The following is a 71,064-nucleotide window of genomic DNA, read 5'->3' on the forward strand; positions in this document are numbered from 1 at the left end:
GATTTATCAAGCTTATCATGTGCAAGGAAGGAGGCCACAAAAGTGCAGTCTGTTTCCAAAGTGACAGGCTTTTAAAAAGTGATACCTAAAAGGCCAGCAAGACACACCCGAAGCTCCGCTTCATCAATGCTGGTACACATACCAATATAGTCCCAGGAAGAGACATGACCATGCCCGCCGAATCCCTGGTAACAACCGCCACACTAGCAGAGCAATTTGTACAAGAGTACTCTATAGTCCGCACAAAGGTAATTTCTCCTCTCTTTCTTAAAAAATCACATGCCACTTCTTTTTTGTAAGCCCATGGCACTGATTGCTACTCTTTGTAATTGTTTGCCCATGTCATTGATTGCTTTGCTATATTTGTTTGCAGAGGTAGTACTTTGTTACAATTATTGCTACAATGATAGTTTGCTGCTATTATCGATATATCGTTATTAACTCATTGATGTTGCTATATTACAACACATTTGTTATCCTATTATACTGCATTGATTATTTTTACAAGAATACCAAGGACCAAATTTCTGGGCCCCCTCACCAGGTGAGTGGTCGGGGAAATGCGACGCTACGAGTGGGTGGATGAAGCGTGCCTCGTTCTCGCGGTTTCGCTCGTGACGAACGCTTGCCTAGTGACGACGTGGCAAGTCGCTCATGTTCTAATTGAACACCTTTCATTTATAATATGATCAAAGGAGAAGGCGGTTCTTTTACCAACCATATGCAGATCTTACAATAAGAAGAAACATTTGTCGGTATCAATCCATTTGCCACTCGGCAAAAATTCTTTTCGAGTTTCCATTTCTTCGTTCGGAATCGTCAAGATCCACGCACTCGATCCAACGGCCCTCGAGTCAGTTGGAGCGAAAACCGTTCCCACCGAATATCAATTCTATATATAACGTATTTGAATTATTATTCTCGTTGGGATTCAAGCAACAATGTTGATGCCAAAGGAAAAAGACCATGCTCCTGGCCCACATGTCATTGACCAACCATTCACGCCGTCCTGGCTCCTGAATCCCCGATCCAAAAAGGCAGAGACCGAGAGGGAGATCTCATCTCGGCACGTTCGTCGCCTCGTGCGCATCACCACTTCACCACAATCCCCATTTCCCAAAGCTCGACCAAAGCCGTGACACTCCTCCCCGCCGCGGCCCAAACCCTAGCCACCCCCGCCGATCCCAATGGCCGCCGCCCACCACCGGCCCCTCCACGCCCTCCTCGGCGGCGGCGCAGGTACGCACGCACGCACGCTCCCCCCTCCCGATTCCGCCGATCTGCGGGACTGACTGACTGACCCTGCCCCGCCGCTGCTCGCCCAGTCGCCGACCTGCTCCTCTGGAGGCGGAGGAACGCCTCCGCGGCGGCCGTCGCGGGCGCCACGCTCGTCTGGTTCCTCTTCGAGCGCGCCGGGTACAGCCTCGCGTCGGTCCTCTCCAACGCCCTCCTCCTCCTCGTCGTCATCCTCTTCTTCTGGGCCAAGTCCGCCTCGCTGCTCAACAGGTCCGTCCATGCGTTTACTCCCCACTTTGCTCCCGCTGGCGCCCGGCCTGCCTCGCCACTCCAGTCCAGAGTAGGAGTAGCTCTCGTTCGAGATCTGATCTAGAACTGAACTGCTCCCCTGTCTTGCTATGGCCGTACGCTCTGTGTCTACTGACGAGTATCGGGTACAGATTAGGATCATAATTGGAGTAGGTCCAGTCGCGCAAATGTTGCTGTATCACACTGTCCTGGATATCTTACTGCCGAATTGCTTGTTGGATTGTTCAAACTGAAGTCGTCCAGTCGGTTTGCTACAATGTGTATTACTGTACTTCAGACGTTTTGTAGAATTTGGGCCTGAGCTCTTTGGAATTTGGTCCTAGATTGAGATTAATCTTTGGAAGATGTTAGAGTGGGTTCAAGGTTGGATCTACCCATTCAGTGTGCAGAGGATCTTCTAATTTACCACTTGTCCACTAGCGCACTAGTTATCATGAACCTACATGCTCCCTTCTCTACAAAGTAAAGACTAAAGAGGTTCCTTAACTTTACAGTCAAGTTATGACAGCAGTTTGATATTCCTTTTGCTAGCACATGTCCTTTATCTCTTAGCATATACTGTAATTATGATGTGTAGGTCTCTTACAAAAGCAATCTGTTTGTGTTTCCATAGTTATCAGTATTAAGTGCTCCACATTTGCCTTTCAACATGGACAATCCATAACCAGCTTTAGGAGCTTGTTGCAATTGGTCACAACGTGGGTTTCTGTTAACTTGATGGAGACTAGTTATAAACTAGTCGGTGCATCTTAATTGATTATTGCGTGGCATTGTTTTGCACTTCATTTATTTATGCAATATCGCAATAACAAGTACTGTTGTTTGCAGACCTCTTCCACCACTGCCTAATCTAGAGGTCTCAGATGGGGTCGTTGAGAAAGTTGTAGGTCGGGCTCTTGTATGGATAAACAAGGTGTTGGCTGTTGCCCATGGCATTGCCATCAAGAGAGACCGGACAGTTTTTATACAGGTATCTCTCTTGCGTACCCATCACTTGCTCGTGTGTGCACGTTTCAGATACTTGCACACACACAAACTTCTCTCTGTACTGTGCCTCATGTACGATCACCTTTTGTCTCATTGTCTGCTCGGTGCAAAAGGTTATAATGGCTCTATGGGTGGTTTCATGTATTGGGATGCTCTTCAACTTCTTTACGCTCATTTACATTGGTGAGTTATAATGAATTTTCATATTTTTGTCCTCTTGGATTTCTGCAGTATTTGGATTACTTTTTTTACACCAAGTTTACACCATTTGGGCTTTCTTTCAGGTGTACTACTCGCTCTGTTGGTTCCCCCGGTATATGAGAGGCACCAGGATGTTATTGATGAAAAGGTTGGTTTAGCACACAGCATACTGTCAAGGCAGTTGAGTACCGTCGCTAGCAAGACAGGGCAACCACCTAAACAAAAGAAGGCTGAGTAGAAGAAATATTTTGGCCCATTTGGTGAGTTCTTAAAGCAACTATTTTTTTCGCATCTATATGGTATATTATAAACCGAGTGATCCAAACAAGCTAATAGCTTCTGTGTTGTACGGAGTACATCCTTAGCATTTTTCTGGGCGTAGTTAACATTGTCTGTGGAATTTGTTCAATGCCTCTTGGATCTCAAGTTTGGGCAGTCGCTAAAAATCCCTGGAAGATGCTATCGAAGGGCCATTATAATGCTTCAAAAGTGTCTTTTATGTTGTATTGACAGAAGGCATGAGACGTGAGGTGACTAGAGTTTAGTAGGGCCTAGAGGCTAAAATATAATTGTTAGAAGCTACTACTATAACTCCTTTTTGAACATATTCTGGGATCATAATGTTGTTTCCTCTTTTTGAGAGGGACTCTGTGACATGATTAAGTCATAAGAAGAGCTCCAATCAGTCTGTTTTAGAATTTAATAGAACTGTCTATGTTGGCTTTAAATATGCCAAGACTTGTATTTGTATCACTTTCAGTTTATCAGCATCATGATTAAGTCGAAATTAGTTGTTATCTGTCTGTTTTAAAATTATAGAACTGCCTCTGTTGGCTTCAATATGCAAAGAATCATATTTCTATCACTTTCAGTTTATCAACATCAATGAGTCTACCTCAAAAGAAAAGAAAAAACATCATGAGTCGGGCTCACCACTAGCCGCATTTTTTGGGCATATTTATTAACTATTGTAACCTATGCTGCTCACATAGTTTTATGGTATATTATGATTCTCCTACTACTGTAGCTTGTCTTTCTGTTTACATATCGTTAGAGGAACAAATTCAAACGAATTGCCGCCACCCGTTGCTCTACACAAAATGCAAGTCAGGACAGAGAATAGGCTCTTCAATCCTTAACAATCGTGTCATTCTTTGAAGTTTCTACTTGATTTTTAATCTCATGGAGTATATTTTTTTTTCGAAACGGAGGCAAAAGCTTTGCCTCATCTCATTAATTAAGAAGAGTTTTGAAATACATGACCGACCGTCCATGGACGGCCTCAATTCAAAAGTCTACTCTCGCGGCATAAGAGAACTCAAATGCTTGGCCCCCGCCAACCCCCAAAGCCTGGCTTCGGTCTTAATTCTAGATGTGATTACATATGGCATGGAGGACACATTCCTAAACACTCTCGCGTTCCTAAACAATCTCATGGAGTATATAAGTACTCCCTCCGTTCGGAATTACTTGTCACAAAAATGAATGTATCTACAACTAAAATACATCTAGATACATTCATTTCTTGGACGAGTAATTCCGAACGGAGAGAGTACATTGCGTTATTTTGAGTTCTGGCATCTCACAAGTCTAATGTTTTCAAGTCATTGAGTTTCTTTTGGGCTTTCTTTCTAGAAAGAACAATCCCTTGGAGCACAATATATTGTCTGCTGGATAAAAGAATACTGAAATAGGGTAGCATTATGTCGTCTTTTTGTGGTTATGGAAGTTCATAGTTTATGCTAGGTACCTGGAAGCCTACTTGCAGGCTATTTTATTAAACCGATGAAATAATATTTTCAGAAAAGGATACCTAATAGTAGTGTATGCTCAAACATTAATCCCGAGGACTCATTGGCACAAGAGAATTTTTCTGAGGTTACTTTTGAAATGGCTAGTGTTCGTCTGTCTGTTTTTGTTTACAAATGTTATCAAATATCATCACCATTTTCCCGGCGATGGCTGTGTTTCTTAACCATGGCTCCTTTTTTGGCTTATCAGGAAGCTCTCCAGTTGTCCAGTGCAGTTCGCCTCGTCCTCAGAGTCTATACCGCGATCCATCCACCGCTGAGAGTATTTCTGGATATCCAGGGCATAATGTTTAACTGCTGATACGTGGGTTTAGATGCACGCTCTTCAATCTGGGAAGTGGAATGATTTGTATATTGTTTCCATGAACATGAAACTTGTCGAGGTTTACCATGGGCACATCTTGTGGATAATGCTGTATACCTTTGCTCGCAACATAGCTCTCTCTACGTGCGATGTTGTGTCTTGCATGTACAAATGCGGTGCTTGCTCGTGTCTGTCGTTGGTTCTGTATGTCTATTCTGCAGTATCATGTCGCAACATGATTCCTAAGGGTGGTTGCACTGAAAAGGTACCACGCGTAGCTGGGGAGTTGTATGCTGTATATACTAACCACTTGCAATGCATGCTCTGCGTGTTTGAACTTTGAGGCCACTTTTTGAACAACCAATCATGGATCAGTAGGTTATTCCAAAGTTCCAGCTCAAAGGTCCTTAATTGACGGGCATTTTTATCTTCCGTTCATACAGGCTTTAATCACCACTCGCTCAACTGAAATGCTCGTCAATTTGTGCTCTTTGCTTTTACTCTTTGCACAAACAATAACACAATTCAGTTGGTTCTTTGCAGGTCTTTTGTTCTGGGGGGAACGCCTATAAATCAGTTAACTGATTTCTTTTTGTGTCATTTGAATTTTGGCCACGATTGCGCCACACTGATCATCTTCAACCTCTTTCTTCTTACGGCGCAACCGCCAGCCTTTGCATCGCCCCATCCCCCTACCTCCACCCCAGCAGCCGGTGGGCGCCTTGCTGCCCTGCCCTTCCCTCGACCTTTCCCCCGTGGTCGCTGCTTGATGTTGCAGTGACCATCCCTCTAAGAGCATCTTCAAAACTGGGCCGCACGCTAAAATCTGTATTTTTTGGGTGTGAAATTTTTATGCACTTGCTGGAGATGCTCTAAGGGCATGGCCAATGCGCCACCCTGGACAGCTGCCTCACAGGTACACGTCGGAAACAAGCCATCGTGGAAAGTCTGACCAAAAAGTTAGTAATAGCTTGCAGAGGGGAGGTGGATCCTGCAGAGGAGCCGAGTGCTTCACAGAAAAAGAGTGGTCCATGTAGAAAACTGGAGAGAGAAGGAAAGTAGGAGCCGAGTGCTTAAGAGAAAAAGAATGGTCCATGTATATACTTAGGGCATATACAACGGTGGCATATGAATACATATGCCCATATTAAAAAGTAATTTAAGGCATTTATATTTATTTTTTCTTCTCAATGCAAGCTATCATTAGTGGGTCTTATTAAGAAATAGAAAATAAAGACTCTAGCACACATGCACCTTTACTTTCACTCCAACCTTTTCAACTTTTGTCACCGGACCACATTTTTTCTCTTCAAGCACCCGCCTCCTGAAGAGGATCCCGCTTCTCTATCCAAACCTACTTTACGTTATATCCGATCCTACATGACATGCGAAATATCACCTTAAGGCTATGCATTGTACATGCCCTTACATTGGAGCTTTCTTTACCTGAGCAGGCTTCCGCATGACATCACTTGCGTTGGATAAATTATTTGTGTGCTATAGCCTAAACTGATGTGGCATCTGAGGCCATCGCTAGGTGCTTGCACATGCCTTAAGAGCATCTCCAACAACCGCGCTACGCGTCGCGTGCTAAAAACTAGTTTATCGCATGCTGTTTGTCTAGTTTTGTGCGGCCGTCAGTGCTGGCTCCAACAGCCGCGTTAAAATGCAGCGCGCGCCGCTCCAGCAGCGCGCAAAAAATGCATAGCGCGTGACTCGCCGGGGCATTGTATATATGATATTTTGGACACAAAATAGATTTGAAAACATTTAAAATGCAATGAACGTGACACATGATAAATAAAAATTCATGCCCACAAGTTCAAAATCATGCCCACAAATTCATCCAACCAAGTTCAAAATGCAGACCAAGTTCAAGACACAAACGAAAGACACATCAATCCTCCTCCTCGTCTTCGTCCTTATCTTCGGAAGACGATTCTGCCTCCTCCGAAGATGATTCTTCCTCCCTCTCCTCATCACGCACCGCATCACGTGAAGCTCCGACGGTGTTGGCAAGATCTTCAATGACACCTTCATGGGAATGTGTGTGAGGAGGCACATCGAAAGACATTCCGCCCATGGCGGCCGGAGGTGCACCCATGCCTCCCATGAGAGAAGCAAAACTCATGCCTCCCATGGCGGTCATAGCGTTGGGGGGTGCTCCAAAGCCATCCATGCCTCCCATGGCACCTAAACCGCCCACGGAACCTCCGAAGCCACCCATGCCACCCATGGCGCCAAGGCCACCGCCACCCATGGCGCCGAGGCCACCGTCACCCATGGCGCCAAGGCCACCGCCACCCATTGCACGAATCATGGCTCTTTTTTGGATCAAGACTTCTTCACGGGCAAGATTAACATACTCCTTTTGCAGCTCATTGAGGATAGATGTGTCCAAGAAGAACAAGTGCTTGCTCACCTTCCTCTCCTCGGCCGCCACCCTCCTCTCCTCGGCATAGTTGACATGTATGCATCATCATTGAGACTACAAAGTTTTTTGAACAATGCGAATAAGCTATCTATATAAATGCATCCAAAAAATAAACAAGAAAAGAAACGTTGAATTTTTTTACCTTGGGAGCATTTCGTCGAACATGTTGTGCGCGCCGGCCACCGGCTCAACGAGTGAGCTCGCCGGCGCTTTGGTAGCCGCCGTGCCCGTCCCACGCCCTGCAAGCTTCTTCCTCCTCGCCTTCGACGTCCGTCGCCTTGTTCTTCTTCGTCGATGCCTTGCCTTTCTTCGGCCGGGCCGCATTGCGGAGCCTCGAGGGGGGGGGGGGGCGGCTCAGGGCGGCGCCGACGCGACGCCACCCGTCGCCGAGGTCATTAGCGGCGGCATGAAGAGGCCGCGTGTGAGGCCGATGGTCGGAGGAGCTCCGGCGGAGGCGAGGCCAATGCCCCCCGTGTTAGGGTTTGCGGCGGCGGCGGTGGACGGGTCGCGGCTATAGGATAGGGTGAGCGGGGTGCCGGCGCGTGCGTCCACGGGGTGCAGTTCGCCGGCGCCGGCGCGCGCGGGGCGTAGGAGGCGGAGAGGAGAGAGTGCGGCGCGAGCGCTCGAGTGTGCCGCGCGTGGAAGCGGACGTCCCAAATACACCACGCGAGATAGCGAACCGGACAGCGCGCCCAACTCCTTATACCGCGCGCGCGGTTATTGCGCACCCACTAGAGACACCCGGGCGGGTTGCGCGCGCGTGCTAAAATGGCCAAATTTGCAGCGCGACGCTTGTTTAGCGCGGCTGTTGGAGATGCTCTGAGCCTGCCGATCTGCAGAACACTCTCCCATGATCAGCACACGTGGACATGCTTCACTGTAGTCGTCCCAGTCTTCCGTGGGGTACTAGCTCGGCTTCGCTGGGTCCGACGCTTATCGCTGCGCTCCTCACATCGCCGCTGCCTCCGGCCTTGCCCGGCTGACACCATTTTTCCCGAGGCACTTGACATCTAGCAAAACCACTTTTTTAGAGATTCTTTGCAGGTCTTTTTGATCATCAAGAGATAAGAGAAGGATATTCCACCGAGCCTCCTCAGAGCTCAGCGACTCTCGGCCGTTGGATCGGTTCTCTTGATGAGTTTTGGGCCGTTGGATCGAGAGGTGGGAGGATCTGGGCCGTCGGATCTGGAAGAAACACTGCTGAAATGAATAGTAATGGCAACAGAATGTAAATACCATGCCCCCACCAGGGCATTTCGGTCATTTCGCGTGGTGGGGGTATAAAAGGGTCGGCCGCTCCTGTAACGGAGACCTAGCCGCCTCCTCCCTCGCTCGCTCCTGCAGCCGCCTCCCTCCTCCCTCACTCACTCCTCATCCGGCGACGGCAGCGGCGGCTCCCGCGCCTGTCGTCTCCTCCCCCCCCCCCCCCCGCACTCGCCGCCGCCTCCTCTCCTCCCCCGCGCCCCGCTCATCCCGCCTCGCCGCCGCCTCCTCTCCTTCCCTGCGCCCCGCTCCTCCCGCCTCGCCGCAGCCTCCTCTCCCCTCCCTGCCCCGCCGCCACGCCTCCCTGCCCTGCCGCCACGCCTCTCTCCAATCCCGGCCCGAGCTCCATCGCATCCATACCTGCTCGTCGGCAGCAGGTGGGGCTCCACCTCGTCTAGCCCAACACGGGGAGGGCCAGGACGGGAGCGAGGCGACAGCGAGGTCTCTCTCTCACCCGTTCTTCTCCTTGCGCATCCTCTCCTCGTCGTCGGACAGCGCAGCCGTTGGCTCTCTCCTTGGGACCGGGCAGGGGCATCCCGGGGAGGGATTGGGCTGACAGTGGATTTGGTGTGGCGTGAGGCTGGTTGAGGTTCTCGTTTGGTGCATGATTTTTTTCTCGGTTTTGATTCTTCGGCTATTCACTAGTAGAAAAAGGGTCAAACGTGAAGCACATTAGTGCCGGTTTGTAAAAAAACCGGCACTAATGTGATCAATAGTGCCGGTTCGAATGGCTATGCATTAGTGCCGGTTCGTAATGAACCTTTAGTACCGGTTTGTGCCACGAACCGGTACTAAAGGGGTGGTGGCAGGCTGGCGTCAGGCCAGGGCCCCACGAGCCCCTTTAGTGACGGTTTGTGACACAAACCGGTACTAAAGGTCTAACCTATAGTACCGGTTTGTGTCACCAACCGGCACTACAGAGTCTTAACCTATAGTCCCGGTTGAAGACACAAACCGACACTATAGGACAATTTTCAAACTCTACCCCTCCCCCCTGTATCGCCATTTCAGTTTTTAAAAAATCAAAAGAAAATGATAAAAACTTAAAAAAATAAAATCCTTCGAGATGTAGTTATATTACTACATCTACACGTTAGGAAAATTTGAAAACTTAAATTTGGACTTGTTTTGCAGAAAGTGTAGGGAAAATGTAAAACGGCTATAACTTTTGCATACGATGTCGGAAAAAAACGTATAATATATCAAAAAATTCAGCACAAAAATCCGCATCCGATGGAGACTGCCTATGGCCTGTTTGCAATTTTTTTAGAATCCTCAAATTCCAAAAGGAAAAAAGATATGGTCAAATTTAAGTTTTTTTAATTTTTTTTGTTAAATCTGGTCAAACTACTTATTCAAGAAGTATTAATGTTACTACATAATTACTCAAGAATATTAGTGCTACTAAATAATTATTTCAATTTTTTGAATTTTGGTCAAATCTGGTCAAACTATGGTCAAACTTATTCAAGAAATATTAGTGTTACTAAATAATTACTGTTTTTTAGAATAATAGTTTCAAACTCAAACAGTGAAATGTGTGACTTCATACTCAAGCTAAACTACTGAGGGTTAATAGGATTGACATCTTACTATTGTCAGGAAAACAACAAGTGCAGACTTGGAAACGAAGGAGAATAGAATGAGTGATCCACACTTGAGCAGTTAAGAGAGGTGATTAGAGACTAAATGACCAAATAATTCAGAAAAATTAAAAATCGAAAAAAAATAATAAATTTTTTTTTTCCAAAATTTTCATTTTTTTTTAAAAAAAAACCTTTAGTACCGGTACCGGTACCGGTACTAAAGGTCCCCCATACCAGGGCGCGAGCTCACGCCACGTGGTGGCACTTTAGCGCCGGTTCATGCCGAACCGGTACTAAAGGGGGGGGGGGGGCTTTAGTGCCCACCAATTAGTGCCGGTTATGGAACCGGCACTAAAGGCCCTTACGAATCGGTTTTAAAGCTCCGTTTTCTACTAGTGATTCATCTTAGGTGCTCATGTGATACATGATGCAGGTCTACTACTGCTGTTGTTTCTTGCTCCCGATGAAGATTCCGACGATTTGTGCTCCGGCTCTACCTATTGCTTGCCTTGCGGAGGGAGCGCAGCCGGCTATCGAGCCCTCCTGCTCGACCCCGAAGATGGCGCACAAATGGCCGGAGGCCTCGTCCCATCTTCCGAGGAGCCACCAAATCATGTTATTTCTTGTCACCTCTGCGGCCAAGTCGGAGGCCAGGCGGTGCGTGCGGCCGAGGAGCACCAGCCGCGAGTGCTTGATGCGGCACTCCCACCGTGCCTTCTGTGTCCGCTGCAGGTGTGCCTCTGGTAATACATGTTAATGCTTCTATGGCCTGATTCTATTCTGCAAGCTCTAACTGGTTACCAACAATGTTGATTTGAGTTTGACCTATGTGGCCGACAGTTCCAGTTCCACTTCGTGTGATGTAGTACCTTGGCTCAACACGTGAATGGCCTATTTGTCTGTTCGGTAGATTGTAGCTTCCACTGATAGTTGGGGTAATCTGAGCTATGGTGTTTTGAGTGATATCTGAGTTGCATCGTTGCATGGACGCCATATTTTGTTCATACGCCATCACTACTACTACGGCCACAATTTTTTCTTCTAACAGGGGCCTATTGCTGTTGTAGGTTGCTGGCTTTGAGGCGGATGACGGTGTGCTGTTTTCTCTGGCGGTCCGGCCAGCTACGCCCATCCTGGAGGCCGACATGCCCTCTCCGTCCAAAATCCCCTTGCCCTGGCCCCGCTCGCTACATGGTGCTGAACATTCAACCAAGGAGGGGTGGTGCCTCTTCCCCGGTCTGCGCATACCATCCCCAACGCCAACATCGTAAGGCCAACACCCCTCCTTGGTTGAATCTTCAGCGCCATTACAACAGCACTAAAGTTCAGTAGCATTATGCATTTGTCTGAATTTAACTGACCATGCTTTGTATGCACGAATTGGTTGACAGGGATGACTCGAAGGTTTGTGGATAGAATGTGAGATATTTCAATTAAGGTTCTGAAGAAAGATCCCAAATAATACAGTATCCCCCCCTTTGAAAAATGGCATGGTGGATTTGATACCTCAATGGTCTTGCACTAGCCACAAACAGCTTTGGGTTTGTGCCTTGGTTCAGGTGAGCAACGATCTGTTCTTCCAAATATTGATGCAGTTCTTTCCTTTTAATCATGTGTGATTATATTGACCTGAGTTATTTAAACGATTCATATGAATATTGATTTTCTTTGCATCATTGTCATATCATGTTCTTCATGAAGTATTTGTTTTCTTCTCGAAATTTGATATACTTCTGTCCGCACATTATTTGTCTACTTGATTTGGTGACTTTGATTTTATTATGAAGTTAGAACTTTAAAGAGGATAAATAAACCTGGTTCTATACCAATGTGCTTGGCTGCGGATAATTCATCCTGGAGCCCGGGCTCATCTGCTCCCTCTCAGCAAAAAAATCAAAACAAATACTAGAAAAATTCAAAAAATTCCAAATTTTTTTGTGGTGGTAGATAATTTGACGCGTGAGGTGCGCCCCAAAATTCAACTTATTTGGACATCTTAGTAGCTCTCGGCAAAAAAGACAAATCGGGTCAAAACAGTGCGTGAACAGTATACATTTTTACAGACCCTGATTTTGTCTTTTTTGCCGAGAGCTGCTCAGATGCTCAAATGAGTTGAATTTTGGGGCGCACCTCACGCGTCAAATTATCTACCACCACAAAAAAATTTGGAATTGTTTGAATTTTTCTAGTATTTTATTTGAATTGTTTCCTAAGCGTGGGTGCAGCTGAGCCCGGGTGCAGATTAGCCGCACTTGGCTGCTTGCTACTTACACTGAAATTATACGAATTGCAGCGATGTGTTGCAACAACCAGCAGTAGGATGGCTCAATCCCATCAACAATTTTCTTTGTTCTGTATTATTCAACCATATGTTTAAATCTTTATGGTGATACACTTGGTTTCTGAATTGATATTTCAAAATAAGCTGGCAATGATCATTTAGTCCAGGGGTTCTCTGATTAGGAATTAGATGCCTACACATGCTTGTGTGAGGAGCAGATTTTGAGCCATTGTTCTGTACACTATAGCTCAGCATGTTTACAAAGTATTCTCTGTTATTTGCTCACATATAATTGATCCTTGCTGTTTGTTTGTTCACAGACTCATGTATTTATTTTTAAATAACAATCTCTTTGGCTTGATTCTTATCACAGGAAACCTCTGTTATGATGCCTAGACATGGCTTCTTTTTTAGGAGCATATGCTTGCTGATACATTATTTTCATCTAAATTTCGTAAAGAATGGCATGGAATATTTTTCTTGGGTTCATTCAAATAGCTGGTATTGACCTGCATTTGTTGCTTGTGTGTTTTGTATCTTTGTTGACAGAACATATGCTTTTGTCCTATGGTGTGATGATTCTTTTGTATTTGCTTTTTTTCAGATTAGTTTTGAGATTACCATAGAGCCGACCACTTGCAAAAGTGCTGATTTATATAACACATGATTTCTTCATGATTTGACTCATAAAGCCACCTGACCCATGCAACAGGCAAACAACCAATTTTTCTTATTTCCTTTGTAGCATTAGTATTTGTTTACAGGAATTATTTTTGTCAACAGAATGAACCTGTAGATGCTACCTTTGAATGGTGGAGATGGAAAGGAAGCTATCGATGATCAGATCATTGGATGAGTAGCTAAGACGCTACCCTTGGAACGGTGGAGATGGAAAGGAAGTTGTCGATGATCAAGGCATGTGATGAGTAACTAAGACAAAATGAGGTAAATTTCTGACCGCTTGGTTAAATTCAGGTGTAACAAAGTTTGCGTCTTTTTGTGCAATTTTATTTTTAACACTAATTACGTAAGAAGCTATATGAAGTAATAATTCTGTTCTCTGCTTGGAATATACTACTTTCGGAATTTCAATCGATTAGCCTTAAGATTGCGATGGTTTCTAACTTATTCTGTTATTACAAACAGCAAGCTGTTCCTCACTGACAAACATCAGTTTAATTTGATGGTTCGACACTGATTTGCACTACTTGAGAAATTATTAGGTTTTACAAACTCAACTGGACATTATAAACAACCAGCAAAAAAACATGTCATAGAACCACTCCTTGCTGTTCTGAAAATAATAATAATCCATGCATGCGTCATGTAGAAAACTGAAATAATAACCACGCACTCCCTCTGTAAAGAAATATAAGAGTGTTTAGATCACTACTTGCCCAAGCAACGCCACTTCTCCAGGTGGAAAAATGATAGAAACAAAGGCTCTATTTAAATTTGTTGCCCTTTTATATCTTCCAGCCTTTATCATGCATTCTTCTTATACAATTGTAATGATACCAAAAATAACTGAGAAAGCATGACATGGAATATATTGTTTTTGATGGACTGGACCATAAGGGGATTATTTTCTGATGGAACATGTGCCTTTATCTTAGTACCAACCATCAAAGGTTTATTCCGACAGTTAGAGAAGAAAAGGCATACCATAATATCATAAGCCTGCTGTAAACATAGATATGGTTCTGTTTCAGCTTCCGTGAACACTTCGAATTCCAATTTTTTTTGCGTATTTCCAGCCAAGAATCTATCCAATTCATGAACTCAATATCAGAGACCATGTCGTGACGTCGGTGTTTTTAGTTCTTGCATAAGTACAACCTCTAGCCCAGGTTATTAATAAAGATTCCGTTATTACGTCGTCCTTAACCTACATGTTATAATTAAATATTTTCTACCTTTTTCCTGGTGATCTCCACTTGGGAAGGCTTGTGCATTTGGATTCCCATCTCACAGCTGAGAACAAAACAATTTTCTACTTGCTTCTTATTAGTATTTACCACCACTGTATGGTAGCAGCTATAAATGTTGCTTTGAGCTCAGTTTAGTTCTAAAATGCATAATTAGTATTTACATTACATGGCTGAAAGGTTCTCCCTAATTTATTCTTCTAATAAATTCAGAAAATACTCATCTGGCTACATTCATGTGATGTTTCATTTATTTATTTGTAATAACCAATGTGTTCCTTCATTTCTAGGAATTATACTTTTTCCTATTTTCTTACTTAATATAGTAAATTTGCAGCTTGGCACAATTTGGAGTTGATGCCAACAAAGGCACTTACCAATTTAAGATGTTATATATGCATGGTACTACAATTTCGGCACTGATCCTCCCCTGGTCAGCGCACCCACGCCAGCTGCCGTGACCCGTGCATCCATGATTGTTGTGCAGTGGATTAGAATCAAGATTTTGGTTGAGAGAGAGAGAGAGAGAGATAGAGAGAGAGAGGATCATGATCTTCCTTGGCTCATGTAATCAGATTTAAGGACACTCTATTTATAGTAGATAGGCAGATGGTCCATTGCTGGCTTGCTAAACCCGTGTGGCAAATGTCTGTGTGTACTTATGCAAGGTATAGCTTTCTATATAAGCAATACACCTTTATCTGTACATATAGCAACTTCTTTGAATTTTTCTTCTTCTAGGAGATGATGCTGGAAACGATCACATTTATGAAGTTATGCTCTGCTTTGGCTCATGTTTATATCTTAATCCAAGTAACTGGTTCTCTCTTTTTTTCAACGAGGTCCGTCCTGGTGGAGCTCTAGACGACATTACGATAACCACGTCGATGTTCCAAGCCTCACATGAGTTATAGTAGTAACTATAAATGTTTAGATATGCTGGAGTGCTCACCTGGATAATGATGAGAGGTGAAGAGACGCACAAAAGGTAAATATTTGCACATGTATACGGGTACTTAATTTAACATGATCTGCATAATCTGAATCTGTAGTTTTGCACTATTCTTTGATGGACTATCCATTTAGGTTCACTATTAGTCTGTTGTAGTGAAGTAATCAATTTAAGAATCAAAACTGCACATACCTGGCATCAAGTGTTGTCATCCACATGGGCGGTTAATCCTGGTCTCTTTACTGCTTTGTAGATGTTGAGATGTGACCTCGAATGTTTCGGTTTGGGTGGTTATGTGGGCGGAAACAATGACCACTAATCATAATTGTAGATGTTTTGGATCTCAGCCATCCTTTTATTGCTATGAGGGATTACATTTTTTTGCTTCTATATATGAGCTAATTCTCTATTGTGAGGAATGAGTGTGTGACCCATGTTACCTGCTACTTTAGCTTGGCATTCCTTCTACACGATGAAGACGAGCGCATGCTTGTTTTTCAAGCAACTCTCGCTTGCTTTCAATTGATTTTCAGGTGCATTGTCACTTTGTCAGGAACCTGTGGTCTGAAAGAGCTAATTTGCAGAAATTTCATCCACCCGTCAAACTGCAAATCAGTGTTTGGTTGTACCAATGCTTCCTGGTATGTGACCTCTGTCTGAGATATAAAACATTTTGTTCATCTTGTTATTTTCATGCTGATGCCTGGCTTATGAGGTTACAGATCAACTTGAGATATGTTAAGATTTTTTTCTGTTCATCTTAGTTGAATTTAATATAAGATTTAGCTAATACATAGTGATCTCTATGTGATACATTAGTTAATAATCGATAACTAATCACTCCACTTTTATTTTAATACAGAAATACATGCAAGCAGATCTACTCAGAAGGGGAAAAGCAGGAGTTGAATCATCAATAGGAATCTGCCATGTAATTGATCTTATTGGCTTAGAAAGAAAATTGGCTGTTGGTCACAGTTGTTTACCAAGTATACTATTTTTTTTGCCTACAAAAACTTCTATGATAAGCGACATGTGCAGTTGCAGGTGAAACTATTAACTTGCAAGGTACTGTTTACTCATGGTTCGGTTTAGGGGACTCGGAGCACCGGATTGACTGATGACAGGATTTTGGTTGCGCAGATGAGCTGGAGATGTCGGATGTGTCCACGGTGTTGAATGTGCCTCAGGATCTGAACGAACTGCAGGCTAGGCATACCACTCTCTTGTCCAGCGCCGTTCTTTCTGTGTGTGCCTCTGATTCTTAGGTACGTCCGTAGCCCCACTGTGCCTTCCACTGGCTATTTCAATTTCATTTTTTTGTTTTTGATCTTACAAGTTGACACCATCTTACTGGTCCTTGATTTTGAGAGGGCCAAGGAATTTCCTTGTTACATTGTTAGCATGAGAACCGTCTTTAGCAAAACAATTGATGCTTACATTTCTCTGTGAAAAATTTGTTTCAGATCTCGGAAGAACCAAAAGATCCTCTGCACTGCACACTTTGGCCAATGCCTGAAGATGGCAAAAACAGGAAACCTTCAGAAATTATTTTGCTGCAGCAGCTGGTAGGCAATGAGCATTCTACTTTATCTATTTTATACACTTTGATTTGATTAGGTAACTCAGGGCTTCAAAGTTGTCGAGAATTTACAAACCTGACATCATTCATAGTAATTTGGATACTTCAATTCCTACAAATTGTTGCATGATGCATTATTCCAGGTGAACAAACATACAATTGTTACGGTGAATCTACTAATCAGGCTTTTTGTTTGTTGCAGCTAACACTTCCGATGGACAATTATACTAATAGACTGGAACATGAGTGCATGTTCGTCTTGGATAGAATTAATCTCACTAACTTGCATCCTCTGAGTTCAAAAACAAAACATGGATGTCTCGATAGTGGTCGTAGAAACACTCTTAATTTATGTCCTATCTCAAGAGTCATGCATACTCTAGAAGTTTTTCTTAGCAATAACCAAGGAACATTATCATATATTATTGATCTTTTAGTTCCAGTACTGTTTTGCATAGTAGTATGGCTTCACTGCATTTCTATATATTGTTTCTATCCACATATATATTACTGATCTTTTGGTTCCAGTACTGTTCAGTTGTGTATTAGTATGGTGTAGATTGCAATTTAGCTTCCTACACTCATTGCTTTGCTTAGTTAAATTTGTAGGACAACCCAAGTATATTAATGTGCTTATATTTTGTGTACTTTATTTAGACAAATTTTATGGAGGAAGAAATAATCTTTTTCTGATAAATTGTTTTATGTGCAGAACAATCACCGCATGTTGTAGCAAGGCCCACATAAAGATGATGTAGTCATGCATAGGTAAATGATTCTGCCAAAATGATACTCTAGATATGGTCCCACTTATTTTGGTTCACAAAATGCAGTAGGTAAGGAATTCATTTATTTTAGTTCCTGAATAGGTTACTATTTGTAGTGTCAGTGCAAGGCAAGAAATTATGTAGTTGTCGCCCAGCCGCAGGCGAGAAGAAGGGTGCATCATCTGGGGTCATGTATCTGGCTACAGTTCTTATTCTGTGAAAAAAGTATAACTTTAAGCTTAGTTGTAGTTTTACCATAGTATCCTAGGAGATGATATGCCTTCAGTGTCCAGTTACTACATGTCTCTCCTTTTCTTTTCTTGATACAATGTTACATCCATGATAGTACTCTTTTTAGGTGGATTTGCTTTGTATTAAACCCTAAGAATAGTTAGTAATAGTTGTGCTTTTGCTTGTGTCATCTATAACGATGCCTATCTGTGTGGATGATGTCCTTCTTCTGGGGTGCATGGATAACAAGGCTTCCTACTGCCAGCGTGTTTATATGTATATTATGATCATGCTATCTCTGCTTATGTTAAAGGAGCCCTTAATGATACTTAGCTCTAAATTTTATATACTACTTGCTCTTCAATAACTGTATATACTATGAACGGTCTGGTCTTGTTTTGTTCATAGCTTGCTTCACGATAGAGTTGAATTATTTCTGAAAAAAGGTTATTCCATGTAACACCTTGGGTTTCCCATTCTGCATTATTTATCTCTTGTTTCTGATGAGTATTCTGTCTTTTAATCTTTTCTTCGGAGGCTATCTAATATTTGATGATTACTATTTCTACAGATGGAGTTCAATCTTGTGTCCCTGCTTCGTCAGGGAAATACCATTTGGCGTATCCGTGTGTATGTCTCACGACTATGGCAGCACCGGCGGCACACTGCTCTTCCGGCCGCCCCTGAGCCCACACGGCTCGCCGGATCATGCGCAGCCCCAGAGCAGCACGCAGCTCGCCGGTCCGATTCGTGCCACCCATGCCAACCTGAGATCTGCCTCTGCAGGTATGAACGCCCCTCCAATGTCCTCTTCTCCTCCATCCATTATTTCTCTATTTTGTTCAACTTGTTAGCCAAAGGGTTCAGATTCTTGCCATGATTGATTGTTAGTCTTTGTACATGAATGGATTAAGATGTGATGTGAGACGAGAACTAGCAACAAATGTGCTTGTTCTACATATAGGTGCACTTCTTTAGTTGATGCTTGTTATAATATTGAAACCATGTTACTCTTTACTGCACTAGGACGTGATGGCCAGATCGTCGCGAGCCCCTACCCTGACCCCAAGGTTGCTGGCAGCGTCAACCCCGACGGCGAGGTCGCCGTCACCCCCAACCTTGACGCCCATGTCAGCAGAAGGTACATTTGATTGCTGGTACATTTGTTGTCTGAAGGCCCAAAGTTTGTAACTCTAACTGAAACCAAAGCCTTGTGATTTATCCAACTGAAGATCCAAAGCTTGTAGTTAAAATGATAGTTAGGTGGTACAAGGACCGGCATCGTGTGTACCTCATTCATGTGGATACTAAAATGTGCTCCCATCCGCTATTTTGCTAGGACTTCTTTGTTCTCTTTCTTAATGCAGTCGTTGATAAGATAATTTTTATAATGTTGTAAGACCATAGAGAACATATGTTTCATAGTCAGTAGAATTGAGAACATTGTACATTGTACACCCTGTGACGTTAACAAAGATGTTCTCAGTTCTCCTTAATTTGGTCTGCCTAAGCCATAGAAAATGTGTCCACTGCCTAATCAGGTATTTAGTAATTCATTTTTAGAGTGTGGATTTTGTTTCGTCACGTTAGTAAAACCAGTAGCACCGTGGATCATTTTGGTACTGCTAAAATTTGGTCTTCCATAAGAGAATGGTTTGTGAACAACATTTTATTTTGATGGATCTATGGAATTGATTTTAACAACATTGTGGACCTGAACTGTTGTATGACAGGGTTAGTATTGGTTGCCTATTCTCACCAGCCAAAAAATTGTAGAATGTACTAATAAAGGGAAAACATCCGATCAACAATCAAGAGTGTCTCATCACAAAGTTTTGGATTTGCATCTGTCACCTACTATGTAGAGTATCTATTTGAAACATTACAAACCCCAACATTGGTCTTTCCATTAACTGTTTCACTAACACCCAGAGTTGGTACTGGTCCTTACATGAAACAAAGAAGTGTTGATCGTATTGTATATTGCAGAAGGTAGATTAAGTGAGGTGACCTACTTTCTCACTACTTATTTGCTATTGACTTTCTTAACCATCATCCTATGCCTTCATGTTTGTTAGGGTTCATATTTTGTTGCATTAACTAAAGCACCGTGTTTTGTTATTTTACTCCTCTGTTCATTTTTATAAGGTGTGGACGGAAGAGTGACAATAACTACAGGTTGGTCAAAGATTGAAAGAAATTCTCCTTTAAATTAGGTTGGTCAAAGACATGTATGTTTCCTTGGTCTACAGAATGTCAGTTTACTAATCGTGCTAAACGTTTCCAGGAATATGTTGCTTGATGTTAGTTTACTAATCTTGCCTTCTTGATAGTTCCTTCTTGGTCACTGTAGATGTCTATTGTTGTAAAAATGTTGAGATATCTTCTCGAGGAATATGGTTTTTTATTCACTTTCGGGCCAATGCTACTCAACTTTTCTTTGAGCGACCTTTTTTTTGAGAGACGAGGAATTTCAACCGTCCTTGGCGAAGGACTGCTATCTGATTGTCACTAGCCTCCTGTGTAAATGCCTCGCTTTCAATATTTTGTACTGTCTTGCTGCCTATGTGCTACTCAAGCCTGATCCATTAAACATTACTTGGCCTATTCCTTTGTGCCGAGCTTGATGTGCCTCAATTGTACTCTGTGATATGTACTTTGATTGGAAAATTCACGAGGTTAAAGATTTGCATTGCTTTTGGTGTTGAACCGTGCATTGATTACATACTTCAGGGCGTGCTTCTTACTGATTTAGCATTACCTGCTTGACAAAAGGTTAGGACCGGCACCCTCGCGCCAAGACGCGTTGCCGATCTAGTTACTTGGTAGGGTGTAGGCGCACGAAGCAATTAAATTGCGTGGAGTGCCAGATACGGGGCTCGCACATAGGCAGAGGGGACCTCAACTGGCAAATCGAATTGCACGAGCCGTAGCAAAACAACCTTTGCTGCCGCTTGTGTGAGTGTCCCTTATAAAAAGAGAAAAAAAAAGAGTGTCCCTGTCGTAAAAAAAAGGACACATAACCGATGATGGGGGCAGTTTGGATATATCATCAGGAGTTTATTTGTTTACCTAAAGTTTCTCAATGTGCATTCCTTTGTTTCTTTCTTGGCGATGCATCTTCCAATTTGTTTTAGAGTGCCTTTGTTGTCCCACTGTGATGCCCAACAATCATCGATAAGTGCCTTTGTCCGTGGCTGCAATCATGTCGACAGGAACAAAGGCAATGAGAACAGGTGAACACAGCATCATCATGTACCTGCCCTTCTGCTGCTCCTCTGCTTAGACCTGATCAAATCTTTTTTGAGGGAAAAACCTGAGCAAATCCTTCTGCCGTCATTGCCTTCTTCACTGGCCAAGAGACTCGCTCGCCAGGTAGCTAGGGCTGCCGAAACTATTTGACTAAATTGACACTTGCAAATAGGCAATGCTAACCACTACTACTAGATCAGTAGTACTAGCTAGCTAGCCATTGCGCAAATTTGAAGAAGAGTTTACCCCGGCGCCCGGGGATCGCGCGGGAATTGAATCATCACGATGGCGATTGCACGAGGATGCATGCCAGATCGGATTCGGACGGAGATCTCCTGCGACGTCCATACTACTCTTCACTGCACTGCACTTCACGCTGCCGGAGTAGTACTTCTCCCACCGCCGACGAGGACCAGTTAACCGCCAACCCCACTACCGTCTCCCACTTAAGCCTCCCTCGTTCCCACCCCTTTTCCTTTCGTTTCGCCAAAGCATTTCATATTCGCTCGCTCGTCCTCCACTTGTGTCTGCTCGTCCATGGCGACAGGAAAAGGACCCGTCTCTCTCTCCCTTCTTATACCACGGCCGACATGCCATTCTCCGAGAACGGGAGGGGAGGCGTGTCACGCATGCCGCGGCCAAGTGATCGGCGACGTGCAACGATGGTGGCAGCTCCGTCGCCGGCTGCAGCACATGCGCTCGTCTTTGCACTTGCGCTTGTGCTCGCCGTGGTGAGTGCCGACGGCGACTCCGGCCATGCAAGCTTCCGCGGGGCGGCGAACGGCGGCAGTGTGCCGTCGTTGAGGGCCGGTGAGGAGGGCAGGGAGTTAGCCGGCGTCGAGGGTGTCGGCGATCATGTGCCAGCGTCGAGGGTGTCGGTGGTAGGCTGCGTGTGCGTGCCGTCGACGGTGTCACTGGAAGGCTGCGCGTGCCCGCCGACACCTCCACCGCCACCGCCACCTCCCGCATGCCCGCCACCGCCTCCACCTCCACCACCGCCGTGCCCGCCGCCCCCTCCACCGCCACCTCCGGCGTGCCCTCCACCGCCACCTCCCGCGTGCCCGCCGTCGCCACCGCCGGAGCCGACGCCGTGGGACTTCGAAAACGAGAAGTTGAAGCGGCTGTACCCGGTGATCCAGGCGTTCAAGCGGACCATCACGAGCGACCCGCTGAACGTGACGGCGACGTGGGTGGGCACCAAGATCTGCGACAGCTCTAAAGGCGGCAGCTCGTACAAGGGCTTCTACTGCGACACGCCGCCGGACGACGCCAACAAGACGCTCACCGTCGCCTCTATCGACTTCAACGGCTTCCACCTCTGCGCGCCCACGCTCGCCGGCTTCATCGACGCCTTCCCGGACCTGGCGCTCTTCCACGCCAACTCCAACAGCTTCTCCGGCGTGCTCCCGGAGCTCACCTCCCTGCGCTACTTCTACGAGCTCGACCTCTCCAACAACGCCTTCTCCGGCGCCTTCCCCGCCGCCGTGCCGCCCCTGGGGCGCCTCGCCTTCCTAGACCTCCGCTTCAACGGCTTCGCCGGCGAGGTGCCGCCCTCCGTCTTCGGCATCTCCGTCGAGGCGCTCTTCCTCAACAACAACGCCTTCACCGGCGTCATCCCCGAGAGCACCTTCGGCACCAGCAGGGCCGAGTACATCGTCGTCGCCAACAACAGGTTCACCGGCCCCATCCCGCGCTCCATCTTCAACGTCTCCGGCACGCTCTCCGAGATCCTCTTCCTCAACAACGAATTCTCCGGCTGCCTGCCCTACGAGATCGGCCTCGTGGAGGGGCTCACCGTGTTTGACGCCGGCGGCAACCAGATCCGCGGCCCCATCCCGCTCTCCTTCGGCTGCCTCGCCGACGTCGAGGAGCTCAACCTCGCTCGCAACCAGCTCTACGGACACGTCCCCGACGTGCTCTGCCTCCTCGCCAAGACCGGCAAGCTCACCAACCTATCGCTCTCCGACAACTACTTCCACTCGGTCGGCTACCACTGCATGGAGCTGGTGAGGAGCCGCGTGCTCGACGTCCGGCGCAACTGCATCCTCGGCTTCCCCGGCCAGCGCCCGCACATCGAGTGCGCCATGTTCTACGCCGACCCCACCAAGCACTGCCCCTTCATCCCGCACATACCCTGCGACCTCCCGGGGTTCAAGCCGCACGCCACCGCAGCGTTGCCGGCGGGGGAGAGCGCGGTGCATGGCTACGGCGGGGATGGGAGTGTGGCCGTGGGAACTACTGACGTCGCGATAGGTGGTTAATTAGGCGAGAGTTGAGACAGACAGCGGTGACAGACATGTGTGGATCGTTTGGTCATTGATTTGAATTTTATAAGTGCTACTACCTCCGTTCGAAAAAAGCTTGTCCCTCAAATGAATATATCTATCATCAAGTTAGTGCTAGACACATCCATTTAAAAAACAAGCTTGGGTCGAAGGGAGTACATAGTATGTCCATCTGATTGCATGAAGCATGATTGTGTTGTGTTGCATTCGGAGACAAATATATGTAAAAAGCTCCATTCGGGACCCAAACCCTTGCCGTGGGTGTGTACGAGAATGTGATGCCTACATGGCATCGTGGGACTTCCACTCAGCATTGTGTGAAACAAGGGTTGCTTTGTAGTCCATTCGTAAAAGTATAGTATTTGAAAAAGAACTTCAAGAGACAAATATATGTCTATAATTTTTCAATCATTTAATCAAATACCAAAACAACCATATCATCCACTAAACTTTTCGAGTTTTGACAAAAGACACATCAAATAATGAAATCTAGGTGTTAAAGACAACAATAAATGACAAGTGCGGGTGAATACCACGTTCTGGTCTTGTTCGGACGGTCACACGTGATCTCCTTGGAGATATTGATGTGCTGTTGTTTTTCTCTATCAGGTTTAGGCTACCATCCAAGGCCCCCTCTTGATGCCGACTGCCGAAGGCAAGAGGAACTAAGGAAATCAGATTTCTAGCTGAGAATCACATGCCCTGAAAACCCAAGGTTTCCTCAGCAAGGTTCGTCCATGAAGAATGAGTCAGGGCCTAAGAGATTAGGCCAAAAGTCGTAGTCAACGGACAACATGTCAATATTCTTGTATTACTCCTTGTTGACATGGAGCGACTAAATATGCTAGGTTAGATGAAAGAGTCCTAGGTAGTGGTGCTAGCAACAAGCTTATTCATTTCCCATGAAAAAACCAACCTTAAATCTTTATGTATTTCCTATTATTTGTTTCAAAGGGGCACATTGCCCTTTTGGTCCACCTTGGCTCTATAGGCCCGTCCAAGTAATATACGCAATCAAAATTATCGAAATTACATACATGACTACCAAATATACATAAGGCATCACGCTTGATTGACCAGGATGGCGAGCATGGATGCCAAAGCCGATAACTTCCCCATGTTTGGTATGCCCCCATGCGTCGTGTCCAACTCACCGAAGCGGTCTAACCAAGTGGCCAGGAGCGGCACTGTGGTGGGGTCGAAGCTCTTGGTACCCCATGTCGCGTTCGATCACCCAATGTAGCGAGCATGCATTATCGTGGCAAAGCCTACTTGCTTCCCCATGCCCGGCATGATCCACCGGCCTCGTGTCCAACGCACCGAAGCGGTTCGTCCAAGTGGCCAAGAGCAGTGTCGTGGTAGGGTCGGAGGCCTTGGTACCATGCATTGCGTCGACGACATGCACGAATGGAAGAAAGCTCCTGAGAACGACGTCCACATATCCGGCGTTGTCGCGCCCAAAGAATGGCTTAGAGGACTCTCTCATAGCACCCTCTAGGGCCTGTACCGCAGAGGCTGCCTGGTTCTTCCCCTCTGCCCGCAGGGGCGGACCCAGGATAAAAACTGAGAGGGGGCAAAGATGTGTTAGTATATTTTTTCACGGGAAGATCTGTAGATACTAATGGTTAGACCATTTACACAAACTAGCCACACAACTACACAAGCATACATAGAGGGACTAAGAATAATAAGCAAAATCATATATTTCCTTATAGTATAATTTCATCATACACATAATTATGACAACTTTATTGCAAGAGTAAAAGTAAACTAACCATTTAAGACACAATGACTTGACAAGTAGCAATTTGCTGTTCGTAATCTTCTGGAATAAAATTTCTAGCCAGCAACCTATAAGAAAGAAAGTACATGTTAAGGGAGAATGTGAACATTATGATAAATTAATTTAAACCCATCACTTCCTCCTGTTCATCGCAGAACATTTTTTTTTCATGGAAGCGTTTTAATATCACTTCGTCATAGATGATATCCAAGATTGCTCTTCCACAAAGCAAATGTTACGTAAAACATTCTTCAGAAACTTCATAGCGAGAAGAATCTCTCAACAGATGCATGAGGCTCATAAGGTTCCCATGTAAAGTACATTGTCCTGATGTTGATTGAGATCAAAACATGCAATTCTCTTACTTTTAGATGGATCCCAAGAAAGCTTGTTCAGATCAATTAACCGAGTAGATTTTACAACAAACATAGGAAAACCCTCCTTTAGCTCCCCTGCAAAATGTCAAAAGGTTGAGACATTAAATAAAATATTATACATGAAGGTAGATAGTACCTAAAGATTTATTCCTCTCTCAGATAGTGAAACTTATTTTGTACAAATTATTCCGTGAAGCTAAAATCAGTTTAACTAGTTATCAATTGGTATATTGTACGCAAGGTTGATATTTTAAATAAAACTCGCCCAATTCCTAACTCATAAATAGAAAAGGAACAAGAATTTGGAAATTAGAACTGAAACTAAAAAAGATGAGCTTACCCTAGGGCTTATCTCGATTGATCAATAACACGCAGAAGAGCATCACATATAAAATTGAAAGGGCCATAGATCGGGAAACCGGCCGGGCGTCCGTTGTGCACAAGGCGTTTGCCGAATACCGGAGATGAGCTGGCGAGGGCGCGGCGCTTTTTGCTTGGCTGCCAGGCGGCAGTTGCGCCTAGGACTCAGGTCTCCCTCCGTCCGTGCTCTATGCAAATACGATTGTATGGCACAGGCCAATGACTTCTCGTATGTGAAAGGCCATGTGCTTGGGTGGGCTCGGTTGTCTATAATGTATGGGCTTTGCAAAGTTTAACCAGAAAAAAGAAACAAGTGGGGGCAACTGAAGCGGTCCTTCCAAGTGGCAAAGAGCGGCGTCACTAGTAGAAAACAGGGCTTTGGTCCAGATCAGGTCAGCCCATTAGTCCCGGTTCAGTTCAGAACTGGGACCAATGTGGGCATGGTCCCGGTTCGTGAGCCCAGGGGGCCGGCCGGGCCACGTGGGCCATTGGTCCCGGTTCATCTGGACCTTTTGGTCCCGGTTAGTGGGATGAACCGGGACAAATGGGCCTCGCTCCTGGCCCACCACCATTGGTCTCGGTTGGTGGCTTGAACCGGGACCAAAGGATCCCCTTTAGTCCCGGCTCATGTCACCAACCGGGACCAATGAGGTGCCTATATATACCCTCGCTCGCGAGCAGAGCACCCCAGTGCTCTGTTTTTCTCTGGCCGAGGGGGAGAGGGCTTGGTGGTGCTCTAGCTCACCTCCTATGCACACAAGGTGTTCGATGGAATGCCCGAGCCACACTACTTAAGTTTTCTCCTCTCCAAGCTCCATTTTCCATAATATTTATCTAGGTTTAGCGGTCCGTCACGCCCCGTCCCCGTCTTCACCGCCGTCGATCACCCGCGCCGAGCTCATCGCCGGCACCACCGTGGTAAGCCTCTTGTTCTTATCTTCTTTCTGAAAGGAAAAATATTCTTACTTGTATGTTTACATAGATACTTGTATTATTTTCTTACTTTTATTATTGCATCTTATATAGTGCGATGGTTTTGGTATCCGCCCCCGTCGGCCCTCGTCCTGTCTATGATTCGGATGTGGTATATATATTATCTTTATAACTATTGGTTCATTTATTGTTTATGAAAATTATGCCGACCAACGTGACATAGATTTTATTTATGTAGGATGTATGTGAATCGGAAATGCCAACCGACCCTATTGTCGAGAGGTTAAATTTAGCTGAAGAAGAAAACAATTTGTTGAAGGAAAAAATAAAAAAAATTGAGGAGGAGAAGATGATATTGGAGTTGCATGTTGCGGATGTCGTCGATGATCACAAGATCAAGATGGATGTAATGCTCTTAAAGATTAGAAAGATTAGAAAATATGCCATTCATATCGAGGCTTGGTATCATTATGCCGTTGGATCAATTGTTACCTTGGTTGCGATTATGATCGCATTTGTTTTCGCATTGAAATGTTTTACATAGTTTCAATGTATGGTTTAATTAATTAGATGCTCTGGAAAGCTATATGTTGTTAGATGAGAACTATGTATGCACTTTGGTTTTAATGTGATGAAGAACTTCTATTAATTTGGACACTTAATTATATATAATGCACGCAGATAAACCGGCAATGGATGTACGGTGACAGACACACCCGCGAGTACATTAAGGACGTGCATGAGTTTCTCGATGCGGCTGAGGCAAACAAGCAGAATGGTTATATGTGTTGTTCATGCACTGAATGTGGGAATACGAGGTCTTACTCTAACCGGAAAATCCTTCACTCCCACCTGCTTTACAAGGGTTTCATGCCACACTATAATGTTTGGACGAGGCACGGAGAAATAAGGGTTATGATGGAAGACGACGAAGAAGAAGAGTACGATGACAACTATGTGCCCCCTGAATACGGTGATGCTGCAACGGGGGGAGCTGGTGAAGATCAAGAGGAACCAGACGATGTGCCCAATGATGCTGCAACAGGTGAAGCTGCTGAAGATCAAGAGGAACCAGACGATGTGCCCGATGATGATGATCTCCGCCGGGTCATTGTCGATGCAAGGACGCAATGCGAAAGTCAAAAGGAGAAGCTGAAGTTCGATCGCATGTTAGAGGATGTGCATGAAGCGGAAGTTCATTATGATGCCAGTTCTCATCCAAGGCCTTAATCAACCCGGCAACAAAAGTGATGTGTACCTAAGGCCATTAGTTGAAGAACTTTTACAGCTGTGAAATGGAAACGGTGTACGTACGTGGGATGAGCACAGACAGGAGGAATTTAACCTTAAGGCGTTGCTGTTCGTGACCATCAACGATTGCTCGCTCTCAGTAACCTTTCAGGACAGACAAACAAAGGATACCACGCATGCACGCACTGTTTAGATGACACTGAAAGTATATACCTGGACAAATGCAGGAAAAATGTGTACCTGGGCCATCGTTGATTTCTTCCGACCAACCATCAATGTCGAAAGAAAGGCAAGCATTTCAAAGGCAAGGCAGATCACCGGAAGAAGCCCGCCATGCGCACCGGTGATCACGTGCTTGCTATGGTCAATGATTTACACTACGTAATCTTTGGAAAGGGTCCCGGTGGACTAGCTGTTCCGAATGACGTTGAGGGACACGCACCCATGTGGAAGAAGAAATCTATATTTTGGGACCTACCCTACTGAAAAGACCTAGAGGTCCGCTCCTCAATCGACGTGATGCATGTGACGAAGAACCTTTGCGTGAACCTGCTAGGCTTCTTGGGCGTGTATGGGAAGACAAAAGATACACCTGAGGCACGGGAGGACCTGCAACGTTTGCACGAAAAAGACGGCATGCCTCCAAAGCAGTATAAAGGTCCTGCCAGCTACGCTCTTACGAAAGAAGAGAAAGAAATCTTCTTTGAATGCCTGCTCAGTATGAAGGTCACGACTGGCTTCTCGTCGAATATAAAGGGAATAATAAATATGCCAGAGAAAAAGTTTCAGAACCTAAAGTCTCATGACTGCCACGTGATTATGACGCAACTGCTTCCGGTTGCAAGACAGACATGTCTGAAGATTATGAAAAGTTTCATGAAATTCCTCCCTTCAATGTCAAGGCTGACCCAAGCATCCTGATAAACAATGAAGATTATCCATGGTTACGGCGCAATAAGCAAATGACACAAGCGAAGAAAAAGTGAAGACTTTCTCCCACAACTATTATGATGATACCATGCCAACTTTGTAACACACGAACATGCTACCATTGTCCGTTTTGTACATGCACATGCTATGTGGGTGAAATTATGATACCATGCCAACTTTCAACTTTTTCAGAGTTCATTTGAAATGCTTTCATGTCTTATGGTCCGGCCCTCGTAATACCATGACCATTAGTTAGTCCCTGGCCCATGCCAACTTTCAACTTTCAACTTTCTAAAACTAATGGCACTAACAGAAAGTTTATAATTTTGCTCCTCGCCCTTGGCCCATGACCATTAGTCCCGGTTTGTGCCACAAACCGGGACTAAAGGGTTGGTCCTCGTTGCGGGCAGAGTTTAGTCCCACCTCGCCAACCGAAGGGGGCTCACACCGGTTTATAAGCCCTTCCCTCGTTGCCTTGTTGAGCTCCTCTCAAAGTGAAAATAGATGCCCTAATAGAGAAAAGTTTAACCTAAATTCATAGTGAATTTCTTTGAAATTCATAAAAATTTACTAGGAATTTAGGTTGAATTTTCTCTATAAGCGCATCTATTCTCATTTTTTAGTAAGTTAATCACAAACTTGTGATTTAAACAATTTTCAAAGAATTCAAATTTTAACTATTCAAATTTGAAAACTAATGGCACTAACAGAAAGTTTATAATTTTTCTAAAACTAATGGCACTAACAGAAAGTTTATAATTTTGCTAACCTAAAAGCAATCAGAATTAAAAATTAAAGCAAAAAAAACCAAATAAATAATGCAGAAAACAAAACAAAAAAACTGGAAAAAATAGCAACAATAAGTATTTTGTTGTAAGTAGAAACAAAATAAAATAAATAAAGCAACAAAAAGTTTATAATTTTGCTGACCTAAAAGCAAAAAGAATTAAAAAATAAAGAAAAAAACAAAAGAAAATAAATAATACAGAAAACAAAACAAAAAACTGAAAAAAAATGAAAATAGCAACAATAAGTATTTTGTTGTAAGTAGAAACAAAATAAAATAAATAAAGCAACAAAGAAAACAAAAAAACAAAAAAAAGTGTTTTCAAATTTGAAAACTAATGGCACTAACAGAAAGTTTATATTTTTTTAAAAAGTAAAAGCAAAAAGAATTAAAAAATAAAGCAAAAAACAAAAGAGAATAAATAATGCGGAAAACAAAACAAAAAAACTGGAAAAAATTAAATATAGCAACAATAAGTATTTTGTTGTAAGTAGAAACAAAAAAAACAAAAAAAACAAAAAAAGTGCCACCTACTGGGCACCCACGGCCTGAATACGACTAGAAACCCTACCATGGGTCAGGATTCAGGCCCGCAGGAGGCCCAGTAGGCCCACAGGCACACATTGCACGGTTAGGCCCGGAAGCCTGCTTTAGAGAGGAGCTCGAGAGGGAAGGCGCACCGCACCTTATAAACAGGTGCGGCTCCCTCTCAACTAGCGAGGTGGGACTAAACATTTGGGCGCGGGGCAGCACAAGGCCTTTGGTCCCGGTTGGTGGCATCAACCGGGACTAAAGAGGGGCATTGGTCACGGTTCGTGATCACGGTTCGTGCCACGAACAGTGACCAATGCCCCCTTTAGTCCCGGTTGGTGCCACCAACCGGGACCAAATGCCGCCACTTCCCGCCCTTTGGGCTGCTGAAAATTGGCCTTTAGTCCCGGTTGGTGCCACCAACCGGGACCAAATGCCGCCACTTCCCGCCCTTTGGGCTGCTGAAAATTGGCCTTTGGTCCCGGTTGGTGACACCAACCGGGAGTAAAGGGGGGCATTGGTCACGGTTGGTGCCACGAACCGTGACCAATGCGCCGTCTATATAAGCAAGACTTGTGAAATTTTTTGTTCAGTTCTTCCATCGCGCCCCGACGACGCCGCCAGGCTGCCCCTCCGCGCCTCGCAATCGCCGTCGTCGCCCTGCCTCCAACGCCGTCCCGCGCCGCCCCGACGCCGTCGCCACCCCGCACCGCCCCGACGCCGTCGCCGCGCGCCACCCCGCGCCGTCGCGGTCTCTCCGCGCCGCCCCGACGCCGTATGTCACGCCCCGACGCCGTCGCCGCCCCGCCTCTGCCTCGCCGTCGCCTCTGCCTCGCCGCGCCCCAACTGCCCCGCGCCACCGTCGCCTCTGCCTCGCTGTGGTCTGGGCCGGCACCGCCCCCCTCTTCCCCCTTTTTTTTTGCAAATTACACATATATGTTTTTTCCTGCAGATTATATGTATATGTATGAGTATATGATGATGTATGAGTATATGTATGTGCTGAGAAGATAGATTTTTAGAAAAAATACTATTTTTTCTGTTGATGATATGATGATGTTTTTTTCATATATGCATTTTTTCATATATGTATTAATTTTTTTAAGTTGTTAGTAGATATTGATTTTAGGTTAGTGCATTTTATCACTGATTTTAGGTTAGTTGATCGATTTAGTGCATTTTATGTTTGTTGCATTTTAGGTTAGTGCATTTGCTAAGTGATATTAAGAAAGGAAGGAAAAGAAGGATAGGAAAGAAGAAAATAAGAAGAGGAAAGAAAGAACAAGAGGAGAGGAAGAAAAGGAGAAATAAATAAGAAGAAGAAAAAGTCTATTTTTCTCTTCTTCTCCACTATTCCTTTCTTCTTCTCCTCTTTTTTTCTTCTTTTTTTTCGATCTTCTCCTCTAGCTATTCCTTTCTTCGAGGGTTCTATAGGGTCGAGGGATCGAGGGTCGAGGGTTCCAGGGTCGTCTAGGGGTCGAGGGTTCTAGGGTCGTCGAGGGTTCGAGGGGTCGAGGATTGCCGAGGGGTCGAGAGAGGTTTCCTAGTGTCAAAGTATTGAAGAAATCCATGGCTTCATCATTAGCCGGAAGTAACCAGGGCATGACAAAGTCCTCCAAAATTATTTTGGAATGGTGTCCCGGATAGGATAATTTGCCTTTTTGTATGAATTTCAGCAAAGGCCTTCCAAATAACGATATTTGGAAGGTTCTTGCTGAACTTTGTACCAAAAAGCGAATTATCTTATCTGGGACTCCGTTCCAAAATAATTTTGGAGAGCTTCGTACCATCATGCACCTGTTACTTTCGCCTAATGATGAAGACATGGTTTTGTTGAATCCTTTGACAATAGGCAATCTCCCGACCCCTCGGCGATCCTCTCGAACATGAGAGGAAGAAGAGGATAAACAAAGAAGAGGAAGAAGAAAAAAAAAGAGAAGAATCTTCTTCTTCCTCTTTTTTTTATCGGGAACGAGGGTCGTCGAGGGTCGCCGAGCGGTAGAGGAGAAACCCTAAATAGAAAGTATCGTCGGTGTGAGATACATGTACCGTCGAAGCCCGCGCCACTTGTGGGACGTGGATGTAGTGTCCGACACCGACGGCCACATGTATCTCACACCCACGATACTTGCTATTTAGGGTTTCCTCTACCGTTTGGCGACCCTGACCCTCGACGACCCTCATTTCCGATAAAATAAAGAGGAAGAAGAAAAAAAAAGAGGAGTTATCGGAAACGAGGGAATAAAGAGGAAGAAGAAGAAAAAAAAGAGAAGAAGAAGAAAAAAAAGAGGAGTTAAAAAAAGAGGAGTAACTCCTCTTTTTTTTTCTTCTTCTTCTTCTCTTCTTCTCTTTTTTGTTACTCCTCTTTTTTTTTCTTCTCTTCTTCTCTTTTTTTCTTCTTCTTCTTCCTCTTTATTTTATCGGAAACGAGGGTCGTCGAGGGTCAGGGTCGCCGAACGGTAGAGGAAACCCTAAATAGAAAGTATCGTCGGTGTGAGATACATGTGGCCGTCGGTGTCGGACACTACATCCACGTCCCACAAGTGGCGCGGGCTTCGACGCCCACGTCACTTGTGGGACGTGGATGTAGTGTCCGACACCGACGGTCACATGTATCTCACACCCACGATACTTGCTATTTAGCGTTTCCTCTATCGCTCGGTGACCCTCGACGACCCTCGTTCCTGATAAAAAAAAGAGAAAGAAGAAGAAAAAAAAGAGGAGAAGAAAGAATAGAGGAGTAGGAGAAGAAAGAATAGAGGAGTTCTTACTCCTCTATTCTTTCTTCTCCTCTTTTTTTTCTTCTTCCTCTTCTTTTTTTATACTTGAAGCATTGTCGAGGCCACCCCAAACCCTAGAGAAGCAGCGTCGATGCCACTAATTAATATTAGTTCTACGTTTTTGCCACTAATATATCCATCTGTCATGTTTGAATAATAATTGCGATGTTGTCAATATTTGTAGAAACTATGGACACCGCCCGAGACGAAGTACAAGAAGAGTTGTTGGGGGACATAATCGCACGAGGAAGTGATGCCATCTGCTCGTTGTTTCTCAACGACACCGATGGTCTGGAAGCAGCTGATTATGATGTCTCCGGTGACCTAATGCCGGTGCAAGAAGGAGACCGTGAGGACGGCTCCGGTGACCAAATGCCGGTGCAAGGAGACCGTGATGACGTCTCTGGTGACCGAACCGAGTCCAGCCAGGTATATATATTAGTTAAGCTTCTGCTGACTAGCTAATTGATGCATTCATTTTTTTGGTATGTACACATATTAATTAAGTCTTTGTTCTTTTTTCTAGCCCTCCGGATCAAGCACAACTTTGGTAAAGAGACGAGGCCCGAAGAAAAAGTTGAGCTCGGATGAAAAGTTTGAGATCATAGCAATCGCGGCCCGACAGCCAACCGATTGAACCCCTCCGGACAAAGAGCGCATTTGTTGCTCAGTGCGGGGTTTTGGTTAGGGACAAGATCCCGATCAACATCCAGCAATGGTTTAAGCCGGATACAGAAGACCCTGAGGTGTCTTATGTCAATGATATGCAGAAAAATGATCTTTGGACTGAGCTGAAGTCAAATTTCACCCTACCGCCAGAGGATAATCCAGAGAAGCCAGTTAAAGAGCAATTAATCAAGTCTTTTGCTCTTAAGAGGATGGCAGAACTATTCAGGAGGTGGCAGAAAGAGCTGAATAAGTTTGTCAAAAATAATGAGACACCAGAATTCAAGGGCAGATATGAGAAGATCAGAGATCACTGGCCCGCATTTGTGGCCCACAAGACATCGGAAAAGAGTAAGAAGATGTCGGCGACAAACAAGAAAAATGCTGCGAAGAAAAGCATCACCATCGCACGGGGTCAGGTGGCTACCTCGTAGCCCGGCCTAAGTGGGCCAAGACTGAGAATGATATGGTTGATAAAGGGATCGAACCAGAGACAATTAACTGGCCAGACCGTTGCCGGACTTGGTTCTTCGGGGCTGGCGGAACCTTGGACCCTGTAACAGGGAAGTGCATTTGGACGAACGATCAAATGGACATACCAGTCAGGAAGCTTCAGCACTATATCGAAGCAGCGCAGCAAGGGACGTTCTTTCCAGACAGAGAGAACGACGAGCTCACAATGGCCCTCGGGAATCCTGAGCACCCTGGACGGACACGAGGCACACCAGGCTCCATTCTGTGGAAGGTTGGGTCTCCTGACGCAAGCGGTTACAAATCCCATGAGAGGAGGAAAAAAGTGCAGCAGACCCAAATGCAGGCGCTGCAAGCAAGGGTACAAGCGATAGAGGAACGAGAAGCAAATCGCAGCAAACGTACTGCCGAAGCTTCCCCGGAAGCTACCCCGCCATCTCAGCGGAGAAGCAGCGTGGCTTCCACCGAGCTGCTTCAGCCGGAGCATGCCTTGACGGCTCCTGCCAGCTATCCCGTGGATGCTATTACGGAGTCTCCAAATTGCCACCTTATGACGCAATGGATGAATTTGAAGGTCAAGGCGGCTGTTGGCTCTGTTTATCCTACTGAACTCGGCGCAACTTTTCACTGCTGGCCGATTCCAGAAGGATATGCTAGGGTGATGGTGGATGAAATAACGGAGGGATTTGAGGACCTCCAGCTTGACGACCCTACCGGTGAAGGGGAGACTAGGCTGGGTTCTGCTCTAAAGACTCCATGCCTATGGCAGAAGGAGCTCATCAACCTTCCCAACTGAACGCCTCTGCCTCCTCCTCCTCCTCCGGTAAGTCAGGGCACTCCGCCTCCTCCACCGCCTCCTCCTCCGGCGAGTCAGGGCACTCCGCCTCCTCCACCGCCTCCTTCTCCGGTGAGTCAGGGCACTCCGCCTCCTCCACCGCCTCCTTCTCCGGCGAGTGACGATCAGGGGACTCGACCGGCTCCTTCTCCAGCGCGTGGCGGCACTCCGCCTCCTTCTCCGCCTGCACCGACGCGCCCAAGCAGCCAGCCTCCTCCTTCTCCGCCTCGTCAGCAAGGGCGGAAGAGACCTGCCGCCGCTCCGACTGCTCCGGCATGTCGTAGTCCTTCTCCTCCGCCTCGTAAGCAAGTAAAGAAGACAACCGCTCCGTCTGCTCGGCCGGCGTCTAGCAGTACAGCCAGAGGCGGCAGGACATACAGATTCGGTCCTTCTCTGAGGACTCCAGAGAAGTTACCATACGAGAGGACCCCGGAGGAGAACGCCGAGATCGCATGAACCGAAGTGGATGACTGGTTTCAAGGGTTGAAAGCAAAGAGACATCCACTTCCGGAGGAGAAGCTAGATCCGGTGAAAGCGAAGCGCACTCTGGCTGCCCTGACAAAACCACCCAAGTCTCCGCCGAAAGGAAACTATGAGCGCATTATTGAAAAGGAATTTGCCGAAGCGGAGCGGTCGGGAAGTACTATCAGTGATCAAAGGCTGAAAGAACGACGAGCTGGGAAACAAATTGCCCAGCTCGGCGAACAAGCGAAGCAATCGTGCCCCCCGCTCAAGGTGCCTAGCGACAACGTCGCTAATGATCCGAGGATGGTGCCCGGTTATAGCAATCTTGCCGATTACCTGCCCGACGATGTACATTATGAACCCATGGAGGTGCAGATACAAAGATACGAGTACGGGAAGTCTCTCGTCAAAGATGAAAGATCTCTATCAACGATGATGCGAAGATTGCATGATTGATACTTGAAAATCTGCAGAGACTCTGGGGGGAGGAGTACTTTGTATGTGAAAGTTAAAAAGGAGCATGACCTCGTTGGAATTGAACTGTTGCATGTTCCATTTGAGGAGTTCTTTCAGTTTTTCAATCAATTGGCCCTCGATAAAACAACGGTCGCCTGCTACTATCTGTAAGTAGTACTACTTCTGTCATTAAGTCTCTCTATATAGCTCAGCTCTTTCATTGCATGTATTTATAATTATCCTCACTATATTATGCAGATTGAAGATCGCCGAATTGAAGAAAAGACAAGTCGGTGATATTGGGTTCATTAACACATATCTCATAGATGCAACTCAGGTTAAATTTCATGCCGTAGCTACCGAGGCCAACTTGCTACGATCGTTTGTAATAAATGAAAACAAAGATATAATACTCTTTTCTTACAACTTCAAGTGAGTGTTACTGTTTTGTGCGTATTCGGTTTTCCCTTATATATTAGTCAAGGTTATAGTAATGTAATTGATGAGTTATGCATGCGTGTGCTTATATTCTCCTAGAGATTAAGCTTGAGCAGGGACTAGTAACCGTCTTAGACTCAAGACGAAAAGATCCCCAGGACTATGCAGACATGACTCAAATACTCAAGAAGTAAGTTAAATCGATCATTATCCACCATATCAGCAACTTTGTTCATTTCCTGATATATCAAGTAATTGTTTTCTTTGTCCGGCAGGGTTTGGAGAAAATTCACCAGAAAAGCTCCGGGACTGCCGAAGGAGCTGCAATTTAGACACCCGAAAGTAAGTACTATAGTAGCATGTTCCGCGCAACTACTAATGATTCAAGCGCTAGTTTCATCAATACCATTTGGCATTCTTGCTTATCAGTTTGATTGACCTCTATTTCTTGTAAAGTGGTTGTGGCAGGAACAAGGGAATGATTTCTGTGGATACTACGTTTGCGAGTCCATCCGCCACACGACCTGTGAGCGGGACTACACTGACGAACAATATGAAGTACGTAAATAACAACATTCACAATTTTATTTTATTACCATCATTTGTGTTGAGTTTCATTCATTCATATATATATGTATTGACCCCCTTCTTTAAATTAGATGTTTCGGAAGCGGGATGAACTCCTAGCACCAGCTCGCATGCGAGCAATTCAAGAGGAATTGGCGGCATTCTTTCTTGACCACGTGATCCTTGAAGACGGAGAATACTATGTGGACCCTGGGTCCGTATGATTATATTTGTAAGAGATAATTATTGTATATATGTAGCCGGTAGTGTCGGATAGATATACGAGAACTTGTTGTTCGACCAATCTCTCGAAGAAGGAGATGTGGTCGATATCACTTCTCTCTGTATGCATATATGTTCATGACGATCTTCTGTTTCCTTCGTTTGCTTACTAGCTAGCTAGCGTGTCTAGTCCTCTCTATACGTATGTATAGTACGTAGCGTCGACCAAGCACGGACATAAGAGAGGACACTTCTCTCTATTAATTATAACTAGCTAACACAATATATGAAACACCTAAATTAACCCCCCAAAACCCCCAAACCCCCCCCTTTCCAAAAAAAAAACAAAAACCCCAGCCACAGAAATGCTGACGCGTGGATACCTATTGGTCCCGGTTGATGCCACCAACCGGGACCAAAGGGTCTCCTGCCTGGGCTCCGCGCACAGGCCACGTGGAGGCCCATCTATCCCGGTTCTGGATTGAACCGGGACTAAAGGGACAGGGCATTAGTACCGACCCTTTAGTCCCGGTTTCAGAACCGGGACAAAAGACACTTACGAACCGGGACTACAAGCCCTTTTTCTACCAGTGCGTCATGGCGGGGTCTAAGGTCTCAGTACCCCACGTCGCGTCGGCGGCACACACCCATGGAAGAAGGCTCCCGAGAACGACGTCCACATATCCGGCATTGTCGCCGCCAAAGAAGGGCTTGGAGCACTCTCTCAGTGCACCCTCTAGGGCCTCTATCGCCGCAGCCGCCTGGTTCCTGCCCTCTGCCTTCTGGCCCTCCATTTCGCCGCATGCCGCCTTGTACATCGCCTCAACGAGCTGCCATCGAACGAACACACGATGAATTACAACGTAGAACTAGAACCATGGTAAAAGAGCACAAAGCAATCGATGAATCAAATTAACAATGATTATGCATTTGAAGTGTTTGTAATGCACAGTACCGTGTCATCGATGAAGTCGGCCCAGTAGCGAGCAACGGCACGGGCGTGGCAGCCAGCGGGGAGGAGGGAGGGGCCGGCGAAGGCCTCGTCGACGTATAGTATTATGTTGAGGGAGCTGCGGACGGGCTTGCCGCCGTGGATCAGCAGCACCGGCACCGTGCTGTGGCGGAGCAGGTCGCCCATCTTGTGGTTGTTCCTGGGGTCCTGCTCCACGTAGTCGTAGCTCAAGCCCTTGAGACGGAGCGCGAGCCGCACGCGCAGCACGTGCGGGCTCCCCCTGATCCCCAGCAGCTTCAGGTCTTCTCCTGTCTTCAGCGCCATCCCTCCCTAGCTCGTGTGTTGATCAGCTGAAACCTTGCGCGTAGCTAGCTAGCTTTGTGTTCTTGGTTGTCCCTGCCTGCACTTTCTCAGTGTTTTGGATGTTTGTGTGACTCTTGGAGGGTGGAACGGCAGAGGAATTTATAGACTTCACATCGAGCAGAAAAAGAATGATGGACAAGAAGGGAAGGTCAAATTCCCACAAAAAGAGAGAGAAGGGAAGATCAAATTGTTTGGTTGGTCTTTGAACCATATTTATTCTGCGGTTTCACAAAAGTAATCAAAGTATGGCCATATGCCACCATGGACATCCTTCTAGAATTCTTTGACTCTACAAGCACGAGCAAACTTCACCCAATCATCCGTATGCCGATCACCTTTTCCTGAGTTAATACAAGAAACCACCACAATTCGGATTAGGGCTCCAAAATAGTACCACGGTTATTTTGTTTTCCTAAAAAAATACCACTTTGAAGGTCATTTTTTGTGTGTGCAAAAAACACCAGGCACTGATTGGGCTGCAATTGATCCGCATTATATAGGGATGGTCCACTATCAGGTCCGTTTGGCACGAAATATGTTTCCTCAAAAAAAATGCGCGTCAACTATATGTCACTTCACGCGAGAGTTTCTTCTGTCCCGCTGAAGCGTTTTCCACTACGATGTAGCTGTTGGGCCAGCACATTTTTCTCTTTTTCCCGTGCTAGGTTTATCGACCGAGTTCGCTCGCAGAGCTTCGTTCGTTGGTTCGCACATTTTTTCTTTTCCGTTTCTTTTTTTCTTCAGTTTTTCTTTGTTTCCTCACTAGTTTCTTCAGTTTTTATTTGTTTTTAAAATGTTTTCCCGCGTTTCTTCTTGGTTTTCACTGGTTTCTTGGTTTTTACTAGTTTTTTCTTTTCTTTCTTTTTCCTTCGTTTTTCTCCGGTTTTGATTGTTTCTTTCTTATTTTTCATCGGTTTTCTCTGTTTCTTTGTCGGGTATTCACTGTTTCCATTCTTTCCATTGGTTTCTCATTTTTTTTAGTTTCTTTTTTTCCTTTTTGTATTCATTCGGTTTCTTAGTTTTTTCTTATTTTTTTGTTGATTTTCATCGGTTTCTTTAGCAGTTTTTACTGTTTTCCATTTTATTTGCACTTATTTCTTTGGTTTTATTTTTCATTTTTTTCTTTGGTTTATTTTTTCGGTTTTCATTGTTTTTTCATTTTTTATACGTCAAGAATATTTTTAATACATGGTTAATATTTTTCAAATACAAGTTTAACATTTTTTTTGTACACGGTTAACATATTTTCTATACACATGTTTAACATATTTTAAATGCTTGATTAACTTTTTTTTAAATACAAGTTTAATATTTATAGAATACATGGTCAACATTTTTCTATACATAATTTAATATTTTTCAAATACTTGATTAACATTTTTCAAATATAAGATTAACAATTTAATGTACATGGTCAACATTTTTTCTAAACATAATTAACATTTTTCAAATGATCGATTAACATTTTTTCAAATAAAAGATTAATATTTTTTCAATACATAGTCAAAATATTTTCTATACACATTTAATATTTTTCAAATGCTTGATTTAACATTTTTTTAATACCTTGTGTAGGTTGTACAACATCAGAAAAACACACAATTAATTCACAGCAGGACCAGGCATGGGCCAGTTACAGCAGGGTCCGCTACTTTCACACTTCATTTGGAAACGCTATATTTTCTCTTATTTTGACTCGAAGTATGGCCATATGCCACCATGGCTATCCTTTAGAATTCTTTGACTCGACAAGCACGAGCAAACTCCAGCCAATCATCGGTATGCCGATCAACTTTTCCTGAGTAAATACAAAAAACCACCTCAATTCAGATTAATATTCCAAAATAGTACCATGGTTATTTTGTTTTCCTAAAAAAATACCACTTTTGATTGCATTGTTTGGGTATACGCGGTCTTTCTTCTGGGTGAAAACACTTTTGGTCAATTATATAGGGATGGCCCACCGCCAGGTCCACTTGGCACCAAATATACGCGTTGACTATATCTCGCTTCACACGAGAGTTTCTTCTATCTCGCTGAAGCGTTTTCCCCTGCGATGTACCTGTTGGGCCAGCCCATTTTCGTCTTCTTTTTCTGCGTAATGTTTCTCGTTCCACTTCGCTTGCTGAGCTTCCTTCGTTGGTTCGCAAGGTTTTTTCTTCTTTAGGTTTGTTTCTCGTGAATGCATTAATTTGTTTTCGCAAGAAGCATTGCTGTGCCTCTTGAAAAAACATGTTTTTTTCTTCTACGAGAAGCACAAATTTGCTACTCGTGGAGACACAGATTTGCTTCCGTGAGAAGCATAACTGTGCCTATCAGAAATTAAAAAAAACATATTTATTTCATCCACGAGAAGCACGATTTGCTTTCGCGAGAAGCACATCCGTACCTTTTGTAAAAGAAGAAAAACATTTTTTTTGCTTCCACGCGAAGCACACATTTACTTCTGTGAAAAAAGTGAAAAAGCTCATGTTTCCGGCTCTGGTTTTCATCTCTGTTTTTTCCGTAATTTTTTTTGTTGAAACATATTAAGATGCGATCTAGTTTCAAAGGTCTCGACGCAAGAATCCAGCGGTGAAAATGGTTTGGATTTGGACACACGATTCAAGAAGTAAAACGTTTTCAATAGACAAACATAGGAAAAAAAAACTCCCAAGTTGTTGCAAAGGGTACCCCTTAGTTAGTGATTTCGCCCGAGTCAGCTTTTATGCAGGGCGCCCCAATATCTCTCTTATAGCGAGACGTTGGGAAGCCTCGCGTCGAGGCAGCGCCAGAGGGCCGGCCCATGCGCGCGGGAGGCCACGACCTCGTATATATATTTTTCTCATGTTTTATGATATCTTTTTTATTTTCGTTTATACTTCCAAATGTTCTGAAAATATATATTACAAATAGCACTTTACATGAAACATTTAGAAAACCTTAACCAAATATTTAAAAAATGTTAAATATGCATAGAGAAAATATTTTTCAAGTTTACAAAAATTATATTAAAAATATGGACTTTTATAAGTACCAAACGTTTGGATTTTAGCAATAGGCAAGAACGATCCTTATTTCACTCTAATTACATGCATACATGCATTATAATGACTAGTTTTGCTTTCACGTGCACTTCTTCCTCTAATTACATGCATACATACACTAGAAGATGAAAAGCTGATGTCATCTTAGATTCCTCTTTTTTTAAAACTTCAAAATGTTTTCTAGTTCAAACCGCCGCTCAGATTGAAAAATCATTTTCACATAAAAGATTCGTCGCGAGGAGACCTTTGAAATTAGATCCCATATTGATATGTTCCGATGACTTTTTTTAGTCAAAAGTTATCAGGCCCACACTAAGTAAGTTATCACGTCTTTGATTCATAAGTTATCATCTTATTTATATAGAAATTACCGGGGCATAAACAAGATCAACCAACCTTCTCCCCACATGCAAATGAACTAGAGGACATGATAGCTGATGTCATCTTAAATTCCCCCATATTTCAAAACTTTAAAATGTTTTGTAGCTCAAACCGTCAGTCCAATTGAAAAAATGTTTTCACATGAAAGATTTGTCGCAACGAGACCTTCAAAACTAGATCCCATATTGATATGTTTCAACAACTTTTTTTAGAGTCAAAAGTTACCAGGCCCACATTAAGTAAGTTATCACGTCAGTGATAACTAAGTTACATCTTGTTATATAGGAATTACCGAGCATAAAAATGATCCCGCAACCTTCTTTCCACGTGCAAATGAAGTAGAAGACACAGTAGCTGATGTAATCGTAGATTTTCCCCTATTTCAAAACTTCCAAATGTTAGCTCAAATCGCCGGTCCGATCGAAAAATCATTTTCACATAAAAAATCCGTCATGACAAGAGTTTCAAAACTAGATCACATGTTGATATGTTCGGACGACTTTTGTCAGATCAAAAGTTACCACTTCTAGGCCAAGTAAGTTATGACGTATGTGCTACATATGTTACCATGTTGTGCATAAACCTGGTTTCTCTAACCTTCTTATCAGCTCGGGTTAAAGTTACCGTGGTGTTTGCGCGTGAGTTATCATGTATACGATGGATATAATATCAAACTATTTACATGGAAGTTTTTGAGTGTATGTTTTTAAACAACCCCCTCGTCAAAGTTATCAGGACAGAGGCTCATAAGTTATCAGGTCTGCGATGTGTGAGTTACCAAGCTATTCACGTAAAGAGCTACCGGGGGGATATTTCATCAACCCCTCCCCCCTGCTAAAGTTATCAGCACCGAGGTACATAAGTTATCAGGTCTTTGATATGTGAGTTACCATGCTATTCACATAAAAGTTACCAGGGGATATTTCAACAACCACCCTGCCCCCCCCCCCTCGCCCGGTGCCAAAGTTACCAGGACCAGGGTACATAACTTATCAGGTATGCGATGTGTTAGTTACCATGCTATTAACATTAAAGTTACTGTGTGTGTATTTTATCACCTCCCTCACCAAAATTATCAGGACCGAGGAACATAAGTTATCAGGTCTGGATGTGTGAATTACCATGTTGTTCGCACAAAAAGTTACTGGAGGATATTTTGTCACCCCCCCCCCCCCAAAATGCCAAAGTTATTAGGACCGAGGTACATAAGTTATCAGATCTGCGATATGTGGGTTACCATGCTATTCGCATAAAAGTTACAAGGGGATATTTCATCAACCACCCATGCCTCCCCCCGGCGCCAAAGTTACCAGGATCGGGGTACTGTGTTATGTTCCAAAACAAATTTTCATCCCGGGTCAAAGTTACCGTAGTGTTTTTACGTAAGTTATTAAGGCCCGCGGTGCGTAAAATACCGTGATATTTAAATAGAACTTACCGAGGGCATGCTTTTAACAACTTGTTTTTCCTCGGGTCAAAGTTACCAACAAAAATGTTTGTATGTATGCCTAATTCCGCAACGTATAATCTCGTACGAAATGATGTACTCCCTCCGTCTGAAAATACTTGTCATCAAAATGGATAAAAGGAGATGTATCTAGATGTATTTTAGTTTTAGATACATCCATTTTTATTCATTTTGATGACAAGTATTTTCGGACGGAGGGAGTACTAGACAAGGCCAACAAGCAATAAAGAAACAACTTTTCTTTTGCTGTCATGGGGTTTAAAAAAGGTCATCTAGGCATTTTTCCAATTAAAAGATGTGAAAGTGGTATTAGGTGAGTTGGTCATCGGCATCTTACAAAAGCTAGCAGACCCAAGTTCGATTGCAGCAGCTGGGCGCAATTATTTTTTAGATCGCAAAAAAAATGGTTGACGAATATAGGGAGAAAAAATGGGAGTTTCTAAAGATATAGCAAAAAAAGGCAGTTACGGAATGCTCGTGCGAGAAAATCACGGGAGTTTCCCAAGATATAGCGAAAAAAGGGCAGTTACCGAATGATCGTGCGGCAAAACCGTCGTTCGGATCTATTCCCAAGATCCGAACGTTCGGACGTTACATATCTCGTAAAAATATATACAATGTGTGTGAAAAAAGTTAATCATGTGTTAAAGAACTTGAAATCAAGCATTTAAAAAAAATGTATAAAAGTATATAAAAATGTTAATCAAGCATTTGAAAAATCTTAAATGTGTATAAAAAATTGTTGACCATGTACTGAAAAAATGTTAATCTTGTATTGTATCCAAAAAATGTTGAACTTGTACTTGAAAACTGTTAATCACACATTTCAAATATATTAAATGTATATAGAAAAATGTTTATCATTATTCAATTTTTTTAATCATGCATTTCAAAAAATGTTTATCATTATTCAATTTTTTAATCATGCATTTCAAAAAATGTTAGTCAAGCATGTAAAAAATATTAAGTATGCATATAAGTAATTTGACCATGTAATAAAAATATATTAATTTTGTATTTGAAAAATGTTAATCAAGCATTTGAATGCATGTACAATAGTGTAGTATATTGGGCCAAATTTTCGTCAATATACGTGCTTGCATGTACTCCCTCCGTCCGGAAATACTTGTCCGAGGAATGGATGTATCTAGATGTATTTTGATTCTAGATACATTCATTTGTATCCATTTTGACGACAAGTATTTTCGGACGGAGGGAGTAGGAGATAAAAAAAGATAAATACTTCATCCGCTCCTAAATATAAGTCTTTGTAGAAATTCCACTAGGTGGACTATATACGAAACAAAATGAATAAATTTACACTTAAAATGCATCTATATATATATATATATATATATATATATATTCGTATGTGATTCATAATGAAATCTCTACAAAGTCTTATACTACCTCCGTTTCAGTTTACAAGTCTTGCGCGTATACCTAGGTTATCAATTTTATCATCCTAATATAAACTATATAACATAAAAATTATACCTTTTGAAAGTAGAAACTTCAAAGTTTATGTTGGTATATTTTTTATAATATATGACTTGTATTAGGTTGGTCAAATTGACGACCTAAAAATACGCGCACGCCCTGTAAACTGAGAGAGAGGTAGTATTTAGGAACGGAGGGAATACATGCAAAAAATGAGCTTGTTTTTTTTTCATTTATTGGCCGAAATTTTGTACTTTTGGTGTAGCATATAATACAACGTATTATTGAACGAAATATCGCAAGTACTCAGAGTACATGCATGCATATTCATATAAAAACATCAAAAGAAATTAAATCTTGTAAGCATCATTTTTTAGGGGTTCAAAAAAAAACGTGTTGCAATGTACCCATGCTTTTTATGACGATCCCAATGCGAGGAATCTGGTAGAGTTGCCCTAACCAATAATTGAGGACGCGCTTCATAACCCAACGCGCTTCACTCGTCAGTCGCCAGTCGCCACCCCAGTCGCTCGGCCGACTCCAGCAGCAGTCTCCTCCACCTCCAGCCACCGAGCTAGGGTTTCGACCCAAAGCGCACCTTCGCCGTTTCCGGCGCCGCCGCCGGAAATCGAGGCACGGCGACTCCAGCGACCTCCTCCAGCCGCTGCACGCCGTCCCCGACCTCCTCCTCCCACGGAATCGACCGCGTCTTCCGTCAGTCAGCCGAGCGCCTGCCCCGACCTGCAGCCGCCGGATTCGATTCTCGCCTAGGTAATGCCTCTAGATCCACTCTAGCGTATGCTTTCCCATGTGATTTCCATGCGCATTATACGTGATGATCCACTGAGGCCTTGTTTACTTAATCCCAACCCCAACCAGGCCGGAATCCCCTTCATTTCGCGGGGAAACCTGTGCATCTAGCTCTAGTCTGTAGTTCAGCCCCAAACCTGAAGCTTCCTTGTGGGGCTGTGGGGCTGGACTCATAAGAAGACACTCATGTCACACTCACGTGCTGATGCTGCTCGTTCGTGTTATGCTGGACTACCTATTTTGTTCTTTCCAAGTAGGCATGATATATGAGCTCTTGTGTTTGCTAGGACGAGTGGGATAACAATATTTTTAAAAGTCAGGAAAAAACAGATGCCCGGCAATTATTCAGAAATTTACTGCATATATGGCATATACGCAGATAGATGATTATAGCTGCTGCGTGCTTCATACGAGCAAAGGTTGCAACCTGGCTTTGCATCTTTAGTTCAGTGCTTCAAATGCTCATCTTATCTCTCTATTCTTCCTCCATTTCTTGTTAACACCACATGTTGTTTCTGGTGCTTGCATGCAAAAGTATCCTTTATTTGTGGAGTAAATTTTACATGAGAAGATTTCTTTAAAGTTTTCCCCTCCCTTCATCAAATTAACCTTGATATATTGATATGGACTATGGAACTAATGTTTGCCTTGCGTATCTCTGGTTAAGCAGGTTGGATGTGGACCTCCGTGATTACTTGGTGAAGAGGAACTTGCAGAACACTGCAAAGGCATTCCAAATCCAAGCGGAAGGCAATTTATCGCCAGACTCTGTTGTTGAGTGCTACTCCGTGATGTATCCGGATCAAATTACGTAGTTGTCAGGAGGGCTCCATTTTAGTTTCCAAGCTCTATCTTTCTGCATTAGGGCCAAATATTTTGGCTCCTAGATCTATTATTTCCCAGCCAAGAGGACGCATATAGTCAGGTAGACAGTGCCATTTTTGTCGACTTTATTTGGTTACCGTGACAATGTGCAAAGCATAGTACTGTGTTCGTGAGTTCGTCTCATTTTATCTATATGCGAGTCTGATCCTTGTGTATTACTAATACTACATATCTCTGTATGAGAAATCTGGATCAGGTCACCTGATATGGTTTCAGTTTTCGCTTGTTTTTTTCTCTTCTAAAAATAGCTGAACTCTCCTTCAGATTTCCTGATCTGTTTGTATAGGCAGTCTATAAATCGCAAGTGCCTCTGTTCATATAGGCCATTATATATTTTTTGTGGTATTCTTCAATCTACTGATGGTGTAGGACATGTGTTTTTCCCTGCATTCTTTATTTCAGGAACTTACCATTGGTACATTTTTCAGCGAATCACTGAACAACTTGAAGCTTCTAATGGTGGAACCATTGACAGTTGCTGCCGGGATAGGATGGGGCATGAAAGCTGCAGGGTGGGTTGCCTCGCCCATCATCTCTGAGCTTTTCAAGAAAGCTTCCCCCTACGTAGGCTTTGACGCATAGAAGAAGCTGAAGGAACTTGAGACAAAGATTTTACTGCTGGAGCAGGTGATGGAAATGGTGGATGAGAGTCGTCACAGGGGTCGTCTCCAGCAGCTGTTCGAGGATCTTAAGTCTGCTTTTTATGAAGCTGAAGAAATATTGGATGATGTTGAATATCACCGTCTTAAGAAGCAGATCAAAGATAATAAGATGAAGCCAGACAGCGACGTGTCTCTACGTAAGAGGGATTGGGTGAAGAAGAAGCTCCAATCTGCCGTGCCGAGCTTCCCCCTAAAAGATCAGGTCATTTCCTGCCTCTATGCGTTTTTATTTCTTTCCGGCCTATAAGTTTTTCTGCAAAAATATTACATGGAAAGATCTGAGAATTTCTAAGAATACCATCGCAACCTCAATTTTCTGGTTTATTTGTGGCACACTGGCTTTACAACTTAGCAACCATAACCTTCCTTGAAAAAGCAACATAATGACTTGCTTAAGGACAAGCAAAATCTTCATATACACCACTAGTACTAATTGAACTCTGTTCATAGTATTCTTAATATCGTCAATTAAGTCCTAAAAGTTCTGTTCGTCTCCTCTAGAGACCAGATGTAACCTTGACTAGATTTAGTGCAAATCAAGCTAAATTTGGATTTCCTTCAGTTTATTAGTGTGGGCTTCTGTTTTCTTATTCGTCGAATCCTCACTTGCTATTTTTTTTCAGAAGAGTGGTATGGCAAAAACTAAGTTGAAGCAGAGCCTAGACAAAATAGAAAAGGTCATAAATGATACATGCGGAATTTTGGAAAAGATGAACTTGCCAAGCATAATAAACGCTAACCGGAGCCATGCTGTTGCTGCTAGCTCACGAGGTGCAGTCACTACTGCGACGCCTCCATTAGTGGTAATTGGACGAGGTGAAGATTGTGATAAGATTGCTGCAATGCTTCATGAGACGGAACAAGATGGTCTTCCTGGCACCAATAGTACTCTGCGTTATTCTGTAATTGGCATTCATGGCATCGGTGGTTCTGGGAAGTCAACCCTTGCACAACTTGTTTGTGACCGTGAGAAAAAGGATAAGCAAGAGAAAAAGGATGGTCATTTTGACCTTGTTATGTGGGTTCATGTTACTCAGAGTTTTAGTGTGGATACCATTTTCAAGATGATGTTTAACGCAGCTACAGGGACTCCGTGCCCTCATTTCGATAATCCTGACATCTTAGAAGTTAATTTGAAGAATGAACTGCAAGGAAAACGGTTCCTCTTGGTACTAGATGATGTTTGGTACAGTAATGGAGATGATGTGCAGTATGAGAAGCTGCAAAAGATACTTACACCACTGAACGCTGGAGAGGCAGGAAGCAAGATCCTCTTGACTAGTCGAACTGAAGATGCATTGATAGCTCTAGGTGCTGAAGAGCAGAGACGCATTCTCATTCCTGCCCTAGATGAAGATGTCTTCCTGAAGTTATTCATGCATTATGCACTTCCCAGTGTACCCATTGATGATGGTGTTCGAAGAACACTTGAAGACATCGGGAAAGAGATTGCAAAAAAGCTGAAGGGATCACCTCTAGCAGCCAGAACAGTGGGTGGACAACTGCGTACAAGAACAAATGTTGATTTCTGGTTAGGTGTTCGAGATGGGGACATTCTTAACGAGACGATGGGAGCTCTTTGGTGGAGCTACCGACATCTTGATGAGCAGGTCAGGCGATGCTTTGTTTACTGCAGTATTTTCCCTCGGAGTCGTTGCTTGAAACGAGATGAGTTGGTTAAACTGTGGGCTGCAGCAGGGTTTGCTAGAAGTGCTAATCAAGGGGAGGATACGGAAAATATTTGCCAGGAATACTTTGATCAACTAGTGTCAGCCTCATTTCTGCAAATTGGAGTAAGGGATCAAAATGACTACTATATAGTACATGACCTGCTGCGTGATTTAGCGGAGAAGGTGGCCGGAAGGGATCATCTCAGGATCGAAAACCATGCGAAGTTAATAAAGCATGACTTTTGTTATAAGAAATTAGAATGGATAATTGAAGGCTCTGCAGTAGATGTTCCTCCAGACGTTCAACATGTTTTTGTTCAGACCTATGATGCAGCATTGATTACTGAGAAGATATGTAAACTGAAAAGCTTACGCACTCTCATCATTGATAGTGTATGGGCTGCACCAGTTGAGAAGAAAGTTTTGGAGCATATGTTTGTGAGGCTAAAGAAGTTGCGGGTGCTTAGCATAGCTATCAGTGCAGATTACGGACAAAAGATGTTGTCAGTCCCAGCATCAGTTGGTCAGTTAAGGCATCTACGATATCTTGCTTTTCGGACTAAAGAGAGTCAATTGCTGTCTATGAGGCTTGTTTTACCAGGCACTTTGAGCAAGCTTTACCACATGCAGGTCCTACATTTTGGTGGTAATTTGCTGTTAACCTCTTCTGAAGATTGGTGTGACCTCATCAACTTGCGGCATGTAATCTATTCTAAAGATCTGAAAATTGGAAGCATTGACAGGCTGACATCACTGCAAACGTTGGGAAGGTTCATGGTAAGGAAGGAACAAGGGTACCAGTTAAAGCAACTGGGGAACCTAAACAAGCTTGGTGGCGAACTGTGCATTTGTGGCATCGAAAACATTGAAAGCAAGGCGGAAGCTCTTGAAGCCAATCTGGCTGATAAGGGCGGGCTCAGAAAACTGGTACTGCAGTGGGATGGTGTAGCGAGTGCAGAAGTTGAGACAGAGGTACTAGAGGGTCTTTGCCCACCCAAGTATCTCGATGAATTGACAATCGAAGGTTACATAGGTCTGAGGTATCCAAGCTGGATGGATGGTGAGGACAACGGTGGCCCAAAGTACTTGAAAAATCTCAAGTTCAGTGGATGCAGCCAAGAACTGGGTCCAGAACTTCGTGGGTTCGTCAGTCACCTCCGTGTGCTCAGTATCCAGTTCTGCAGCTGGGTCTCCTTGCCAGATTGTATGGAGCACCTTCGGTCACTGCATGAGCTGAGTATCCGCTGCTGTAGTAATATTCGGTCGCTTCCAACAATGCCGCAGTCACTTCAGGACTTTCGAGTCCATGCATGCAATGATGTGTTGATGGGTTCGTGCAAAATAATTGGAGATCCAAATTGGGAGAAGGTTCAGCACATTCCGCGCGCACGTATTGGAGGTAAATCAAGTCGTTCTCACAATTACATCGTTTTGTTTGCAAAACATCGCTATGTGCTTCTAATCTGTTTGCTAAACTCTCAAACACCAGGCTACGTGCTAACAATGGGAGTTGTTAGAGAACCCGAAGAAGCACAAGCTGAAGTGGTTAGCGACTGAAATGGTGATGCAGACTGCAGTCACTGCGTCATAAACACTGGTTTTTATCTGTTCCCATCGAATTCATGTTTTATCAAACGCACCGTAATAAGTAGTTCTGTCTGTGAAACCACGAACACTGAAACTGTGTGTTTCCGGTGGTTTGTAATGCCGAAGAATGCTGAACACCCAATCTATTTGTTTCCGATGGCTTGCAATGCGCTGTTGCAAATGTTAGCACTTGTTGGATAAATGCAGTGTCGCATTATTTCTTCCTTTCATGCATTGACCCAAAAATATTGCTCTAATCCCGCAGATACAAAAAAAGCGCTCCCCGGCCGCTCCCGCGGGCGGCCAGGAGCGCACCCTAGCCGCCGCCCATGCCACACCCCGCCGCCCTTCCTCCCCTCGCCGCCGCCGGCAGGCGTCGCCGGGCAAAGCCCGCGCGGCGCGGCGGCGGCAGGGCCTTCTCCTCCTCCCGTTTGGGGTTGGACGGCGCGGGCCGGCTGCCTCGGTGGGTGCTCTGGGCGTGCTTGTGCACGGAGGCGTGGAGCTAGCTGGGGCGGGCGCGGTGGCCTCCTGTCGCGCGGATCTGGCGGCTTGGCTCTGGTTCGCCGGCGAGGTGCGCCGCGGGCGCGGGCGGGGCGGCGCTGAGGCCGGCCGTCGTCGATCTGGCGCCCGGGCGCCCAGATCTGGCGGTGGAGGCGCTCCGGCAAGCTGCGGTGGCGGCGCTCCGGCGGGCTGCGGCTGTAGGGCGCGTTGGGTGCCTGGGGTCCCTTCCCTCGGCCCGGGGAGCTGCGGTGGTGGCGGTGAGGCGCAGTTTTCTGGACGACGGTGCCGCGTCGGTGGAGGTTCTGGTGATGGTGAGCTGCAACAGAGCAGCAGCTTGGGCCGGAGGTGGCTGGGGGTGCGCGGATCTGACATGGCGCTCTGCTGCGGCGTGTTGAGGGCTGGTGGTTGGCAACGATGTCCTCTGCACAACTTGCTATGTTCCTATGCCGTTCGCTTCCTATGAGGCCCGGCGGTGGAGTAGATCCTCCAGGCGAAAGTCTTGCACCTTCTTCGGTGCCGGTGCTGGCGATGTTCTTGAGCATTGCATTCCTTCCTGAAGGCACATCGCGGAGCTATGTCCATCTGCTGCCGCAACTGTCTGGTGTTTCCGGATGAAAACCCAAGCTCCATTGGAGCGGGCGGTGACGGCAATTACGTCGTTACCTTCTTGGAGGCACCGCCTTGGAAGCAATGACCTTTGTGGAGTGGTGGTCTCATGGCAGTGGTGCAGAGTTGCATCGTTGTCGGGGTGATGGAGGCCGGGGCGGCGGCTCCGGACGGTGGATTTACGCCGAGGCGGCGGCCTCGGATAGCGATGCAACGGTGGCTCTATGGGGCAGAGTCGCAGTTGTGTATTGTTTCGGTGGCGACTTGGTGCTACGTGGGTAGCGAGGTCGTCGGCCTAGTCGATGCGACCCAGAGAGGGCGGTCTGACTTTACGTCGGGGCGGCGGCCCCGGATGTGGTGCGGCGTTCGTGGTCTGCGTGCAGTTGTCCTGTGCAGCATGGGCTGCGGGTAACTGTATTGTGCGGCGTTGCTGCTCGAGGACGAGTGGAGGCATGTCGGGGCGGCGGCCCCGGATGTGGTGCGACGTTCGTGGTCTGCGTTCGGTTGTCCTGAGCAGTGTGGGCTGCAGGTTGCTGTATCGTGCGGCGTTGCTGCTCGAGGGTGAGTGGTGGCATGTCGGGGCGGCGGCCCCGGAAGGCGGTGTCGGTTGAGTGCGCAGGGCGCAACGGAGCAGTGGATGTCGAGGCGGCGGCCTCGGGAGAGTTGCAGCTTCGAGAGCATGGACCTCGTGTCGTGTGGGCGACGTGGTTGTCATCGATATTGTTTGTGGGTGGGCTTTGCCCTGTGTGTTAGTCTTTGGGATGGGCTTGGCCCTTGTTGTTTTGGTTTTCGCCCGGTTTTCCGTAATTAACTGAGCAATTCTCTTCTGCTTAATTAATAGATGAGGCAATCTTTGTCTCCGTTTCGAAAAAAAAATATTGCTCTCTGGGCCGTGTTGTTGATTGCAATGGAGGACGCTAGTGCTACAGTATATCTGCGTATATGTGAGCACATAGAAACAGGGAGGGCAACTTTGGTGAAATGGGCAATGTACTGATCAAATCTGCAATTGGAAAGAGCTGAAACATGGAAGTGAGCCTCGTTGATGTTTTGGATACCTTTGCTCATCCTGGCTGATCCTCAACTCTTGCTTATTTGAATCCATTGCAAATGATCTATTGATTCCTCTCCCCTCGACAGACCCTACCTCCACCGTCCAGCTCTCTCTCTGGTTGGCCATGGCTCACCGCCGTCAACCACCACGCCCACATTCCCACTCCCATCGGAGTACCATGAGCCTCCACACGTCAAGTCCGACCAAGTTGTGCTGCGATGGTTCCTCGGCTGCGGGAACGCCATGGGGCTGGAATTTGAAGATGAATGCTGCAGGAGCATTTGCACCTTGCCTTTCCGCTCTTCATCACCTTCGACTCCACCATCGTTGCCGCCCTCCTTCAAGCTGCCATTGTTTTTTTTTTTGAGAAACCCAAGCTGCCATTGGTGGTTGCGAGATAGATTTCTTCAGGGCCAGGCCGGCAAAATCTAAGGCCCCGTGCCAAACTCTAAAAGAGGTCCTACCTGCGGATACTTGTGATATTTTAAAATATATTTATTCATAGCTCCTCTCTGGGATTGAATTAAATTAGGGAAAAGTGTATTTTTCATCTCTCAACTTTTGGTGAAGTCTAGATTTAGTCCCTCAAGTTTAAAACTGAACAACTTGCACCGCCAATACTTGAAACCGGACAAGTTTAGTCCCTTGTCTCGGTTGACCCAGTATCGCTGCTGACTCAGTGCGGTTTTGACCAATCTTTGTCTATGTGGTGGTATTTCTCTCTCCTACCTTCCTCCTCACATTGGCTTACTGAGACAGTTCATCAAACACTAGCACGTACTGTGTGTGCCGGCAGGGCCATCTCCAGAAATTCGGGGCCCCGGGGCGAAAATCAAAATAGGGCCTAAAATTTCAAAAGAGAAGAATCATATTGCCAACGATCAGGAACAAACTTAATTCCATACTACTCATAACCTAGCTAGGTTTACCCGCAAAAAATACCTAGCTTTGTTGACAAATAATTTCATGCCGAAGATTCATGAACAAACTCAATTTCGTCCTAATTGGGCCCCTAGCAACCTAACTTAGCGCTAGCCTGGACCCTGGAGTATCAACATCGCCCCATGGACAAATAATATTGACCTACTCGGCTACTCCTAGCTTAGCATCTGGGAGATCAAGCTTAATCAAGTATTCCCTCCATCCGAAAATACTTGTCATCAAAATGAATAAAAAGGGATGTATCTAGACATATTTCAGTTTTAGATACATCTCCTTTTAGCTATTTTGATGACAAGTATTTTCGGACGGAGGGAGTAGTACTAGTAATCAAAGAGAGGGATGGGCTTAAGCAGACGAGACATCTATACCTAGTAGACTAGTGGTGGAGGACTAGGGGCACCCATGGAGTGGTCGCCGACGATCCGCGATCACCGATCGACGAAAGGCAGACGACGGCGTCCTGGACGATTGGCGGAAGCGAACCGATGGGCGTGTTGTGTTTAGGGTTAGCAATCGACGACGGAAACATGCCCGATCGATAGACGTACGAGGAGAACTCGTGGGCTGGCTTTGCCGCTGAGTGGGCTCCTTGTACGCTTTCTTAGGCCTTTGTTTGGTTAGCCGCTGGTGGATTAAATCATCTAAACCTAGAGTACCTAGTAATTTGGGGGCCCTGTGCAGTCGCCCATCTTGGCCTCCTCCATCGACGGGGCCGTGTGTCGGGCCGTGCTGGCTGCTCCCGCACGTGCGCCAGGAATACCCTATTTGCCGCTCGCTGTGGCAAGTTGTCGGGCGGACGCACAGGGAGATCGATGGAGAGGGTTCGCGTGTGGGCCGGCCCGTAAAATGTTTCGACAATTCAGGTTTTAGGAACCTTCTCCTTTGTTCCCAGCCGGTTTTTTCCGGTTTTGGGAAGAGCTTCCTAACACTTTTTTTTTCTGTTTCTTTTTTGTTTTCTGTTTCCCTTTTTCCTGTTTATTTTTTCTTCTCTATCTTTTCCTTTTCTACTTTTTCAAGTCTTCTTTTTCACCTTTTTTCTTTCTGTTTCTTTTCTTTATTTTTCCTTGTCTTCACTTTTTCATTTTTCATAATTTTAAAAATGTTCAAAATATTCAAATTTTTCTTGCATGTAAAAGATATTCATTCTTTACAAAAATGTACGAAGTTTAAAAAAAAGTTCGCTTATTGAAATATTTTCAAATTTTAAAAAATATGTTCCGGTTTTAAAAATAATGTTCAGGTATTGAAAAAATGTTCGAATTTCCGAACTTGTTTGAGATTTTTAAAAAGGTTCTAAATTTTCAAATTTGTTCTTTAATTTTTAAAAATGTTCGTGCTATCTAAATTCCTTTCTTTCAAAAATTTATTCGAGTTCTCAAATTTTGTTCACAAATTCAAAATATTCATAGATCTAAAATTTTGTTCACAAAATTTAGAAAATGTTCATCTTTTCAAATTTTGTTTATGAGTTTGAAAAAATGTTCCTCTTTCAAAATTCATTCGCAAATTTAAGAAAAATGTTCGTGTTTTCCAATTTTGTTCAGTGGTTTCAAAAATTGTTTCTATTTGAAAGAAATTCGCAATTTTGAACAATGTGTCTTTTTCTAATTTTTTTGGGAGTTTAAAAAATGTTCGAATTTTTTAAAAAATGCTAAAAAATTTGAAAAATGTTCATCTTCTTTTCTTGTTTTTCTGGTTATTTTCTCCTGTTCCTTTTTTCCTTTTTAGTATATTTCACAGTTCTAAAAAATGTTCCTGATTTGATAAAACTGCTCATATTTCTCAAAAGATGTTCGAAAATTAAAAAAATCATTTTCTAATTTTTGTTCTGAGTTTGAAAAGATGTTCTTGTTTCAAAAATTGTTGACGGATTCCAAAACTATTCGCATTTCCAAATTATTGTTCAGAGTTTAAAAAAATGTCACTTTTAACACAAATTTGTTCACATATTCAATAATGTTCGTGATTTTCAAAAAAGTGTTCAGTTTATCAAAAATTTGTTCTGATATTCAATAAATGTTTGAGCTTTTTTTCTTCTTCTCAAAGTTGAAAGGTGTTCACTTAAAAAAACATATTTCCAAATAATGTTCGCGTTTAGAATTTGACAAAATGCTCGGATCTGTATTACCTTTAGTTTCGCGCGCCATTGCAAGCCAAGAAGCTCATATATCCCGTCGGCTAGGCTCTTGCATGAGCAACAACAGGTCCCTGGTTCGATCCCTCCCTCGAGCACACCTTTTGGGGATTTTTCATTGTGTTACGCTAATGGGCCGGCCCAGCTGGAGTCGCGCCAGTGCGTCCGCTCGGCAATTTGCCGCAACGAGCGGCGCATAGGAACTCCGGCGTGCTGCTTCCCTTGGGCCAAAAAAAAGCCGCAACTCAGGATGGTGCAAGTCAGCATGCCGCGGTGCTGCCTCGTCCCGTTAGTTTTTATCCCTAGTGCTTAGGACGCTGTACGGGAGTGTATATGGTGTACATGGGCGACGCTGCCTCGTCCCTTTTTTGGCTGTGTACATGCTGTAGCGCCGCCACCCCGTCCAGCATGCTCATGGTGCTGACTGCTGAGGCTGAGCACCGGATGGAGACACCCGACGCGCTCTTCAGCTTCTCTTCGGCCCTCGCGCGCCAGCCCTAGAATGGGCTTCCTAGCCCGGGCACCCCAGATGACGTGCTCCCCGGCAGTGGAGAAGAGTAGGTCAAGGGCGAGTGTACATGAGGTGGAGCCACTGCCTGCGTGGCTTGCCTTCATCTTCCGCGGCCACCATGGTGACGCAGCCTGCTTGCCTTCATCCTCGTAGATCATGAAGCGGGAGTGGTCGTGGGTCGTGGTGTCCGGCGATGTAGAGCGGGGCTGCGATGTCTGACGAGGTGCAGCAAAGCTCGTGGTGGCCAACTAGGTAGAGCAGAGGTATCGTGGCTGGCTAGAGGGACTTGCGATGGTTCGGCCGTGGACGGCACACGCAGTGCATGCAAGGTGTTCAATGAAATGCCTCAATAAGCCATTGTGAGAAGGAACAAGGTAGGAGAGAGAAATTCTGCCACGTGGATGAAGACCGGTCAAAACCACACTGAGTCAGTAGCGATACCGGGTCAACCGAGACAAGGGACTAAACTTGTCCGGTTTCAAGAGTTAGGGATGCAAGTTGTCTGGTTTTGAACTTGAGGGACTAAGTCTAGACTTTGCCAAAAATTGAGGGACGAAAAGTATACTTTTCTCATTAAATTATCTATTTGTGAACATTTTTCAAATTCATTTTTTTTGCAATTTCACGAACAATTTCTAAAATCCAAGATTTTTGTAAATCCGATTTTTTTTTCAAAATTCCTGATTTTTTTTGAAAACCAAGAATAATTTAAAAATCTACCAACATTTTTTCTCAAATTCGTAAATTTTTTGTATTTGTGAACATTTTTTGCAAATGCATGACCATTTTATCAAATCGTTAACACGTTTCCAAACTCAGGAACACTTTTCAAATTTGTGATTTTTTAAATCCATGGACATTTTTTATTCTTCAAATTGTTGAACATTTTTTAAAATTATAGAACATTTTTTTAATTTCGGAACATCTTTTTGAATCGCAAATATTTTCTAATTTTTTTTTTAAAAAAAATCAAATTCGTGAACATTTTTTGAATCCCTTGATCGGCATACTGATGCTTGGTTGGCGCAAGTTTGCTCGCACCTGTCCGAGTCATTCAAGAAACCGTGTTGATACTTGACAACTTTTCCAAAGCGAGGAATAAGACGTACTACTACTATAGGTAGGTTCATTGACCAGCCAACCAATTTGACCCTCGTGTCCATCCTCTTGCTCTTCGACTAGTCTACAACTCTACATACACACACTTCTCCTTCTACCCATCAAACAAACAACCCAACACCAACAAGGGAAAAAACACACAGAGCTAGCTAGCTACGTGCAAAGTTTGATGGCCGGAGGAGACAACCTGAAGCTGGTCGGCATGTGGGCGAGCCCGCACGTCCTGCGAGTGCGGCTCGCTCTCCGCCTCAAGGGCCTGAGCTACGAGTTCGTGGAGATGGAGGGGGATCAAGGCCTCAAGAACAACAAGGGCGAGCAGCTGCTCCTTAACAGTAAGCTGCCGGTGCTGATCCACGGCGGCAAGCCTGTCCGTGGTTCGTCCTTGAGCATGATACAGTACATCGACGAGGCCTTCGCTGGCGTTGGCCCCTCCCTCCTCCCCGACGACCCCTCTGAGCGTGCAATGGCTCGCTACTGGGCTGACTTTATCGATGACACGGTATTGCGCTATTTTTTAGATGATTGAACTTTTTTTACTAGTTTCATCATCAACCACACAGGAGTTCAAAACATTCTACACGCATGATCGATCAACTTTAATTAGATTTGTCGGCTTTGTATGCTTTGATTTTTTTAATTGTATTTCTATATATACTACCACGGCGGATTCTCAAAAAAGAAATATACTACCACGGCGGTGTTATTATAGCTTATATCGTGTGTATGTGCAGCTCGTGAAGGCGATGCACAAGGCAGCATGGGGCGAAACAGACGGGGAGAAGGCAGAGGGGAAGAACCAGGTGGCCTCCGCTGTGGAGACCCTAGAGGGCGCTCTGAGAGAGTGCTCCAAGCCCTTCTTTGGAGGCAACATTGTCGGGTATGTGGATGTTGTGCTCGGTGGCCTTCTTGCATGGGTGCGCGCGACCAACGCAATGCAAAGTGTTAAGACCTTCAACGACCCTGCCATCACACCGCTCCTCGCCATGTGGGCAGACCGTTTTGATGCACTGAAAGCAGTCCAAGTGGTCATGCCAGACGTGGGAATGCTGGTCGATTTTGCCATGCCCATGATGTCGGCTCGCCGCTCTGGTGTCTGGTCGATGGGGCCTCGTCGTTTACCTATATGTTTTTGCGGTTCTTCTGCAAATGGTGGCGTCCTATCTCACTTGGTTGGGTCGAGCCGAGGGTAAAGGAGATCCCCAGGACGGAAACCCTTGTTCTCGCCTCCACTGGTTGGCTCCAGGAGCATTACCGTATTGGGGTTGCTATGCCCTTGAAGGCATGGACTTCGTGACCGGATCTATGCCCACGCTGTTTCTTCTCTATGTTTTCGTGAAAGGTTTCAAGAGTAGTATGGTCAGGGTGCTGGTGATGGGAGTCCCTGTGTTAGTCATCACATGGTATTTTCTTGCCCTCTACAAGCCGTATGGCCCTGACACCTTAAACATTACTACAACATTGATGAGCGCGTTGCCGCGCCCATCCATATTTACCGAATAACTTCAAATTAAGAGGAGTATGGTGACACATAACAGGATTGCCGCGCCCTGTGTTAGTCATTTATTTTGAATAGAGTTTCATTGTGTGCATCGTCAATAAAGAGATGAGGAGCATTGTAAAGAAACATGAGAGCTTATTATAAATTTATAATAGAAGGATTGATTCTTTCTTTTAATTTTTAGAAGGTTCAATTGTCCAGAAAGATGAAAGCATCGAGATCTGGTGGTGTCTTTAGGTAATAACGGTCATGAGGTGGGATCTTCGGTCGGTGAGTTGTTGAACTCAGAGACCGAAAATGCCTTGGTTATGTTACAAAAAAAAAACCGGTCTCTGAGACCCCCGTCAAGAATGATGATCTGGATGTGCTCCTAATACCATATATTCATCACATGTGTGAGGACCTAAATCTTGAAGAGAAAAGGGTACAAAAAAATCATACATGTGTTCTTGGCATTCCTGAAATGATACTCAACCCTCTCTTTCTTTATTTAATTTTACGTCACCTCATCAAAATTGCCTAGTTGGCATGCATGATAGTACTAGTTATGATACTTCCATTACAGGTAACCTTATCTAATCCATAGCCCGGCTAAATCAGTAACGTCTATTGTTTATTTCTCATCTACTTTTCGCGTGTCTTTCATCATTGTATCAACATCCAAGACAAAACATGGGTCAGAGCCAACTTTTTCATCTAAAAACACTAATATTTCATTTTCAGGTGTCAAAATGTTTATCTGCAGGCAAGCGACATTTCTCCACATGAGTTGTATGTTCCACTGGCAGAAAAAGGCAATAGTGACATCCAGTTCTTTCTAGGAAGTGCCATCCTTCTGCTTTGTGTATCCCGCGAACCATGATGAACACAATCAAATTTTATTCAAGTGACCCTCAACACGCCGAGGGAGAATGGCCCAGAAAACCAAAAAAAAAGCCTCACAATGGCTAATATACCGGACAATCCCATGAACCGCAGTATGACCACCTTTCATCGAAAGAGCGTAGCACTGGTAGAAAAATGGCCTATAGTCCCGGTTCGTAAGGGCCTTTAGTCCCGGTTCAGGAACCGGGACTAAAGTGTCGGTACTAATACCTCCACCCTTTAGTTCCGGTTCAATCCAGAACCGGGACTAAAGGCCCTCCACGTGGGCAGTGCGCAGAGCCCAGTCAAGAGACCCTTTGATCCCGGTTGGTGCCACCAATCGGGACCAAAGGGTCTCCTGACTGGGCTCTGCGCACTGCCCACGTGGAGACCCTTTGGTCCCGGTTGGTGGCACCAACCGGGACCAATAGGCATCCACGCGTCAGCACTTCTGTGGCTGGGGTTTTTGTTTTTTTTTTGAAAGGGGGGGGGGGTTGGGGGTTTTAGGGGGTTAATTTAGGTGTTTCATATATTGTGTTAGCTAGTTATAATTAATAGAGAGAAGTGTCCTCTGTTATATCTGTGCTTGGTCGACGCTACGTACTATACATACGTATATAGAGAGGACTAGATACGCTAGCTAGCTAGTAAGCAAACGAAGGAAACAGAAGATCGTCATGAACATATATGCATATATACAGAGAGAAGTGATATCGACCACCTCTCCTTCTCCGAGAGATTGGTCGAACAACAAGTTCTCGTATATCTATCTGACACTACCGGCTACATATATACAGTAATTATCTCTTACAAATATAATCATACGGACTCAGGGTTAACATAGAATTCTCCGTCTTCAGGGATCACGTGGTCAAGAAAGAATGCCGCCAATTCCTTTTGAATTCCTCGCATGCGAGCTGGTGCTAGGAGTTCATCCCGCTTCCGAAACATCTAATTTAAAGAAGGGGGTCAATACATATATATATGAATGAATGAAACTCAACACAAATGATGGTAATAAAATAAAATTATGAATGTTGTTATTTACGTACTTCATATTGTTTGTCAGTGTAGCCCCGCTCACAGGTCGTGTGGCGGATGGACTCGCAAACATAGTAACCACAGAAATCATTCCCTTGTTGCTGCCACAACCACTTTACAAGAAATAGAGGTTAATCAAACTGATAAGCAAGAATGCCAAATGGTATTGATGAAACTAGCGCTTGAATGACTAGTAGATGCGCTTAAAATGCTACTATAGCTAGTACTTACTTTCGGGTGTCTAAATTGCAGCTCCTTCGGCAGTCCCGGAGCTTTTCTGGTGAATTTTCTCCAAACCCTGCCGGACAAAGAAAACAATTACTTGATATATCAGGAAATGAACAAAGTTGCTGATATGGTGGATAATGATCGATTTAACTTACTTCTCGAGTATTTGAGTCATGTCTGCATAGTCCTTGGGATCTTTTCGTCTTGAGTCTAAGACGGTTACTAGTCCCTGCTCAAGCTTAATATGTAGGAGAATATAGTGGAAACTGCACACGCATGCATAACTCATCAATTACATTACTATAACCTTGACTAATATATAAGGGAAACCGAATACGCACAAGACAGTAACACTCACTTGAAGTTGTAAGGAAAGAGTATTATATCTTTGTTTTGATTTATTATCAACGATTCTAGCATGCTGGCCTCGGTTTCTGCGGCATGAAATTTAACCTGAGTTGCATCTATGAGATTTGTGTTAATGAACCCAATATCACCGACTTGTCTTTTCTTCAATTCGATGATCTTCAGTCTGCATAATATAGTGAGGATGATTATAAATACATGCAATGAAAGAGCTAAGCTATATAGAGAAACTTAATGACAGAAGTAGTACTACTTACAGACAGTAGCAGGTGACAGTTGCTTTATCGAGGGCCAATTGATTGAATAACTGATAGAACTCCTCAAATGGAACAGGCAACAGATCAATTCCAACGAGGTCATGCTCCGGTTTAACTCTCGCATACAAAGTACTCCTCCCCCCAGAGTCTCTGCAGATTTTCAAGTACCAATCATGCAATCTTCGCATCATCGTTGATAGAGATCTTTCATCTTTGACGAGAGGCTTCCCGTACTCGTATCTTTGTATCTGCACGTCCATGGGGTCATAATGTACTTCGTCGGGCAGGTAATCTGCAGGATTGCTATAACCGGGCACCATCCTCGGATCATTATCGACGTTGTGGCTAGGCACCTTGAGCGGGGGGCACGATTGCTTCGCTTGTTCGCCGAGCTGGGCAATTTGTTTCCCAGCTCGTCGTTGTTTCAGCCTTTGATCACTGACAGTACTTCCCGACCGCTCCGCTTCGGCAAATTCCTTTCCAATAATGCGGTCATAGTTTCCTTTCGGCGAATCAGACTTCGGTGTTTTTGCCAGGGCAGCCAGAGTGCGCTTCACTTTCACCCGATCTACCTTCTCCTCCGGAGGTGGATGTTTCTTTGCTTTCACCCCTTCAAAGAATTTCTTCACTTCTTCTCGCGCGATCTCGGCGTTCTCCTCCTGGGTCCTCTTGTATGGTAACTTCTCTGGAGTCTTCAGAGAAGGACCGAATCTGTATGTCCTCCCGCCTCTGGTTGTACTGCTAGACGCCGACCGAGCAGACGTAGCGGTTGTCTTCTTTACTTGCTTAAGCGGCGGAGGAGAAGGACTACGACGCGCCGGAGCAGCTGGAGCGGCGGCAGGTCTCTTCCGCCCTTGCTGACGAGGCGGAGAAGGAGGAGGCGGGCTGCTCGGGCGCGTCGGCGCAGGCAGAGAAGGAGGCGGAGTGCCCCGACTCGCCGGAGGAGGAGGAGGAGGCGGTGGCGTCCAGTTCGGAAGATTGATGAGGTCCTTCCGCCATAGGCATGGAGTCTTCAGAGCAGACCCCAGCCGAGTCTCCCCTTCACCGGTAGGGTGGTCAAGCTGGAGGTCCTCAAATCCCTCCGTTATCTCATCCACCATCACCCTAGCATATCCTTCTGGAATCGGCCGGCAGTGAAAAGTTGCCCCGGGTTCAGTAGGATAAACAGAGCCAACAGCCGCCTTGACCTTCAAATTCATCCATTGCGTCATAAGGTGGCAATTTTGAGACTCCGTGATAGCATCCACGGGATAGCTGGCAGGAGCCGTCAAGGCATGCTCTAGCTGAAGCAGCTCGGTGGAAGCCACACTGCTTCTGCGCTGAGATGTCGGGGTAGCTTCGGGGGAGGCTTTGGCAGTACGTTTGCTGCGATTTGCTTCTCGTTCCTCTATCGCGTCCACCCTTGCTTGCAGCGCCTGCATTTGGGTCTGCTGCACTTTTTTCCTCCTCTCATGGGATTTGTAACCGCCTGCGTCCGGAAACCCAACCTTCCACGGAACGGAGCCTGGCGTGCCTCGTGTCCGTCCAGGGTGCTCAGGATTCCCGAGGGCCATTGTGAGCTCGTCGTTCTCTCTGTCTGGAAAGAACGTCCCTTGCTGCGCTGCTTCGATATAGTGCTGAAGCTTCCTGACTGGTATGTCCATTTGATCGTTCGTCCAAATGCACTTCCCTGTTACAGGGTCCAAGGTTCCGCCAGCCCCGAAGAACCAAGTCCGGCAACGGTCTGGCCAGTTAATTGTCTCTGGTTCGATCCCTTTATCAACCATATCATTCTCAGTCTTGGCCCACTTAGGCCGGGCTACGAGGTAGCCACCTGACCCCGTGCGATGGTGATGCTTTTCTTCGCAGCATTTTTCTTGTTTGTCGCCGACATCTTCTTACTCTTTTCCGATGTCTTGTGGGCCACAAATGCGGGCCAGTGATCTCTGATCTTCTCATATCTGCCCTTGAATTCTGGTGTCTCATTATTTTCGACAAACTTATTCAGCTCTTTCTTCCACCTCCTGAATAGTTCTGCCATCCTCTTCAGAGCAAAAGACTTGATTAATTGCTCTTTAACTGGCTTCTCTGGATTATCCTCTGGCGGTAGGGTGAAATTTGACTTCAGCTCAGTCCAAAGATCATTTTTCTGCATATCATTGACATAAGACACCTCAGGGTCTTCTGTATCCGGCTTAAACCATTGCTGGATGTTGATCGGGATCTTGTCCCTAACCAAAACCCCGCACTGAGCAACAAATGCGCTCTTTGTCCAGAGGGGTTCAATCGGTTGGCTGTCGGGCCGCGATTGCTATGATCTCAAACTTTTCATCCGAGCTCAACTTTTTCTTCGGGCCTCGTCTCTTTACCGAAGTTGTGCTCGATTCGGAGGGCTAGAAAAAAGAACAAAGACTTAATTAATATGTGTACATACCAAAACAATGAATGCATCAATCAGCTAGTCAGCATAGGCTTAACTAATATATATACCTGGCCGGACTCGGTTCGGTCACCGGAGCCGTCATCACGGTCTCCTTCTTGCACCGGCATTGGGTCACCGGAGCCGTCCTCATGTTCTTCTTCTTGCACCGGCATTAGGTCACCGTAGCCAGCTTGTTCACCCTGTCCTTTCAGACCATCGGTTTCGTTGAGAAACAACGAGATGGCATCACTTCCTTCTGCGATTATGTCCCTCAACAACGCTTCTTTTGTTGCTTCGTCTAGGGCGGTGTCCATAGTTTCTACAAATATTTACAACATGGCAATTATTATTCAAACATGATAGATGGATATATTAGTGCCAAACGTAGAACTAGCTACCTAATCATAGTAAGCTATCGGGAGGGGGTATATATCGACAACGACGACACTACATCTATGTCCCTCGACGACCCTCGTTCCCGATAAAAAAAAGAGGAAGAAGAAGAAAAATAAGAGGAGAAGAAAGAATAGAGGAGAATCTCCTCTATTCTTTCTTCTCCTCTTTTTTTCTTCTTCCTTTTCTTTTTTTATCCTCTTCTTCCTCTCATGTTCGATAGGATCGCCGAGGGGTCGGGAGGTTGCGTAGTGTCTCAGGATTCAACAAAACCATGTCTTCATCATTAGGCGAAAGTAACATGTGCATGATGGTACGAAGCTCTTCAAAGTTGTTCTGGAACGGACTCCCAGATAGGATAATCCGCCTTTTGGTACAAAGTTCAGCAAGAGCCTTCCGAATATCGCTATTTGGAAGGCCTTTGCTGAATTGGTACCAAAAGGCGGATTATTCTATCCGGGACTCCATTCCAAAACAACTTTGCAGAACTTCGTACCAACATGCCCTGGTTATTTCCAGCTAATGATGAAGGCATGGATTTCTTCAATACTTTGACACTAGGAAACCTCTCTCGACCCCTCGGCGATCCTCGACCCCTCGAACCCTCGACGACCCTGGAACCCTCGACCCCTAGACGACCCTCTTCTTCCTCTCATGTTCGAGAGGATCGCCGAGGGGTCGGGAGGTTGCCTAGTGTCAAAGGATTCAACAAAACCATGTCTTGATCATTATGCGAAAGTAACATGTGCATGATGGTACGAAGCTCTTCAAAGTTGTTCTGGAACGGAGTCCTAGATAGGATAATTCGCTTTTTGGTACAAAGTTCAGCAAGAGCCTTCCGAATATCGCTATTTGGAAGGCCTTTGCTGAATTCGTACCAAAAAGCGGATTATTCTATCCGGGACTCCATTCCAGAATAACTTTGCAGAACTTCGTACCAACATGCCCTGGTTACTTCCGGCTAATGATGAAGGCATGGATGTAGTGTCCGACACCGACGGTACATGTATCTCACACCGACGATACTTTCTATTTAGGGTTTCTCCTCTACCGCTCGGCGACCCTCTCGACGACCCTCGTTCCCGATAAAATAAAGAGGAAGAAGAAGAAGAAAAAAGAAGAGAAGAAAGAATAGAGGAGAAGACTTCCTCTTCTTCCTCTCTTCTTCTTCCCCTTCTTCCTCGCCTCTCTCATGAATGTCCGGCGTTCTCGACCCCCCCCCACGTGTCGAAGAAAAAAAAGAAGAAGAAAAATAGGAGAAGAAGAAAGGAATAGAGGAGAAAAGAGAAAATAGAATATATATTCTATTTTTCTCTTCTTCTCCTCTATTCCTTTCTTCTTCTCCTCTTCTTTTTCTTCTTTTTTCTTCTTCTTATTTATTTCTCCCCGTCTTCCTCTCCCCCCTCGGCGACCCTAGACCCCCTCTCGACCCCCTCTTCTTCTCCCTCTTCTAATTCATTTGTTCATATGAATATACAAACATTTTCATATTTACAATAATTAATATCACCAAAAAAATCTATGAACAGAAAAAAATCCTATATTCTTTCTTCTCCTTCATATTTACTATTTTTTGCATATGAACAGAAAAAAATCTATGAAAAAAATCATATGAAAAAAATCCTATATTCTTTCATATTTACTATTTTTTGCATATATACATGAAAAAAAAGCATATAACAGAAAAAAGCATATAACAGAAAAAAAGCATATAACAGAAAAAAAAGCATATAACAAAAAAATATGCTAGCTAGGGCGCCGCGGCCGGACCAGAGGACGACGGCGACGCGGGCGACGGCCACGGCAACGATGGGGGCGGGCCGGCGACGGCGACGGCGACGATGGGGGCGGGCGGGCGACGGCGACGATGGGCGCGGGCGACGGCGACGATGGGGGCGGGCGGCGTCGGGGCGGCACGCGGCGCGGGCGACGTGGGCGACGGCGACGATGGGGGCGGGCGGCGTCGGGGCAGGGACGAGGGCGGTGCGGGGCGGCGCAGGGACGAGGGCGACGGCGACGGGGGCGGGCCGGGGCGGCGCGCGGCGCGGGCGACGGCGACGATGGGGGCGGGCGGCGTCGGGGCAACTGCAGGATGAGAATGAAAAAATGCTAAGTGCTTCCTTATATAGAACAGGCTTTAGTCCCGATTCGTGGCAGCAACCGGGACCAAAGGTGGGCATTAGTCCCGGTTGGTGCCACGAACCAAGACCAAAGGTCAATTTTCGGCAGGCCAAAGGGCGGGAAGCGGCGACCTTTGGTCCCGGTTGGTGCCACCAACCGGGACCAATGCCCTTGTGCGCCCCGCGCCCAGAAGTTTAGTCCCACATCGCTAGCTGAAGGGCGCCGATACTGGTTTATAAGCGCTGCTCTGCCTCCCCTTTCGAGCTCCTCTCAAATGCAGGCTTTCGGGCCTAAACTGCTACTGCCTGTGGGCCTATTGGGCCTCTGCGCGCCTGAATCCTGGCCCATGTAGGGTTTCTAGTCGTATTCAGGCCGTGGAGGCCCAGTAGGTGGCATTTTTTTTTGGTTTTTTCTTTTCTATTTCTACATTTTTTTGGTTTTTTATTTTTTTGTTTCTACTTAAAACTAAATAATTACAGTTTTTTTAGTGGTTTCTTTTTGCTTTTAGGTCACAAAAATTATAAACTTTCTGTTAGTGCCATTAGTTTTAAATTTTAAATAGTTTAAATTTGAATTTTTAAAAATTTGTGTGAATCACTAGTTTATGAATAACTTTACTATAAAATTAGAATTTTTTTTCTATTTATTTTTTATTTCTACTTACAACTAAATACTTACAGTTTTTTAGTGATTTTTTTTGCTTTTAGGTCACAAAAATTATAAACTTTCTGTTAGTGCCATTAGTTTTAAATTTTAAATAGTTTAAATTTGAATTTTTAAAAATTTGTGTGAATCACTAGTTTATGAATAAATTTACTATAAAATTAGAATTTTTTTCTTCTTTGCTATTTATTTTTTATTTATACTTACAATTCTGTTTGCTATTAATTCATTCTTTGAGCTAAATGACTCTGAAATTGGAAAGCATTTCAAAATGAACTCTGAAAAGGTTGAAAGTTGGCATGGTATCATCATTTCACCCACATAGCATGTTCCAAAAAGTAGAGAGGGTTACGACAAAAACTTGATGCACTTCGTGTACAAAATGGACAATCACTTTCGAAGTATCAAAGTTTCGAACCATAAGACATGAAAGCATTTCAAATGAACTCTGAAAAAGTTGAAAGTTGGGATGGTATCATAATTTCACCCACATAGCATTTGCTTATTGCGGGAGAAAGTCTTCACTTTTTCTTTGCTTGTGTCATTTGCTTATTGCGCCGTAACCATGGATAATCTTCATTGTTTATCAGGATGCTTGGGTCAGCCTTGACATTGAAGGGAGGAATTTCATGAAACTTTTCATAATCTTCAGACATGTCTGTCTTGCCGTCCACTCCCAGGATGTCCCTTTTTCCTGAAAGAACTATGTGGCGCTTTGGCTCATCGTATGATGTATTCGCTTCCTTATCTTTTCTTTTTCTCGGTTTGGTAGACATGTCCTTCACATAGATAACCTGTGCCACATCATTGGCTAGGACGAACGGTTCGTCAGTGTACCCAAGATTTTTCAGATCCACTGTTGTCATTCCGTACTGTGGGTCTACCTGTACCCCGCCGCCTAACAGATTGACCCATTTGCACTTAAACAAAGGGACCTTAAAATCAGGTCCGTAGTCAAGTTCCCATATGTCCACTATGTAACCATAATATGTGTCCTTTCCGCTCTCGGTTGCTGCATCAAAGCGGACACCGCTGTTTTGGTTGGTGCTCTTTTGATCTTGGGCGATCGTGTAAAATGTATTCTCATTTATCTCGTATCCTTTGTAAGTCAATACAGTCAAAGATGGTCCCCTGGACAACAAGTACAACTCATCACAAACAGTGTTGTCACCTCTGAGACGTGTTTCCAACCAACTGCTGAAAGTCGTGATGTGTTCACATGCAATCCAGTCGTCGCACTGCTCCGGGTGTTTGGAGCGCAGACTGTTCTTGTGTTCATCGACATACGGGGTCACCAAGGTAGAGTTCTGTAGAACTGTGTAGTGTGCTTGAGACCAAGAGTATCCGTCCCTGCATATTATTGAGTCTCTTCCAAGAGTGCCTTTTCCAGTCAGTGTCCCCTCATACCGCGATTTAGGGAGACCTATCTTGTTAAGGCCAGGAATGAAGTCAACACAAAACCCGATAACATCCTCTGTTTGATGGCCCATGGAGATGCTTCCTTCTGGCCTAGCGCGGTTACGGACATATTTCTTTAGGACTCCCATGAACCTCTCAAAGGGGAACATATTGTGTAGAAATACGGGCCCCAGGATGACAATCTCGTCGACTAGATGAACTAGGACGTGTGTCATGATATTGAAGAAGGATGGTGGGAACACCAGCTCGAAACTGACAAGACATTGCGCCACATCACTCCTTAGCCTTGGTACGATTTCTGGATCGATCACCTTCTGAGAGATTGCATTGAGGAATGCACATAGCTTCACAATGGCTAATCGGACGTTTTCCGGTAGAAGCCCCCTCAATGCAACCGGAAGCAGTTGCGTCATAATCACGTGGCAGTCATGAGACTTTAGGTTCTAAAACTTTTTCCCTGGCATATTTATTATTCCCTTTATATTCGACGAGAAGCCAGTCGTGACCTTCATACTGAGCAGGCATTCAAAGAAGATTTCTTTCTCTTCTTTCGTAAGAGCGTAGCTGGCAGGACCTTTATACTGCTTCGGAGGCATGCCGTCTCTTTCGTGCAAACGTTGCAGGTCCTCTCGTGCCTCAAGTGTATCTTTTGTCTTCCCATACACGCCCAAGAAGCCTAGCAGGTTCACGCAAAGGTTCTTCGTCACATGCATCACGTCGATTGAGGAGCGGACCTCTAGGTCTTTCCAGTAGGGTAGGTCCCAAAATATAGATTTCTTCTTCCACATGGGTGCGTGTCCCTCAGCGTCATTCGGAACAGCTAGTCCACCGGGACCCTTTCCAAAGATTACGTAGTGTAAATCATTGACCATAGCAAGCACGTGATCACCGGTGCGCATGGCGGGCTTCTTCCGGTGATCTGCCTCGCCTTTGAAATGCTTGCCTTTATTTCGACATTGATGGTTGGTCGAAAGAAATCGACGATGGCCCAGGTACACATTTTTCCTGCATTTGTCCAGGTATATACTTTCAGTGTCATCTAAACAGTGCGTGCATGCGTGGTATCCTTTGTTTGTCTGTCCTAAAAGGTTACTGAGAACGGGTCAATCGTTGATGGTCATGAACAGCAACGCCTTAAGGTTAAATTCCTCCTGTCTGTGCTCATCCCACGTACGTACACCGTTTCCATTCCACAGCTGTAAAAGTTCTTCAACTAATGGCCTTAGGTACACATCAATTTCGTTGCCGGGTTGCTTAGGGCCTTGGATGAGAACTGGCATCATAATGAACTTCCGCTTCATGCACATCCAAGGAGGAAGGTTATACATACATAGAGTCACGGGCCAGGTGCTGTGATTGCTGCTCTGCTCCCCGAAAGGATTAATGCCATCCGCGCTTAAAGCAAACTATACATTCCTTGGGTCCTTTGCAAACTCATCCCGGTACTTTCTCTTGATTTTTCTCCACTGCGACCCGTCAGCGGGTGCTCTCAACTTCCCATCTTTCTTTCGGTTCTCACTGTGCCATCGCATCAACTTGGCATGCTCTTCGTTTCTGAACAGACGTTTCAACCGTGGTATTATAGGAGCATACCACATCACCTTCGCAGGAACCCTCTTCCTGAGGGGCTCGCCGTCAACATCACCAGGGTCATCTCGTCTGATCTTATACCGCAACGCACCGCATACCGGGCATTCGTTCAGATCCTTGTAGGCACCGCGGTAGAGGATGCAGTCATTAGGGCATGCATGTATCTTCTCCACCTCCAATCCTAGAGGGCATACGACCTTCTTTGCTGCGTATGTACTGTCGGGCAATTCGTTATCGTTTGGAAGCTTCTTCTTCAATATTTTCAGTAGCTTCTCAAATCCTTTGTCAGCCACAGCATTCTCTGCCTTCCACTGCAGCAATTCCAGTACGGTACCGAGCTTTGTGTTGCCATCTTCGCAATTGGGGTATAACCCTTTTTTGTGATCCTCTAACATGCGATCGAACTTCAGCTTCTCCTTTTGACTAATGCATTGCGTCCTTGCATCGACAATGACCCGGTGGAGATCATCATCATCGGGCACATCGTCTGGTTCCTCTTTATCTTCAGCAGCTTCACCCGTGGCAGCATCATTGGGCACATCGTCTGGTTCCTCTTGATCTTCACCAGCTCCCCCGTTGCAGCATCACCGTATTCAGGGGGCACATAGTTGTCATCGTACTCTTCTTCTTCGCCGTCTTCCATCATAACCCCTATTTCTCCGTGCCTCGTCCAAACATTATAGTGTGGCATGAAACCCTTGTAAAGCAGGTGGGAGTGAAGGATTTTCCGGTTAGAGTAAGACCTCGTATTCCCACATTCAGTGCATGGACAACACATAAAACCATTCTGCTTGTTTGTCTCAGCCGCATCGAGAAACTCATGCACGCCCTTAATGTACTCGCGGGTGTGT

At 44.9% G+C, this 71,064-nt stretch overlaps 4 protein-coding genes and 1 pseudogene across 5 annotated transcripts; 4 read left to right on the plus strand and 1 right to left on the minus strand.

The window, feature by feature from the left end:
- The first annotated feature begins 1,050 nt into the window (after nt 1–1,050).
- On the plus strand, nt 1,051–5,039 carry LOC125540225 (reticulon-like protein B11). Its single transcript, XM_048703801.2, has 6 exons — nt 1,051–1,239; nt 1,326–1,506; nt 2,374–2,515; nt 2,646–2,715; nt 2,817–2,993; nt 4,735–5,039. Exons 1-5 carry the CDS (start codon nt 1,188–1,190, stop codon nt 2,969–2,971), a joined length of 600 nt encoding a protein of 199 aa, XP_048559758.2. The 5' UTR covers nt 1,051–1,187; the 3' UTR covers nt 2,972–2,993; nt 4,735–5,039.
- A 16,505-nt stretch (nt 5,040–21,544) lies between these two features.
- LOC125534446 (uncharacterized protein At4g06744-like) lies at nt 21,545–23,681 on the plus strand. The gene has a single exon (XM_048697671.2). The coding sequence runs from the start codon at nt 21,715–21,717 to the stop codon at nt 23,383–23,385; it is 1,671 nt and encodes a 556-aa protein (XP_048553628.2). The 5' UTR covers nt 21,545–21,714; the 3' UTR covers nt 23,386–23,681.
- Nucleotides 23,682–37,637: 13,956 nt separating this feature from the next.
- Nucleotides 37,638–38,606, minus strand: LOC147987476 (putative glutathione S-transferase GSTU6). Its single transcript, XM_087540350.1, has 2 exons — nt 38,217–38,606; nt 37,638–38,091 (listed from the first exon to the last, which is right to left on the minus strand). The coding sequence occupies exons 1-2, from the start codon at nt 38,535–38,537 to the stop codon at nt 37,846–37,848; spliced, it is 567 nt and encodes a 188-aa protein (XP_087396476.1). The 5' UTR covers nt 38,538–38,606; the 3' UTR covers nt 37,638–37,845.
- A 6,767-nt stretch (nt 38,607–45,373) lies between these two features.
- LOC125540226 (putative disease resistance RPP13-like protein 1) lies at nt 45,374–50,678 on the plus strand. Its single transcript, XM_048703802.2, has 5 exons — nt 45,374–45,662; nt 46,372–46,626; nt 47,015–47,450; nt 47,872–50,317; nt 50,408–50,678. Exons 3-5 carry the CDS (start codon nt 47,217–47,219, stop codon nt 50,473–50,475), a joined length of 2,748 nt encoding a protein of 915 aa, XP_048559759.2. The 5' UTR covers nt 45,374–45,662; nt 46,372–46,626; nt 47,015–47,216; the 3' UTR covers nt 50,476–50,678.
- Nucleotides 50,679–57,485: 6,807 nt separating this feature from the next.
- On the plus strand, nt 57,486–59,232 carry LOC125534447 (putative glutathione S-transferase GSTU6; annotated as a pseudogene). The gene is made up of 2 exons (XR_015615290.1): nt 57,486–57,871; nt 58,104–59,232. The product of XR_015615290.1 is annotated as a putative glutathione S-transferase GSTU6 (transcript).
- The last annotated feature ends 11,832 nt before the right edge of the window (nt 59,233–71,064 follow it).

Source organism: Triticum urartu, chromosome 2A (genome assembly GCF_056163025.1).
Source record: "Triticum urartu cultivar PI428250 chromosome 2A, HENAU_Tu73, whole genome shotgun sequence".
NCBI classification, from domain to species: Eukaryota; Viridiplantae; Streptophyta; class Magnoliopsida; order Poales; family Poaceae; genus Triticum; species Triticum urartu.

Bases quoted from the DNA above. Each gene is read 5' to 3' on its own strand.
- LOC125540225 (XM_048703801.2), top strand. From the start codon at position 1,188: ATGGCCGCCGCCCACCACCGGCCCCTCCACGCCCTCCTCGGCGGCGGC. The intron at 1,240-1,325 runs GTACGCACGCAC...CTGCTCGCCCAG, and splicing joins CCTCCTCGGCGGCGGCGCAG to TCGCCGACCTGCTCCTCTGG. The intron at 2,716-2,816 runs GTGAGTTATAAT...GCTTTCTTTCAG, and splicing joins CTTTACGCTCATTTACATTG to GTGTACTACTCGCTCTGTTG.
- LOC125534446 (XM_048697671.2), top strand. From the start codon at position 21,715: ATGCCATTCTCCGAGAACGGGAGGGGAGGCGTGTCACGCATGCCGCGG.
- LOC147987476 (XM_087540350.1), bottom strand. From the start codon at position 38,537: ATGGCGCTGAAGACAGGAGAAGACCTGAAGCTGCTGGGGATCAGGGGG. The intron at 38,092-38,216 runs GTACTGTGCATT...GTTCGATGGCAG, and splicing joins CCGACTTCATCGATGACACG to CTCGTTGAGGCGATGTACAA.
- LOC125540226 (XM_048703802.2), top strand. From the start codon at position 47,217: ATGGAAATGGTGGATGAGAGTCGTCACAGGGGTCGTCTCCAGCAGCTG. The intron at 47,451-47,871 runs GTCATTTCCTGC...ATTTTTTTTCAG, and splicing joins GCTTCCCCCTAAAAGATCAG to AAGAGTGGTATGGCAAAAAC. The intron at 50,318-50,407 runs GTAAATCAAGTC...CTCAAACACCAG, and splicing joins TCCGCGCGCACGTATTGGAG to GCTACGTGCTAACAATGGGA.